General features: G+C 37.7%; 1 protein-coding gene across 1 annotated transcript; it reads right to left on the reverse strand.

Moving 5' to 3' along the window:
* Window positions 1-9,722: 9,722 nt before the first annotated feature.
* Cenpf (centromere protein F) lies at window positions 9,723-58,670 on the reverse strand. Its single transcript, XM_076831750.1, has 18 exons — window positions 58,509-58,670; window positions 56,922-57,118; window positions 52,417-52,523; window positions 51,914-52,005; window positions 49,468-49,759; window positions 47,709-47,911; window positions 40,517-40,642; window positions 39,267-39,395; window positions 35,306-35,428; window positions 29,794-29,929; window positions 24,191-27,588; window positions 20,693-22,603; window positions 19,202-20,146; window positions 17,796-17,948; window positions 17,205-17,364; window positions 15,603-16,079; window positions 13,761-13,939; window positions 9,723-10,341 (listed from the first exon to the last, which is right to left on the reverse strand). The coding sequence occupies exons 1-18, from the start codon at window positions 58,668-58,670 to the stop codon at window positions 10,138-10,140; spliced, it is 8,994 nt and encodes a 2,997-aa protein (XP_076687865.1). The 3' UTR covers window positions 9,723-10,137.
* Between the last annotated feature and the right edge of the window lie 13,419 nt (window positions 58,671-72,089).

Consider the following 72,089-nt stretch of genomic DNA (forward strand, 5'->3'; position numbering starts at 1 on the left):
AGGGAGTATGTCTGCTGCTTGGGTAACTATTACCAAGTAAGTGTGCATTGATCTTGGACTAAATAAACCAGTATTATGCCAGAGAGAAGGAAAAAGGAGGAAGAGAAATGCATAAGGTTGGTTGAAGGGAGAACAGGCAAGATGGCAGCACCCCATGGGATGCAGGAAGAGCCAGGAGGAATCTGGGGCAGTAAGCAATCCAGGTGGCCTGGGATAGGGTGGCATTGGTGAACAATGAGAGAAGTAGATGGAATCAGGATATTTTTTTAGAGGACAGAATTAACAGTTTTGGTGATTGATTATAGTCAACATGTAAGGCAGAAGAAAAAGCCAAGGATGTCTCCCAGGTTCTTGGCATAAGACACAGAAAAGATGGAAGTGCCATTTAATTAACTGGAGGAGGATGAAGTGCCATTTATTTAATTGGGGGTGGTGTAATACGATGTCATCTCTTAATGATGGATGATGAGATTACTTATTTTTGTTTTTCTGTATTTCTCGAATTTACACTGGTGAACACTCGTACAATAAAAAAAAAAGTAGAATTCATTATATTTAAAATTTCAACATGTAGAATGAAAAAAACTAAACAAATTTTTGGGTCATGACTTTGTTGGAATCACGGGTAAATTATTTCACTTCCATGTTTTAAAAAATATTTTCTGATTTTTCTACAAGGGATGTGTGTACGGGTATATTTTATAACTAGGAAGAGAAACTTTGTGTTTTGTTGGCTTGCTTTTTTTGGTAGACAGTCAAAACCGTATGGAGATTGACAACAAATAAGTCATCCTGGTCAGGAACAGATGAGTCATGGGTCCAGGCCAAGGGAAAAGAAAATAAAAGGGAGCCGGATGGAGACCAACAGAGAAGCCGGGTCCAAATGTCACATTCAGACAGCCTTGATGGCTGAGCCACCTCCCTGTTGATATGAGAGCCAATTCCAGAATGATTCTAGCCCTCTGGACTGCGGAGACTAAACTGAGAAGAGCTTCTCAGAAAAGGGGAGACGGGGTACACGGAAAATTACCAAGCTCTAGAGGCTAACTTTTCTATGAAGTTTGCCTTCCCCACTTCTGGCATTACTTTCAGATGAATGTTTGGCCTCCATGGAGTGGATCTCATGGGTGACCACTGGGGTCATGTGAAGAGTCTAGTTTTCAACATCACTTCAAGGAATTGTAAACCTTTATACCAGTGAGGGTTGGGTTTTGTTTTTGTATTTTTCTTACTGACCATCTCTTAGCTCTTCCTGTCCCATTGCCTTCTATAGTATATTCATTATCCATTACTTATGAAGTGAATACGGCATCTAAGTCAACCAAAATTTTAAGTTTCCTGGTTTATTTACCTCAATCATTTTTATTTGAGTTTGGAGACTAGGAACCAGTTAAAGTGGGCATTTGATATAAGAAACTATAAAACAAAAGACTTAAAATTTTTTGCCTCTTTCACACTTCAAGTCAGCAATAAACAAAGGACAGAATTGAGAGGAAACCCTGGTATGGCTGTCTCAATGGGTGACATGGTTAGCCCTTTTTCTCCATGGATGGATGTGTCATAAAAAGTTACCAGAGAAGAAATGTGTCCTCAGTATCTCTTTCTACAGATAAAAGTAATTTTTAGAGTTAGCTTGGGTTTATAAACAATATTTCCTAAATTTGCTTTGACTATTTGGTTGACTTAAAAGATACAGTACTTTGCTTTTCCAATGACCATTTCAGAGATTCTTCACCTTGCTTTTTGATCTTCAGTCAAGTGTGACCCTCTAACACCTTGCTGTTAAATTTTTCTCCAAAACCCAGTCTTTCTGTCAAGTGGTTCATAGTCTCCAAAATAATTTGACAGCACTCTTACCACTGTTATTTAAAGAGAATACTAAGGAATAGTTTGAAAATGTCAGTATCTGTCCTCTGATTTTGCCCTGGTTTTCATAAATTGATAATGATTCCAAGTAGGTTGTCCATGTAAAGCAAAGAGGTCTGGGGGAAGAAAGAAGGAGGTCTTAAAATTCTGACAGGTTCTAGCTGAGGAAATATTTTTAAATGTTAAAGCCCAAATTGTATAAAAGCCACTCACCGCCATGTTTGAGAGCTGTGGACAGAGAAGCTCTGGAATGCAGGGGGAGGCTGAGTGAGTGTGGGCTTGGGGGAAAATGAAGGAATTGTAGATGCTTGTGGTTCTGACGGTGGGCTCACATATGGGTTCCTTACACACACACACACACACACACACACACACACACACACCTTCAGCTTCAACTAGGACTACTCCCTGGTTTTGAAGGCAGAGCAGAGGGAGGCACTGTTACATGGAACTTAAGACCCAGTTCCCTTGCTGTCCATCAATGCCATGAAAGAGGGAAAAAAAAAAAGTGAAAATTACTCATATTAACAGACACCACAAGCTCTCTATATTTTTTTTTACATTTATTTTTTAGTTGTAGGTGGACACAATACCTTTATTTTATTCTTATGTGGTGCTGAGGACCAAACCCATTGCCTCACACATGCTAGGTGAGCACTCTTTCCTCTGTGCCACAACCAGCCCTGTAGTTTTTAAAACACCATGCTGGGCTCCTGGAATGTCAGTTCTGGAACATAGTAGGCTGTGTAGAGAAAATTATTTCCCTCTGGATCTCAATTTCTTCACCTTCAAAGTGATAAAATAAACTTAGATCCTTAAACCATATTGTTATAATAAAAGTTATAGACACCCCAAAAGTCATCTAATTTTGGATCTTTGGTGACTGTCACTTAAATTATGTGATGTTTAAGGAGATCACAATTCACGGAGTAATGAATCACTTTAAAGATTTGAATCAAGAGCTAGATACAATGGTGATTGCCTATAATTCCAGCTACTCAGGAGGCTGAGGCCGAAGGATCATGCGCTTCAGGTCAGGGTGGACAACTTAATGACATTGTCTCAAAACAAAATTTTTATTTAAAAAGAGCTGTGGGTATAACTCAGTGGTAGAGCACTTGCCTAGTATGAGGGAGGCCCTGGAGTCAATCACCAGTACCACCAAAAAAAAAAAAAATTATATACTTTTTTTCGTGAATTCCTCTATGCAACTCAGTTCATTTCAAGGCTAAAATTGGGTTTCAGATAGGTTCCCCCGTACATTGGTTGTTTTCAATGACATACCTCAGGAAAGGAGGGTTGTTAAGCAACTGGGTTTCACTTTATAGCAGACCAGACTCAAGAAAGTGTAGACAGAGTGTGTGCTGACTGACCCGTCTGAAAACAGGCTTTGCAACTGTTATCAGGAAGCTTATGAGTGGAATAACAGAATCTTCCACTGAAAGATGCTTTACACACACCTGTAATCCCAGTGGCTCAGGAGGCTGAGGCAGGAGGATCAAAAGTTCAAAGCCAGTCTCAGCAATTTACTGAGTCCCTAAGCAGCTTAGCAAGACCCTGTCTCAAAATTTTAAAAAATTAAAAAAGGGCTGGGGATGCAGCTCAGTGGTTAAGTACCTCACCTCCAGGTTCAATCCTCAGTACCAAAAATAAGTTAAATAAAATATAATTTTAAGTTTTCTAACATGACAAGAAGTCCCAATCAGAAGTTTAACAAAGTTATCAAGGACCCGGTGGCTTTCCATCTTTCTGATTTGGCAGCCTCAGTGTGTTGGAAATACCTCATTTTGGGTCTCAAAGTTGGTTATTCCAGGGTGGTCATTATAACCAATCACCATCAAAAGAGAATGGGGTGACTGAAATTGACTAATCCTAATTATTCTTCCTTCCTTGGTGATGGGGCTGTATTCACCCAGCAAATTGCTGCCCAACATCTGAATAAAAGTGAAGGTCTTGTGACCAGAAAGTAAAAGTGGCAGTTGGATAGGCAGTCACCATCTCTGCCACACCAACTATGTTCTGTCTATAGACAATTAAAACATGGCTAAACTTGGTTTAAATAATCTCTCTTCATTAACTACAATCTATGCCACATTTGGGCAATCAGTGTGAGACTTCCAAATCAACATATTCTCTTCTTAAATGAGTATATGACAAACTCAAGGGGGAAGAAAATCTAATTTTGTTAGACATATTGGAACAAGATTTAGGATGCCAATTTGGGCCTCTGGCTTTCATAACACCAGATCAGTAGGTGGAATTTGCAGTAAATCTTCTCAATGAGAATTTGTTTTGAATTCTAGGAATGATGGGTATCCTCCATTTATTAGTCCTGCCATGCAAATAGGTTATATGCAAATCCAGGAACATCTGGTATGTCCACATGGAAAGAGCCTCTGATGGTTTCATACATGCAGTCTCCAAACTCTAAAAACACGAATTGGGTAGAGCCAAGAGGTAGTTCACTTGTCACCAACCAAGTCTTGGCCATTTCAGGAGGAACATGGTCCCCACACTTATGGTGCTCATTAACAAATCTGAACAATGACACCTCTCTCTTTCCCTACATGTCCAAGGCAAATCGCCACCAGGCCACTGTATAGGCATCCACGTAGGCTGTACATAAACATCACAGAGGGAACAAATCATTGTGGGCTAATGGAGGACACCTTCATGACCCTCAACTGGCCTAAGTCCAGGAAGATGGCCACTAAAACAACAAACAGATGGTAACCAGGACAAATAACCCCCTCCTGTGGACTGCCCAAGGAGTCAAGGTCTAGCAGGAGGGAGTGGGCACACAGCCAGCAAACGCTGTTAGATAACACAGCTGTGATTTCAACACCAAAGGGATCTGTTCACATTTCAAACTCAGGATATCCCAATTTCACTAGAAAGTGCATAGCTGGGAAATTTTCCCACCCCCTTGCATAAGAAGCACTGGAGAAAACAGATATAAAACTCCCTGTTCTGATAACAGGGTAATCTCAACTAGAAATTTGATGGCAAACTCCCCACTATAGCAAAAAGAGTAAATGAGGTAAAGTGCATTTTTCTTGAGTGGAGCTGTCTTGGTCCCTAACAGAAGGAAATTTCCCATTGGGTTCAGAATGGAATTCTAAAAAAACCTGCCAGGCTGGTGGTCAGCCTCTTAGCTAACAGAGAATCATATGGTTATCTATGAAGATCTTTGGACTGAGAGGTCAAGACTACAACCCTCAGTTGTGTTTTGACACAAACTTAACCTGTTTGGGTGTTTTTTGAATGGAAATATATGGCTCACTTTGCAAGATGACTTAATATCAAAGAGATAAAGCATATGAAACCATAAGGATTTGGTTTGGCAAATATGGTGTTTTTTTTACACATTATCCTCTGATCATAGGCAAGGTGCCCTAGAGGAGAAAGGAATACAGTAATCTATTCAACTGCTAATCCTTGAATTAAAGAGACAGGGGCTGGTGGGAATTTTGTGGGCTGGAACTCAAGTCTGCAAGTGAGCAGAAAATGTACAAAGCTTGGGGATATGTGTGTTTCCTTGTGATTTTCTAAAACATCAATGGAACCATTTAAATTTACACACACAAACATACCAACATTATCCAGCTGCCTTTGCCTGCAGCATCAAAACCAACATAAAGCCACCACTTTTCCTTTCAGACTGGGAACAGCTGCTATCCCAGACAGGAGCCTGCATCCCCTTGTCTCTGTCCTGAGACACTAGACACTTCCTGTCTGTTAGCACAGAAGCAGAAGAGTGGGAAACACTGGAAAAATAGTTAAAGGATAGGAAAATAAGTTTTGGACAATCTCTTTCTTAAAATGTTTTTTTGTTTTTTTGTTTGTTTTTTTTTTAAGAGAGAGTGAGAGAGGGAGGGAGAGAGAGAGAGAGAGAGAGAATTTTTAATATTTATTTTTTAGTTATTGGCGGACACAACATCTTTGTTTGTATGTGGTGCTGAGGATCGGACCCGGGCCGCACGCATGCCAGGCGAGCGTGCTACCACTTGAGCCACATCCCCAGCCCCTTAAAATGTTTTTGTAGAGAAAAAAAAAAAAAAAAATGCTATGAGTGGAGTTTTTGTATAGTTTGAAACAAACCTAATTGCCATTTTGACATGTTATGAGCTAAATTGTCTTTCTGGGCTTGAATTTAAGAACAGTTTGTTATGTTGTTTTTATAAGGAAATGTATAAATTTGCAAATAACCAATTTATATTCGAACTTCAGGTGTACAAAAACAAGTCAATTTTGTAAGCAAAACTGCAGTGATTGTTTTCTTTGGGCATTTTTAATGAGCCAAACTGACAAAAACAAAAAACAGTGTATGGTTCATTTGCATGATCAGCAATAGGATTATATGTACAAATCTAAGGTAATTAAATTTTATTTGCAAAAAAAGCATTAGCATTATTGAGATGAAAATTTTATAGGAAAACAATATGAAACTAATGCTTTATGTAAGATGAACAAGTTTATCTAACAGTTTTAAGTTGAAATATATTTTTTTAATTGTCCATGCAATTAACTGCATATATAGTATAACCAACATTTTATGAAGTGCAATATCATAAGAATAGCTAAGTACTATCCAATCAATTTAATCATCAAAAGGACTCCAAAAGGTGTGATTGCAACTTCACCAATGAGTTAAAAAGAAGGCACACAATGTAAGTAATTTATTCAAAGTCATATGGAATCCCAAGTTTTCCCACACCTTTCACTTGCAATGTCAATATTATCCTAAACTTTTATAATCAAAACCTTGCAAATATTTAGATTTTACATGTTTCCAAAAGACTCTTTTAAAAAAATTTACCTTTATTTAAGTACAATACTTTACTAAGTAATAATGAAGTGACTAGTTACAATTTGGGGGGTTAAAATATATAGCTAGTCTCATGTTTTGAAAATTCAATATAAGGTAGCACAAGTTAGATGCAATCATCCTAGACTTAGGGATGTCTCCATCACACATAGACAGTAGAAAAGTTACTTATGTAACCTGAACATCTACTATCAGAATTATCCAGGAACAGCTTGCCTCTAGAGTGGCAGATGACAAACGAAAGGGGTTGAAACTCATCTTGGCTGCTTTTGAGTAAATACTTCAACTCTTATATTGATGATCCCCACTTTGCAAGGTTGTTGGCAAAATACATTGTAATTATTAAACATGTTCTACCCAAATTCTAAGCATCACTTAATCTCAGCCTTCACAGTTGTCTGTCTCACAAAGGTATAAGTTTTGAGCAAACCTGTGAAAACACCTTGTGAAACGTATAGAACTTCCCACACAGCATTCATGCGTTGAGCCATAGTTTAGGTTGAGTAGTGGCAGGAGATACACAGCACTTGGGGATTGACACAAGCCATAGGTCCCCAAGGTTCTTAGCCAGTGAACTTGGCATAAAGCCTGTTCCCCCAAAGGGAAGGCAGCTTATCCCAATAGAAATGGGAGACAGCAACACTCAAGTACCAGCTGGCAGGTACCAATTTCAAGCAGTATCCTCTTCAAAAAATAATTGCAACTCCCACTCAACCACAAAAGAACTATGAAAACATGTTAGTGAAGAGCTCAGCTTCTATCAGTGGTGCAATAAAATCTACGCCCTGCAAGAATTGATCAGTTGGTCTTCCACTTCAATTTCTTTCATGATGTATTGCCAGAGTCCAAATCTTTGGAACAACTTTGAAGTTCTAAAATAACGATCCATTTGATGAACCACGCTTCAGAGTAGTAAGAAGCCCTTTGCAGATTCAAGCCAGTAGGAAAGTGAAGCAGGTGTCCCCTCCCAGTTAGGAAATAAGTGCCCTGACCTCTTTCCAGGCTCAAATATCTAAAAAAATTGACAGTTCAAATTAAATAAATTGAGGTCCAATGAGAAAAAGTACAAATCTTAAAGGTGTGTGAGGTAACTCTTAAGGAATCAGGCTACATTTAAATGGAAGATTTAATTCCATTCCTACTGAAGATGCCATTTCTTTGTACTCCTGAAAACTGCCAATAACACAAAGAGCCATTTCGGTTCCTGTAGAATGTTCAAGGAAAAAGTATCAATTTCAACCAAGACCCTCATTGTACAAATGAGAATCAGATTCCCAGATTTCTGAACTTGGTCTATTTCACCGTGTTTTGTCAGCTAGGATCTTATTGGTGATTCAACCAGTTTATAAAGTACTTGAGAGCTAGGCTGTAACCCACACATAGATCAGCTCTCAGTACAAGACATATTACCAGCTCAAGGAAAACATAATACTGAATGACCCACTGTTTATTTCTAAAATTCTGAACAATTCTCTATGATTACAAAAATGAAGATGGTAGCTGAGGCAGGTACTTCAAGGGGCAAGCTTCTTAAGGGCAAGAGTTGCTGCCCCTTTAAATGACTGCTAATTTTTCAAGTTGTATTTCAGATAAGGCCCACTAGAGAAGACAGGAATTGATAAAAATCACCTAAAGTGACACAGCCCCTCTTCTAGATGACCTAAAGTAAACTTTGTCCATTATAATGCTAAATTTTCCACCTAGGAGACCTTCCTGTCTGCCATTTTTGAACATGCCGTGTATAAAGAAGCATGACCTGGAACTGAGCATGCTCAGGAATGTATCTTTTCTCTCCTGGTTGTGCTTATGGGCTTTGCACTCACCAAGGGGCAAACCTATTACTGTCAGTAACAGAAGTATTTGTGCAACAAAATCAGGAGCTCCAGCAAACCTAAGAAAAGATGAAGATGCTTTCAAGGACCCAAGAAGCTGCCCAGCAGGGTGTATGGAGTGGAATCTTCCAGTCACTAGAGACAGCCAGTAAAGCTGATGGCCTGATCCCAGCAATGTTTATTCAGGGATGTGCCCTTGAGCACATGGCAACCTTGGGATGATTTATGATAAGGATTTTGTATGCGGCCACAACCCTGAGCAACTGAAGAAACAAGAGGAAAGTAGGCTATCACTTTCAGTACATGAATACTAAGTCGCTTAATATGACTGAAGCATTATCCAACCATAGAGGCCAGTTTGCAAAGGGCAATTTCAAAATATAAAATGATGTTTTTGTCAAGGATTGACCATCAATCTGAACCAAAAGCCAAGAATAAATTATCTTTTACTAACTCATGTCCTGAAAAACTTTTTTCCCCTGATTCAAGGACATAAAGGCTTATTGGAATTTTTTTAATTTGAAATGGCTCGTAACACATGCATATTTTCAAAACACTCTCATCAACAAATGGAGCTGGAAAATGTCATACACTTGCTAATGTGATTTAGTGGGTATACCCAATGTGCTAGGCATGAGGCTAGACATATTTTCATTCAATCTTTATGACCTGCATTGTAAATCATATCTTTTCATATACCTGAATATGTTCACTGAACATACTTGTATCATGTGCTCAAAGATCTATATCATTTTCCCAAATATTTTACTTTCATAAGAGGCTGTTGTAGTTAACAAGTAATAATGCCAACATTCATAATACCTTTATATTTAGGAATGACTCACTTTTAAAAACACGAAAGTAATTTTTTTTTAATCAGACGGAGAAAAGGTCATATTTTAATACAAAACCAGATGTGACAATGCATACCAAAGAACTATAATGGTCTTTAAGATGAAGAAAGCACAATGACAGAAATCATGATACAGTATACCTCTAAGGAGCCTACAACAGACTAAGAAATAAACACACATACCTCCCTAGTACCCCCCACACATGTATGTACAGGCTATATGAGCAATACAGCACACTGGAAGAACACACTGGAAGAACAGGATGAACATACCCACATGTGCAAATGTACATGTTTTCCTTAGAAACATAGTATGGTTTTCTTTCATTTTACTAAGCTTACAGAAATTCAGTCTAGAATTATTTCATGCCTAACGCATGTAAAGGAAAGAGTATAAAGCAAAATTTTGCATTTTCCTGGGAGTTGTTGATTGCATTTTTTGTGGGGGAGGTGGTTAAAATCTACATACAAATAGAGGTTGCTTGCTATTTACTTTTAACAGATTACCAAGATGCTTTATACAGCACTATTTACATTACAATAGATATGTTACACCAGCAATGGTGGCCAGGGGATCAGTGCTTCCAAACTTCTCCAGTACTTACATGTGGAGATCTAAAGAGGACAATATATCCAGAAGATAAGGAATGGTTTGCTCCCCACTGACAAAGTGCTCCCTGACCAAAGAAAAGTCCCTATAGGCAGTATCTTCTGGTAAGCCACAGTCATTATCAAGGAGTCCAAACCCTTGAGGCTCTTCACTGGACCTTGCAGTTCTCACTACTCCTGGGCTCAGGTGCAGCACCTGGGCTTGGGGCAGGACGGCCTCCAGTGGCTCTCAGGCCCTCTCTGGGGTTGGCAGCTGAACTTCTCTCAGGAAGATGATTGACAGACAGAGATTTCGTGGTGGACTCTTGGAAGGCAGAGCCTGAACCGCCTTGGCTCTGTTGAGCAACCTTGACCTGCAACACAGACCTCTGTTAGAGACTAAAATCATAATCACATGTATATAACATGAAAATATAGCACTATGTCACCAAGCTCATAAGTTGTATACAATTTTAATATTTTCTTCCCTGAGAACAGGCTTCACCTAACAGAGGAGTTAGAACATCAGACATGAACTTATAACAAGTCATCCGACTTCCCTGGACACCTCTGATGGCCAAGTTTGTTCCCAAGAAAGAATTTAAACTCTTAGAAGACAAAGACTATCTTTCTTACTTCTGTATCTCCACTGCCAACAATATGCTCCATTACTTGGGAAATGTTTAATATACTCCTAAGTGAGGACCAAAATCTGCCTCCATTTGTCCCAACTGAACCTCTGTTGTCATTTAAAATAAGTATAATCCAAATGAGTAATACTAACCTCATAGGTAGGAGCTCTATTTACAACATTTAGAAGACCCAGGACCTATTCTTCATATAAAGATATTTTAATTGGGCTCCTTATGTTGTTGTTTGTCTCACCACTAGATTTGAATTACAGCTGCAGGGCAGCTATCAGATGCCCTCTATAAGGTCCTGCCTTTCAAGAGAAGGAGGTATCCAAAAAAAATGAGTCAAGATTTGAGACTTACCTAGTAGTGAAAAAAAATACAGAGTCAGAAAACAGAAAGAGCAAGACAAATGAAGTATAGAAAAGCTTCAACTCAGTTAAAGGCAAAAATTGAAGCAAAAAGTAAGGAGATCTTTAAAAGAAAAAGAGAAAGCCAACAGGTGGTCAGCACAGATGTTGGAAAATCATGATGTGACAAACGTTCCCTGAGTGAATGACTTCCAGGGACCCCCTTCTGAAGCAAGAAGAGAATGGAAATTATTTTCCCCTTTATATTCTTTCCATAGGAAGTATGTAACTTTAAAAGGCAGTTAAATACTTTTCATTATGGAAAACAGTGAATCTGGCCAACAATTCAAACCCTGGAAAGCTTACTTCTATCTCAGATCATGTGCAGCAATGAAGGACCAGGACTAAGTGGAAAATAACCATCCATGAAAAGCTGAAGGAAAAGAACAGGGTTTTATTGGTATTATCTTAAAAGAGAGAGAGAGAAATATCAAAGCAAGTGTTTCCCTTGAATGCATCAAAATATAGGAATGTCAAATCTTTTCTACCTAAGAGAGAAAAATGCATAAGAAATAATAAATTGAGTCAGTAAAGCTTTTTTCTTAATCCCAATTAAATGCCTAAAGTGCACTCCTTGACTTCTGCTCTCCAGACCCTATTTCTCTGATACTCAATTGAAGAAGCTATATTCTGTGATTAGAGTTTAAACTAGGAATTTGAACCTCACATTGGTTAGTTAACCTTAGAATGGTCCATGAACAGATTAAGTCAAATTCACCAAGTATTTAGTTTATTAAGATATTGTATCCATACCCCAATCATCTTACCAGTGAAGGCAGCCACAGTTGGGAGAGAGTGACGATGTGCATGTCTCAGTGAAAACCAACTTCACTGGCAGAAAACTATGCAAGGTTCCCGTTGAAACATAGACAGAACCACCACTGTCCATGATGGGCTTATAACATAAGACTGGTCCTCTGGCACTGAATGCCAAGTCCACGGTCAGATTAAGTCTACCATCACTGGCTTCCTTGTCCCCAGCAAACTGGGAGCTCCTGGATTTATTAATCCCCAATAAAGATTGGGGATTCATACATAATCTGCATTTCATCCATTTTCCCCCTTTGAACTTATCAGATGTCACTCAATGTGAGAGAGAACTCTCTCTCTCAAAACTCAGCCAGTCACCTTAGGGGAAAGCTCATAATCCTGGGTGTCTAAGCAAGTGATTTTGAAGGAATACCTTCTTCTATATTTTCAAAACTAAACAATAAAATATGATTAACAGATTGAAGCAAGTTTACAGGGCAACTCAGAAAATACGGGATTAAATTGAAAATTACTAGACTAGGTTTTGAAAAGGCTGAATTTAATCATGAAGCCTCCTATACACTCCTCTCAAGAGGACCCCCCACCATTCATCTCCAAAGTGCACAATACTGCTTAGCAATTCATCATGACTACTGGTGCCTACTGAACTGCATAGCTAATGCACAGAACACAAATCTGCAGGAAACCATGGTTACTGCTCTGGAGCAGCAGGCTCAACAATGGTGTAGAAAGAAGGCCCCCTAGTGTGCAAAGAGCTTTTTCTTAGATAATAAATCTGAACACCACATGCGAACAGCTTTTACCATCAATTCCTTATGAAAGAAGGGAGAACAGAAACACAAGCTGATTTCATAAGATGATTTCCTAAAATACCTTTATAAACATCTATTACTTTGGTCACTTCAAGACAACATTCACAGCTCCATTCATTCAACAAATATCTGCTCACTGTCAGGCTTCTCATTAGACATGAAGACACAGGTAAACCACAGACATAATCAGCTACCTACTCACTCTGCAAATCAGAAGACAGACATTGAGCAAGTACAAGAAAGGCAACTGCCTTAAGATAATAGAAGTACAGAGGACTAGCGAAGTGCCATAGTATTCTGCTTCAAGGGAGGGCCAAATACTTCATTTGCTCTCCATAAGTATCAAACAGGAATGGATATTGGTTTCTATTGGGAGTAAGGGTGGCTCCTAGTCATCTCTCCAGGAAATGACACAGTCTATACCAGGAACCCAAATCTGACTCCTCCTGACTCTGTGTACAGAAACAGCAGCTGTTGGAATATGTAGTATTAGGAATAAAGATCTGTTAAGCAGGAGCTGGGTGTTGTGCTCAGCGGTAGAGCACTCACCTAGCACATGCAAGGCCCTGGGTTCGATCCTCAGCAACACATAAAAATACAACTAAAAAAAAGATATGTTAAGTAAATATTCTCTATACTTCAAATACATTTTCTGGGCTGCTTATAAGCTACTTTCAAACATTCTGCCCTATCCTCAACAATCACAACAGAGAAATCCATAAACAGCTCTTTTCTTTGGATAGCTACTGAAATAGTGCTTTCTGCAGAAAATAAAGAATAAAAGCCATAAACAATAAGTAGCTGGGGGCAGATGAGTGAGAATAAAAAGTCTGAAACAAACAATAAGCAATACGCATGGCCAGAAGGAAAACTTGTCTTTGAATCCTTTAGCAGTCATGCTTCAAACTTTCCTACAAGTCCACCGAGGTTTCACAGAACAATGTCATTTCTCAGCAAACTATTTGTAAGTGGTCGGTTGGGTGGAGAATGAGATCATACTGCAGGAAACTGTAATGCTTATCCTGGGGCTTGCTCACTGCTGACTTATCTATACCGCATTAGAAAGAAAGCTCAGACTTAAAAGGATGCAGAGTCCAGCCCTGGCTCAGATAGCACTGCAGTTTCTGAATCGAAGATAGGAGATGGATGGATGTTCACAGTAGTTTACCTTTTGTGATCTGCTGCCACCAGCTGTTGGTTTGGAGGATTCTGCAAGGTTTTCTTTGCCTGAAGTTAAGGGTGACAGGGCTAACTTCTGTGCAGCAAGGCGAGGACTGGTCCTAGTTGCCATTGTTGTTCTCCGCAGGACATATGGGCTAATCTTTCCTGTTGGGATGTCAGCAAACCCTAAGTCCAAAAAAGGTAACTGTCAACACTGCTAGGTCCAATACTATATAGGCTTCAAATGACATTTATTAGGCAAAGTTTTAACAAAGATAAAGGTCCAAAACTATTTTCTCAGTCACAGAGACAATGTAGTAAATTTAATAGTTATTCTAGGAGTTATCAAATTGAGTGAATAATTTATATGTTATCTTTTATTAGAAACATAAAAAACTGTAATGGAAAAAAAGGGGGAAATAGTATTACACAGAAAAAAAAATTCTGCTTCTTCTTTTAAGATCTGAAGGACACTAACAGGCCTCATTAAAAAATATGAATTGGAGAAAAAAAAAAGAGGGGAATGTAAAATGGTAACAGCAGCTTTAGGCAACCACTCCCATGCAGGACTAGGTAGGACAGACTAGCCTTCCAGATAAGGACTCACACTCCCTAGGGGTATCTCCTTCTAGAGAAGGAAATGACATGACCTTCATGACAAAGAGAGGAGATCAATCCCAAGGACAATAAAATCATGTCACACTCCACAAGGACCTTCAGGGCTAACTAAGCAGTGATCATTTCTAAGCCTTTACAAATAAAAATCACCTATCAAAAAGAGATAGCTAAGGCTGAGGATGTAACTCAAGCGGTAGCGTGCTCACCTGGCATGCGCGGGCCGCTGGGTTCAATCCTCAGCACCACATAAAAAAATTAAAAAATAAAGATGTTGTGTCCACTGAAAACTAAAAAGTAAATATTAAAAAATTCTCTCTCTCTCTAAAAAAAGAGAGAGAGAGAGAGAGAGCTACCTATATAGTGGCTAGTTATTCAGAACAATGTTTCTCAAACCATCTATGGCAAAGAATGCATCCTGATTTTTGTGGGGGTAGGAAGAGATGAGGCAAGATGTCAATCTGCTGTGGAGTAATATTTTTGTATAATAAGACTGAATCAGGGCTGGGGATATAGCTCAGTTGGTGGAGTGCTTGCCTCAAATGCACAAAGCCCTGGGTTCAATTCCCAGAACCACCAAAAAAAAAAATAGAAAAAAGTCTACATGCTTTGACTTTACAGCAATTATCACATTGCTATGAAAATTTCCAAACTCTTACTTTCAATTTCTGAACCTTTCTTTGTCATGAACTAGTAATGGGCAGTTTGTAGACCAGCCCCAGGTACCTGAGCCACACTTTTGGGAAAAAAAAAAAAAAGTGTTCAGTGGTTTCAGGCAGGGTAGTCAACCTCACCAGGCCCTCTGTCCAGCTTGTATAATATCTGAGTTGGACCCAACTCAAGAAAAGAAAGCTTGAGGGGTCCTTGATTTGTAGATTTGTCTGCAAAGAAATATCAAATTCTAAAAAGGGTTTTTTCAAATCAACCAGTTCTTTAGGTAGTATGCCATGAGTAATTAATCCTACTCATTCCCTCATGACCCAAAGGAAGATATATATCTTATCAATTCAAAAGTGGTTTCTAGAGGCCAGTTAGGATTGTTGCACAATAATCTAATACCTCTAACTTTTTTACATGTGAATTTTTCAAAACAACACATATAATTTTAGTTATTTTGTTGGTGTTGTTGTTTTATTTGTTTTAATTTTGGTTCTAGAGACTGCAAAAGCTAAGCATGCACTCATCGCCCAGCTACACTCCCAGCCCTAGAATTTTGTTTTAAAATTATGTGTACCTTTCTTTACAACCTCAGGGAGTCCCTCTGGCTCGTATTCAGTCTCTTCTTCATCCTCATCAGGTTGAACCCCACTTTTGCTGGTTTTTCTAATTTTTTTAGGAAACATCTCTGGGGTGGAAGGTGTTAGTCCTCCACCATTCTCCCAAATCCCACTGGACCTTTGCCTCTTGCCTGAAGCTTTATTTTGACCAGATGATGACTTCTTTTCTCTAACAGAAGAGACTGAAGATGGTCCTGGAACGGATGAAGTTAGCAAAGGAGAACTTCTGAGATCACGTTTAGATTGCTGTAAACTCAGACTAGCAACTTGTGTTTCTAACATTTCTTTTGCTTTCTCCAGATTTTCATGGCTTATGAGCAGGGAACAGTACTTATCCAAATATTCATCTGCCTCCTTGTTTTTTTCTTCAAGAGTTTCTTTTAGCTCTTTGAGCTCAGTCATTAATTCATCCACTTTAGCTTCCACAACATTGCCTGTCCAAAATAAAATGATATATTATAGTAATTTGATGCTGACCCAGACACATTGGGCATTGAGAAGCAGCAAATAATTTTAGGCCTGTTCTTTGAATTTTTTAGAGGATTTATGGAGATTTATCTATTCATGTTCTAAGAGTTCAAACAACTTCTATTTTGAGAAGAATCTCTTATTCTAGCAGAATTTTAGCATGATCTTATTGGAATAGCTTAAATAAAAGTCACCAAAATCTGAAACTCCTATTTCAGCCACCCTATTAAAACTTCCTTGTAAAACTAATAACATGAGAGCTTACATAAAAAATGGCTTTTTCCTCACCCATTCTTTCCAACATAAGTGAATAAACATAAGTCTCTATTGTATGGCTTTGAAAAAGTGTAGGGGACCAGTGAATAGGGAAGTCCAAAAAGGCTCTGAAACCATTTAGAGGTAATATAGGGTCTGGTGGACAGGAGTTTGGGGGCACTACAAATCTCCCTGAAACTCCAACCTACTCCCACCCAGAGCCCTTCCGACAGGGGAGAGTGCTGTGTGCCCTGCACGCTGCATTCTAAGCACACTTACACCGTGCCTGCCACCATCTGCCCACACAGGAGGCAGGCTACACTGAGGGCTAAGTGGAGAAAACTGATAGGGAAAGTTATTATTTCTTTGCTTTTTTAATTTTGCCAACATACCCAAAAATACAGCTCCCTACATTTTCCCTTTAAGCAAACCATGAGGATGGGCCACAGTCAACCAGAATCAGCCAATTATAAATTAGCAAAGTCAATGCAGATCAAATGCCAATCTGCCTTTGATGGAGAAAGGACTTAAGTAGGCATCAACATGAAAAGCTCTTCTTAGAGGCTCATTAACTAAAGGTACTATTGTTTAAAAAACTATCAGGTTTTTGCATATTTTATAGAAGAGTAGATGAAATAATTCTATTTCAAAATGCAGGCCTGCTTCTGCATTCTATAATGACTTCAAGAACAAAATTCAGAAATTGGAAAACAGATAAGTGCTCAAAATCAGCACTGAGAATAGGGCACTATAAACAGATCCTATACATGCACACCACAATGCTATTTCACCACTGGGAGACAGTCTTATAACTGATGTGCTTAGCTAATGCCCACCTGTCTTCTGCTTCAGTACAGCTTCAAGTTGAGAGAGCTCTTCCTGCAGTGTTTTCTTTTCCTCTTCCAGCTGTTTACAGGATTTGAGCAACAATTTAATTTTGCCCTGGGCACGTTCATTTTCCTTCTTTAGCTGATTTACATATTTTAGATGGTCCATCTACAAAACAGAAGTAATTCCAATTAAAATCTTGAATTTCTCTTTATAAGCATATGGGAAAACAATTACAAGACATAATAAAGAATCATATATTGTAAATTTAAGAATTGTGTGCAAAACGGAACTTCTGAAGACACACACAACAGTACCCCTCCACTCAGTTTCCTAAGTCTCCCAAAAGATAATGTTGTTCTCTCCTTTCCTTTGTTAGTCTCACAATCATCAACCACGTTTCCTAAGATAATGTCGCATGGCTCCTTCAGAGCCATGATGGTGAGATCACTGCAAATCAGATCAGAACATAAGTCTGGTATCAGTTTTTCAAAAGCTAAAAAGAGTATGGTGCACTACAGATCTTAGAAAAAAAAAAACAAGGGAAATGTGAACACTGAATTATCCGAGTGTAAAGAGCCTGCCCCAGAGTAAGTCACTTTGCTGTTATTTAGTTCTTCCAACATCACCTTCAATTCTTCAGTTAGCCTGCTCTTCTCTTCACTAAATTCTTTTTTCAGCTCTGTTGTTTTCTGTACCATCTCGTGCATTTCCCTCTGCAGTTCAGTTTCCTTCGCAGTCATTGTGTTTACCTGAAATTTAATGTTCATTAGGTTCTGCTTTTGGTGGTCTGTTTTGATCAAATTAACTACTCTGATACAACCTATTTGAGACATTGCTTTAGCCTGAGATAATGAAATGAGACCTGGCTAATCTTCCTTTCTATTCCACTAAACCAGTACCCTCAAAACCTATTGGCAAGCTTACCTCTTCTTCTCAGCAAAGATTTAATAAAAGACAAGAATAAGGAAGAGAATAATAGCTAATATTACTATGTCTATGTCTAATATAGCTAATATTACTATTACTATGTCTCAAAATCCTTCATAAAGGTATTAATTTGAATGAAGCATCAGAGAACAATCGGTGAGGCACACCTTAGCTAATTATCAGTTCGTAAACCTCTACAAATCCCCCTGTATTGTATTGTACTCATCTGCAGAAACATGCCTATGATTAGTTAAAACCAGTTGTATTATTTGCATTTGTCCCCTCAGGTTGAAACAGCCTGGTATAGTTTGTCTTATCATGTCTACATTAACTGCCATCTCTCACAAAGAGCACAAAAACCTGAAACATGGAAAACACAAGAGTTATGATGAATTATATTTTCCTGACAATTTCTATGATTTGTTCACTAAAATTTTAATTTGATTAAAATTACTTCCTAGATCAGTGAGTAAACATATTGGGCCACAATTATTTTTTCTTTAATAATTTAAGCTTCTTAATGGCAGATCTCCCCTTTAATCATCACCTCACAAGACAAAAGACTGCACAAAAGAAGGTAATAAAAAAAGGAGCTCATACCACAAAGCACCTCAGACAAATCCTAGGAGCCATGAATGCTCAGTGTCTTTATTTTCTCCTAAAAGTAAAAAAGGCAAGGCAAAAAGGCAAGAGACCCCTCCAATACCAACCAGTGCCTGTTACTCTGATATTCGTGGCTCTCAACTGGGTAAGGGGATGCTGCCACTCTGATGTACTTACTGGAAGAAAGGGAACTACAACAAGAACCAGTAACTACACATAATCCAAAGTTACCCCATGTGCAGGTGTCACATTAAAAATTTGATTCAATCCATGAAGATGTCCCTTATGAATGTGTCACAGCAGTTACTACATCAGAGCCAACTCAGCATTCCCACAGTTCAAGACCCCACAAATACATCTTTACACAGTATGGTACAACAGGACACACACCATCTAGAAGGAATTATAATTCACAAGTGGTTTCCCTCCCTTGTGATTACATATTTAAATATAAATATATGTAGCCACTTACCTTTTCAACAAAAGACATTTTTTCCCTTTTTGTTAGTTCAAGCTCACTCTCTAGATCCTTATAAGAGTGCTGCAGTGCTTGGAAGGTGTCCTGCAAAGTGTCATTTCTGGATTGCAGCATTTGAACTTTCTGCTCCAATTCCACTGTCACATTTCCCAGTTCTGCTTTTTGCTTCTGCCAAAGTTGCTTCTCTCCTTCCACCTGGGACAGTTTAGAGGCAAGCTGTTCTTGGTCTTGAATTTGATGTTTTAGCCTACTGACTTCTTCATCCTTCTTCTCTAGTTTCTGTTTGCCATCCTCCACTTCTTGAATAAGGCCATTCACAGAAGATTGCAAAAGAATATAATTAGTTTTGGCCTCATCAAGGCTCTGTAGCAACTGAGCCTTCTCAAGTTCAAGAGAATCTACTTGATTACTCAGATTCTGTTCTTTGGTCTTACAGGCCTCTTGGTCATTACACAATGTAGTCATTTTTTCATTTAGCTCTTTTAATTGTGATTGAAGCATTTCCATTGCAATTTCAGATTCTTCTTTCATCTGTATTTTTTCTTGCTCTTTTTCTTGCAATAGATTTTCAAATGAGGAATTCTGTATTTCTAATTCAGATACTCGTGTTTGCTCTTTTTGTAACTCTTTTGTCAGATTTTCTTTTTCTGACCTTGTATGAACAAGATCTAATTCCAAGTCTCTCAGGTTTCGGGTCATCTCTCCAATTTCTGCTTTCAGAGTCTCTACCTCTGCTTTGGAGCTCCTGGCCTCAAGAATCACGTGTTCTTGGGTTTTCTCTGACAGCTCTAGTTCTCTTTCAAGGTTCTCAGCTCTCTCTTTAAGCAAATCTGCATGATGCTTACTTTCTTTCAATTGTTCCAAGACATGGAGCTGGTTCTTTCTATCAGCTTCTATGTGTACTTTCAGCTTTTCAATGCTGCTTCTCAGCTGACAGACCTCTTCCCCCGGTGGGTCTGAATTCTGTTCCTTGGCTTTCTGGGTTTCTTGGTCATTACACAAGGTTTCTACTTCCTCATTTAGCTCTTTCAATTGTGTTTGAAGCATCTCCACTTCGGTTCTAGATTCTTCTTTCATCCGTATTTTCTCTTGCTCTTTTTCTTGCAATAGATTTTCAAATGAGGAATTCTGTATTTCTAATTCAGATACTCGTGTTTGCTCTTTTTGTAACTCTTTTGTCAGATTTTCTTTTTCTGATCTTGTATGAACAAGATCTAATTCCAAGTCTCTCAGGTTTCGGGTCATCTCTCCAATTTCTGCTTTCAGAGTCTCTACCTCTGCTTTGGAATTCCTGGCCTCAAGAACCACATGTTCTTGAGTTTTCTCTGACAGCTCTAGTTCTCTTTCAAGGTTCTCAGCTCTCTCTTTAAGCAAGTCTGCATGATGCTTACTTTCTTTCAGCTGTTCCAAGACATGGAGCTGGTTCTTTCTATCAGCTTCTATGTGTACTTTCAGCTTTTCAATGCTGCTTCTCAGCTGACAGACCTCTTCCCCCGGTGGGTCTAAATTCTGTTCCTTGGCTTTCTGGGTTTCTTGGTCATTATACAAGGCTTCTACTTCCTCATTTAGCTCTTTCAACTGTGTTTGAAACATCTCCACTTGGGTTCTAGATTCTTCTTTCATTCGCATTTTCTCTTGCTCTTTTTCTTCTAACAGATTTTTTAATGAAGAGAGCAACTCGTCTAATTCTGACACTTGCCCTTGTTTTTCTTGTAGTTGCTTTGTCAGATTTTCTTTTTCAGCCCTAACTGTGACAAGGTCTGACTTGAAAACATTCAGGCTTTCAGCCATCTCTTCCATCTGAGTTTTTTGGGTCTCCATCTCTGCTTTGAAATTCTCAGCATCGAGAATCACCAGCTCTTGGTTTTCTTCTGACATCTGCAATTCCCTCTCAAGGTTCTCCACTTTATCTTTCAGGGAATCATTCTCCCGCTGGCTTTCTCTCAGTTTCTCCATGACATGGAGCTGCTTCTTTTCATCAGCCTCAATGCGGACTCTCAGTTTCTCGATGCCTCTTCTCAGCTGATGCACCTCCTCCTGGGTTGAGCCCAGCCTCTCTGCAAACTCACCTTTCTCCATCAGTGCAACTTCCAAGGCCTTGGAGACAGCTAACTTTTCATGTTCTGACTCCTGCAGTTTAGCCTGCAGGCTTTCCGATTCCCTCATCAGTGATCCTTTCTCTTGATTCAGTTGTCCAATTTGGTTCTCCAGTTCACACTTTGCAAGAGACAGGGCCTGTGAGTCCTCTTCCAAATTCTGAAGCTGCTCCTGGAGATGAGCTTTGTCTTTCAACAGCTCACTCACATCAGAGGACAGAGTCTGAAGGAGTTCTGTTTTGTCCTTGACCTCAGCCTCTACCACCTGAATATGATGAAGACTCTCACCATGTTGAGACTCCAGCTCTTGAATTTTCTCCTTCATCTTTGCAGACATCTGATCCAGGGCCTCATTTTCTTTTGACACAGAATCTAATTCTCCCTGAAGCCGGTTTCTCTCACTTGTGACCACAGAGAGCTCCTCTTCAAGGCAGACAATAACTTTCTGCTTATTTTCTCTGTCTTTTTCTAAATGTACCTTCTCTGTTTGAACTATTTCCAAGTCAGCTTCCACAGAAAGGGCATGATGTTCAATTCTAGCTTTCTCAGATGTGAGCCTGTTCAGCTCATTTTCCACATCAAGAAATTTCTCTTTCCATTTGTCATCTGCCAGGGATATGTTACCTTCAATAACTTCATGCGATGATTCATCTGTGCCCATCTCCAAATCAGAACTAAAACCATCTGAAGCTTCCACTCTCTGGCATGAGTCCTGGTTATCCTGGTTATGAGAAAAGGATTCCAACTTTTCACTTAAGTCAGATTTTTCTTTCTTGAGTTCCTCAACCATTTTCTCCCATTGCATGCATGTTTCAATCTTGGTCTTCAGTTGTGCTTCCTTTAAATTGAGTTTTGAGTCTAACTCTTTTATTTCATGTAGCAAACTTTCAACTTTTTTGTCCCGGTCTTCTATTGCATGAAGTAATCTTGAATTCTCGTTTGATGTCTCTTTCACTTGCAGTTGGAGATTTTGGATGTATGCCTGATTCTCTAGAAAATCCATGGGTATCAAAGTATTTGGACCAGAAAATGCCAATTCAGAAATACATCCTGAATAGCCCTGAATTTTGTCTTCTGCTAGTATCTCATAATTGGTTTTTGAGGACTTCTCCCCAGACTCCTCTCCTGTAAGTCTGGCTGTATTGCTATTGGTCTCACTGATTTTCTCAATCTCTAGATTGAGGTCTTGCTGAACATCTTTATCACAAATCTGATGAATATCCTGCTTGAGTGTTTCTTCTATAGTTTCTGAATTATGTTCTTCCTTTAAGTCACAGCTATCATTTTGGTCCCGAATAGCCTGTTATTATAATAGATCACAAGAATGCATTTTATTTTTAAAGAAGCATCAAAGAAAATCAATATTACTACTTTATAGAAAATGTTATCTGGCTTCTGCTAAAAGCAGATCTTTCCAAATCACATATTTCCTATCACATCTTTCCATCTGCTTTCTCTGTCCAAACACTCAACACAACTAAACATTCAATAGATTCCAAATATGTACAAGGCAATGACAATGTATTCATCATGAAGATATAAGTTACTTTATCAATTAAATTTAATATATTGAAATTTTTTTCTTCCTTGCTAGGAATACTCTAGCTCTACATATAAGATTTCTTTGTGGGGCTGGGGTTGTGGCTCAGCAGTAGAGCACTTGCCTAGCACGTGCAAGGGGCTGAGTTTAATCCTCAGCACCACATAAAAATAAATAAATAAAATAAAGGTATTGTGCCCAACTATAACTAAATTTTATTTAAAGATTTCTTTGTGATTATCAATTAAGTAGCCAACAAATTCCATATAAATGTTTAGCTTCCATCCTCAGCATTTAAGATACTCCTTAATAAAAGAAGGTATAATGTTTCATAACCAGATTTCCAGCCCAAGGTCTCCATGCCCAATACAGCACTTACCATGTACATTCTTAGATAAATTACATATAAGCATTTCATTTCCCTTTCATCTACAAAATAAGGAGTTGATATTTTGGCTAGTCCTCTTGACCCTCATCATGAACTCTCTCCCCACCTCATAGAAATATACAGAGAGAGACTCAAACTATATAGTATTATTATTTGAACTGGTCAACGAGAAAGGACCAAGTCCTTAATAACTAAACAAGTACGTATCCAATAAATAAAGCCTGCCAGTCCCAGTGGCACATGCCTGGAATCCCAGCAGCTCAGGAGGCTGAGGCAAGAGGTCACAAGGCCAAAGGCAGCCTCAGAAGGCCCTATGCAACTTATCAAGACCTTGTCTCAAAACAAAAAATAAAAAGGAATGGGGAAGTGGCTCAGAGGTTAAGCACTCCTGGACATTCCTTGTACAAAAACAAAGGAGAGAGAAATAAAGTTCTCTTTAAATGACATAATACCAAATCACAGATTTGTACCACAGCAAATTGTTAGAGAGAATTTGTTAAGCAATATGTTAAACAATCTGCTATATTTAGTTTCATGACTATAATGCTGTAACATTACAATAGTCTAAAAAGGGCATGAGTTATAAAATCCTTATCGTATTACCCTTCATAAGTGTGCCTTATTAACTCTCAATGAAAACACAGATTCTAAAGACCTTCTGAATCCATAATTTTCCCCGACTTTAGCAACACCTTGAATAATTTCCCATGTAATAAACAGTAGTAATAGTTGAAATAGTAGCACTTTAAATTTACTCATTATAGAAATGTATTCCTCAAATAAGATTTACTCATTTTTCTAAAGTTATAGTTGGTTTTAGAAAAATTTTGGAATATTTTATATTTCCTTGAACCATATATTTACACACTAACTTAGATTTCATGTCAATTTCAAGTCAACATTTGTTGAGTGACTACTGATCATGCCAACAGAAATAGCACATAATCCCAGGTACTTACTTCTACTTCAGAGTCAAGCAAAGACCGAGAACTCAAGTCCAGCCCTTGCAGCTGGAGTCGTGCTACTTCAAGCTCAAGTGACAGGTGTTCCGTCTGCTTCTTTTCTGCTGCCAACTTGGACTCCATCTCCAAAGTCACACTTGTCAGCTTCTGCTGCCACTGTTCATTTTCTGACAAATACTGCTTCCTGAGACAATCGAGCTCTTTCCTTTCAGAACTTAATAACTGCTCAAGATCTTGAATTTCTTTATTTTTCAGAATCCCTTCACTTTCTATTTTCTCTTCCAGATTCTTGAGGGATTCCAAGTACACCTGACAGAGGGTCTCAAGTTCTTCCACACTCTTCATGGGGGCACTTGGGATTTCTTTCTTTGCCAGATTTTCCTCCAGACGGCTACAAGATACTTCATCTATGTTAGACACGTTTGCTGAAACACTCCCTTCTAAACTACTCAAGAGAGAAAGGTCTCCAGTCTGTTCTAAAACATCTTTGTAAAAAGAGGATTCTCCAAAACTTGTCAGGCTAGGGCTGTCTGTCACACAAGAGAAGGACAGTGACAGATTACGCCCCTCCTCAGGTTCTGGCTTCAAGTCCTTTACCAATTCACCTTGCAAGTTTCTCAGATTCACTGACAAAGCCGAATTTTCAGCCTTCAATGTATCAACATAGGACCTTAGCTCTGCCATCTTAGAGTTCATCTGACAGTGCTGATCATGTAAAATTTTGTGTTCACTTTGTAAAGATGAGAATTTCTCCTGTAATTCTGCAAAATGCATTTGAACTTCTTTATTTGACAAGGTCAAGCGCTCATAGGAATTACTGTCATCCAAAGGATTCAAGGACACTGACGTCTGCTCGTTTTGTTGCTCACCAAATTCACCATCTGACATTTCTTTCACTAACTCATCTTGAAGAAGACCATTTTCATCATTTAATATTTTAACTTCACTTACTAGTTTCTCTACCTCTTCTGCCATTTTACTCGTTTTTGTGATACACTCTGATCTTGAATCATTCAGCTCAGATACCAGTTCCAGCTTTTCAACCCGCAGTGCCTCACACATTTTCTCTAGCTCATTCAGCTTGTTCACTGCTGTCTGCAGAGAGCAATGAAGCTGTGCATTGTCATTCTGACTGGTTGACAATTCATGAAGCACCGAAAGGTACCTTTCTTCTGTATCTATTTCACAGTCTTTAAGGCCACTAATTTCCTGTGGCTGATCATCTTGCAAATTTCCAGTTCCTAATTTTCCTCTAATTGTCTGTAATTCCTGCTGCAAGCACTCTTTCTCCTTCTCACTTTGTTGAAGTTTCAATTCCATATTTTTCACCAAAGCTTCTAATTGTATAAACTGTGTAGTACAACTGCCTGGAGCAATGTCTTTAACTTCAAGATCCATGTGAAGCTGAAAATCACATTTATTTATCTCATTCTCCGTTTCTTTCACAGAGTCCCTAATTGTTTCCAAATCTGGATGCTGCTGTTCCAGTTCAGTCTCTGTCAGCTTCATCAGTTGCTCATTCTCTTGTAATAAGTCATTGACTTCCTTTTGCAGCTTATTTTGTTCTTCCTTTAGAGTCATGATTTCTTGCTTTAAACCATTAGCCTCATTCTGAGAATTGTTTTGGATGTCTGTAATCTCAGATCTCAGAGTTTGTTGTACTATCCCCAACTCTAGCATTAGTTTCTGGTTTCTTTCTTCAGCAAAAGCTAATTTTGTTAAGAATTCTTGATGTTCCTTTGCAAATGCTTCCTTTAGCTGTTCCAATTCAGTTTTTCTGTTTTCACAAATGCCAGTGCATTCCTTTAGTAAGCATTCTAATTCAGAGTTCTTTTCTTGTACTGCTTTGTATTTTTCATGAAGATCCTCCAATGCACTTCCGGTTTCTTCACATCTCTGTTGTAAAAGAAGTCTTTCTTGCTTATACTGATCAGATAACTCTGAAATGCTTTTCTCTCGTTCCTCTATACAGCTGAAAAAATTCTCATTTTTTTGGATTAAGCTCATTTTCTCTTGACTTAAAGTTTCATTAATTTCTTTGAGCGCCCCATTCTCTTGGGTCAATTCTTCAATTTCTTTTTTGCTCAGAGAAATGATGGAATTCATTTCCTTTTTCTCTGAGCTCAGGGTTTCAGATAAAAATTGTAGCTCCTTTAGAGAGACTTCAAGTAGATGGTTGCTCTTTTTTAATTCTTGAATCTCTGCTTGCTCAGCTTCTAGTTGTTCTTTCAAAAGTTTCAACTCCTTTTCCTTGTTCTCCAGGGCAACTAAAGTTTCATTAACCACATTCTGATGAACGACAGTGTCTTCCTGTAACTTACTAATGCGATGACTAGTTTCAGCCACGAAGCTTTGATGCATCTGTTCTGCTTTCATGAGATTTTCTTCTATTTCTCCTTTGACCTGCACCAACTCTTCACACTGCTTCTGCAGATCTGAGTTCATCTGCTTTTGAGACTCTAAGGAAAATTCAAGTGAAACAACTCTGTTTTGTAAGAGAGCTGAATGCTTTGGACTTTGGTCTGCACCTAAGTGGCATTTGCTTATTTCGGAAAGCATGGTTCCTTGTTCCCCTGTTAGATTTGCAAAGGAATTATTCACTGTAGGCTGCTGTTCAAAAACCAAACAACTTCTGTGATGATCCTCATTCAACACCAGATTAGAATCCTTGGATCTGAGGAGTTCCCTGAGGTTCTCATATTCAGCATGCAAGTTTTGGTAATGCTGGTCTTTGTCCATTATTTCACTTGACAGTAACTGAAGCTTGTGTTCGAGATCTCCAACTTGCCCAGTTAGCTCTGAAGTTTTCAGACACATATTTTCTATTTCCTTCTTATGCTTCTGATCAGAGATCTCAGCTTTCTGCTGTAGTTCTACATAAGCTTTTTTCTGTGTCTCTATCTCCATGGTCTTGCTATCTATCACATTGTGAAGGTTTCTGATCTCAACATTTAGGTTTTCTCGTTCCATCTCCAGGGTCTTTACTCTTTCATTGTATTCATGACTTTTTATTTGCTGAGTCTTAAGGCAGGTTTCCAAGTGATTGATTTTACTCTGCAAGCTTTCCTTTTCTGATTCCAACTGATTTAATAGTTTTTCATTTTCATTTTTCCAATGAGAAAACTGAGTTTTCTCTTCTTTCAATTCTTCATACTCTTTCTTTTTTAACTCCAAAGCACTCAATAAAGCTTTGGATTCTTTTTCTATCTTGTTTAATTTATCATTCAGTTGTTCAATGTGATGTTCCCTCTTCTTCAAAAGGTCTTGAGAACAGTCCCGTTGTTTTTCCAGATCAGCCAAGGCAAGCTTCAGTTTTTCTAAGGTCAAGGAGTTTTCCTGCTGATTAATTTTGTCTTGAAGATCTCTTAACATGGTTTCCTGAGAGGTATTCTTAGCTAGTTTAAAAAGAAAAAATTGTCAATGTTTTAATAATTATCTATTCTATAAGAATTCTAGCCAAGCATGGTGGCACACGCCCATAATCCCAGTGGCTCAGAAGGCTGAGGCAGAAAGTCACAAGTTCAAAGTCAGCCTCAGCAACTTAGTGAAGCTCTAACCACCTAGTAAGACCTGTCTCAAAAAAATTTTTTAAAGGGGGTGGGGGATCCTGGGGAGGTAGCTAAGTAGTTAAGTGGTCCTGGGTTCAATCCCTGGTATCAAAAAAAAAAAAAAAAAAAAAAGAATTCTACCCTCTAGCCACGTACAGTAGTGCACACCTGAAATCTCAGGAACTCTGTAGGCTGAGGCAGGAGGACTGTAATTTAAAGGCCAGCCTGGGCAACTTAGGGAGAACCTGTCTTAAAATAACATAACAAGGGCTAGGAATGTAGCTCAGTGGCAGGGTGCTTGCCAGCATACATAAGGTCCTGAGTTCAATCCCCAGCACTGACGTTAAAAAAAAAAAAAAAGAAACAAATAAATAACTTCTTAAGCCTTGTAAAAATCAACATTATTGCTATATCCCTCTTGGAAAGCAGATCACCTAATAATTACCTAAGTTTATATAAAGACAGTGAGGAAAAAGCTCATTTTAAGGACAATATGATAGTATCATACTAAGTTTTCTTTTAAGCAGCTTAATAAAAGTGCTATATAAAATACCCAGGGGGGCTGGGGATGTGGCTCAAGTGGTAGTGCGCTTGCCTGGCATGTATGCGGCCTGGGTTTGATCCTCAGCACCACATACAAACAAAGATGTTGTGTCTGCCGATAACTAAAAAATAAATATTAAAAAATTCTCTCTCTCTCTCTCTCTAAAAAAAAAAAAAAAATACCAAGGGAATATTTCCTTGAGCACTTCTTTACTTCTTTTTCTTTGTGTATATCTAAATTTTCCCCATATTTTGATTATTTATTCCAAGAAAACTAGGAGAAGAGAACTAAAATTGAAATATCCTAATTCACGCTATGGTAATTCTGATGTCTCAAAAAAAAAAAAAAAAAACTACTCACAACACCATTTTAGCTACAAGTTCATGATGCTACATATCAGTTAACTCTCAAGGCCTATATGTGAGTAATCTTGGAGAACAATCCACAGTTTAGCTTCTCACAGTAAGGATGACAAGAGGATATGAGAATCATCTGGAAGCTTTCATGACCTTGATTTCTGCCCAATGCCTCACCTCTACCCATAGCCACTCGTAGTTGGGGATGAATATAATGTGTTCATAGAATAGTGATGAGAAGGCTTCATATTCCTCAAGTATGTTAGGGGAGGAAAAAAGTTGAGACCAGCCGGGGCAACACAGAAAGACTCAATTGCATAAACAAACAAACAAACAAATAGAATAGTCATAGGGACATTGACACATATTCATGGGTCATATTTCTTTGAAAAGAAATTCCAGACATGCAGACACCCCAGAGAAGAAAATATATATATAATTTAAAAACATAGCACAGACAAAAATGAAACAATTGATGGGTTCATCTGCTGTAAATAGATAATTCCTTGACTTTAAAGTCAGGAAATAAAATCATTCAGTCAAAATTTTAAAAAAGACATCATTCGGTCAACTAGGTTATTCAAATTGCAATGGTCAGGGCTGAGGTTGTAGCTCAGTGGTACAGCACGTGCCTAGCATGTGCAAGGCACTGGGTTCCATCCTCAGCACCGTGTATAAATAAATAAATAAAAGGTCCATTGACATCTAAAAAAAGTAAATATTAAAAAAAATTTTTTTAATTAAAAAAATGCAAATATTTATTACAGGGTTTGGAAAACATACACTAAACATAGGAGTTTTTTCATTCTAAGGGAAATGGAGGTAATGGGCAAACACACTTTGGACAAAAAGAACAACACTGGGACGAGAGATGGCACTGATAACTGAGCTTCTTGTGAAAAATATTTACCCTCTGATTTCAAAGTGGTAAAAACCTTGCATTCAAGGACTCAATACATTCATTTTTAAAAATACAACTATTTCTCTGGAAAATTAAAAAGTGGAAGAGAGAATACTTTTTCCACATCAACTACAGGATCTTTTGGGGTGAATATATGGTAAAATTCAGTTTCTCTAATATGTTAAAGTCATCCATCCTCCTTCACTGGGGTAATAACTTAGAGAACTAACTAAAACACTAAGTTTACTCACCTCTCATTTCTTCTGCAAAATTCTGGCTCTGATTTAAACTCTCTTTGACTTTCCTGAGTTCTTCCTCCAGGTGGCAGACTTCTCTGGCCCTTTGCTCAGACTGGCTCTTAAGGAGACCATTTTCCTTTTTCATTTCCTAAAATACACATTAAGTTGATTACAATCAAAACAAATGCTCAAACAACTCATGACTTCTGCCTTCATAAGGGTCCTTAGCAGAACTGTCTGTATATCTCTCCCTTCAAGTACCTCATGAAGATAGACATTTTTCCTTGAATCAAATAATGTCATGAATTGAAATCAAAGCCAAAGCAGATGATAATCTTTTTCCTTCAAAAAAAATGTATCTCTTTGCAATTTCTTATTGTGCTTATGCCTGCTAAAGGTTAGCTTACATGGAAAAATCTATTTACAAGATCCTCAAGGACAAAGGTTCCAAGTTCTTATCAAATATATCTTTGCAAAGAGTTGATGCATTTCTAAAACAAATTATTCACATGATAAATTTTTACTTCTCATTATAATATCATCTAAAGGTTCATTGTTGGGGAATGTCTTTAGAGTAAAATTACCTTCAAGAAACATTTTCATCAAGAAAATGTACAATGTTCAAGATGCTAGGATATAATTATGAGAAGAACAAATATAAATAATAATAATAATCACTGAATACCCACCAGAACGTGCCAAATACCAAAGAGACATTGAGTGTGGGTGAAAAACAAAGGTTGGGGAGTAGACGAATAATTAATTCCATATAGGAGAATTTGAGCTCTCACAATGAAACAGATTCATTGGGTGTTTGAGTAAATAAGTACCCATGCATCTGTGTGCAATAAGGTAGCAGAGATGCATACATATACAGTTCCAACCCATTATCTCAGAAGACCTCTGATCTTAAAAACTAAGCAATATTTACATGCCAAATGAAAGCATGATTACTCCTTAACCACATAGGACTCATATAATAAACATTATGAATACTCTATATCTACTTGAAACTTATCATAGTTTTTTTATGCTCATAAGTATCTCAACCTATATTATGTACCACACTCTGGACCACATAAAATTAGCAGATATCATTATAAACTGACAGAACCAAGTGCCTCGCATCTTTTGAGTGAGGAAAAAGGCTAATGCTTTAAAACATTGTCTTTCAAAAATACCTTTCTGAGAAGCAGGGGGAAATTTCTGAATCTTAAAGAAACAATTAAGACCCATCCTCCAAAATCCTACAGCACCGTTTGAAAACAGATGGCCCTGGCAAAGCTGTGTTGGAAGACTGCCTTCAATTATCAGTCTGGTTACTACCAGCAGATGGGTACTGATGCAGCAAAGCCAAATTCAAGAAGAGGGAGAATCTGGCTAGTAGAAAGTACTTGAAAACTTGCTGGCAGCTGCTCTGTTCATGTATATACATTCATTTCATCATTAAAATGAGACAGAACCTGTTGTCGATATTATACTCCTGTCTCCCACATCCTTATCCTGCCTTTCTTCCATGGCAAAACTGACACTGTCAAATTAAGATATCAATCAGAACTAAAGGGCTGATTGTCCAGTGAACTCTAGACAGAGGCTAACTCATACCAGTCAGTGTTAAATTTTGCAAAGAAAGATCATGAAGGTGAAACAATGTTATTGATTTAAGTTAGCATCATTAAACCACAGAAAATGTAATCCCTTGTTTGTTTTTCAGGCTCAGTAAAATCTCCCAGTGAATGAGATCACAGATGGAAGAGCTCTGACAAGTGTAATGGAGTGTTATTATTATTTTTTTCTTTCCAAAGTTTAATTTGCAAGATCATGATCAATGGCAAATAAGGTCAACATTAAGACTAACTAGAACATAACTACCTGGGTTAACTTACCACTTTTATTTTACAGCCTAGAAAATATTCTTACCCTAAAAAATTGATCAAATCAAATCACATCTAATCTTTGGGAGACTGACAAAGCTGAAAAGACATCCCAACAGGAAGGAAGGTAAGAAAAAGGAGAAAAGGGAGGGAAGGGACCAGCAAGGCAGGGGGTAATTTATAGTATGTGTCTGTTGATCTCCATTCTTCTCTGTCCATAACTGGAGACATTTAAGTGAATAGTAAGCTCAATGGAAAGATTTAGAGTGTCTTTCTCTATTCTGGCACTAGCTTCGTAAATATTTGTTTCTAATGAAAAAATGTTCAGCCAACCCTGGGACCCAGCAGGCTTATAATGCCACAGCTATGACCAACCCAAGAATTTTAAAAGGCCAGAATTTAGAAAACGAACATCTGAAAATGGATGTGCAGGCTGCCATCCATCAGCAATTAGTTTTCTGCGAGGCTACAGCCACTTAAGACTTGATTGGGTAGCTCATTACCAACAATGAGCTAAGCATACAAGGATATATTCTCCTAGGCACCTTGTGCATCCTCACATGATTTGCAAAATTGGGCACTGCTCAGGAAAAACATGACAAAAATCCCTATAAGCAGGAGCCAGCATTAGAGCTTAGCAAGCAATTCCACCCAGATCAACTTTGGTTTAGGAGCAGCAAGGGAAGCATCACTTCCTAGGGCCAGACAAAATAAATTTCAGCTAGTGTGCGGTGTTTCATGATCCCATCCCTGAATATAGCTTAATATGTCCCCTGCCAGGGTGAAGTCTCTATGTAACTATGAGATGAAAGCAGAAGATGCGCTTTTCCCCTTCCACCTCATCATTCTTGCCTGCCAGACTGAGCTCCTTAGAGTATCTAGTATAATACAGATCCCTATGTTTGGAAAGGTCCCCAAGCAAGTGTTCCCTCATCTTGCCTGTCAAATGATGGGATTTTATTGCCAAACCCCAATGCAATGGGGGCTGGCACTGGATTCCAGATAAGCAGCCCATCTAAACCCTCCACTCACTTTGATACTAAATGTTAACTTTACCCTTGGTTGGGCCATTAAATCACGTTTCCAGCACTGATAATTTCTCATTGTGAGCAGCATATTAGTTTACTAAATACGAACAAGGAAAATTTCAGTACAACTGTCACATTGTTTCAGCATCCAAAACCTATAAGCATGCTAAACTTGTTTGTACTTACTTATAATTAGATATGGAAAGACACCCAGAGTGGTAGTATAATAGAACAGGCAAATTTTTAAATATGAAAAATCTCAAATGCACTGTCCCCTGGTCATGACCTTCTGTGCCTATAGGTGACAGCAAACAATGTTAACATCAAAATGGTCCTAATAGATGTGAAGACCAAAGCAATGAGCAGGTGGGTTACAATAATTTACTGAGCATTTTCGTGCTGGGCATGGAGCCAAGGATTTTATGTACAATATTTAATTTAATCATGAATATAGCCTTGAAAAGGGAAAGGTATTATTTGTCCCTCAGAAAGGCTAAGTCATCAACTCAATGTTACAGAGAAGGTAAGTGGCAGAAAAGCAATGCAAATTCAGATCTCGCTCCGTCCAAAGACACCACCATTTATACCCCGAGTCCTACCACCACTTCTTTTTTTTCTTTCATTGCAGTACCAAGGATTAAGCCCATGGATGCTCTACAACTGAACTATATCCCCAGTCTTTTTTATTTGAGACAGGGGCTCCTTAAATTGCCCAGACTGGCCTCCAACATACAATCCTCCTGCATCAGTCTTGGACTACAGGTGTGCACTACTGCAACCAGCATCATACCATCAATCTTACTGATAAGTCATTTATCTGATCCCATTCCCAATTCAAAGGACAAGTGCCAGCTGACCCCTGTCAATTCATGATGTTATTTTTGAAAGACACATGTGATCATATACATTAATTAAGAAGAACACTAAATTCATTCCCAGGCCCTGTGCTAGGTACTTTCCACACATGACTGACTACCCTTATGTGACAGAAATCAGTGAAACATAAGTGAAACACGATATGCATGTAACTGAGGATAGGTGGAGTTCATTGGAGATAGCTCTACAAATGACAGCCAGACCCTGCAAAGATGCACAAGTCTTCAGAAACACCTGCGTGATGACATCCAGCCCAGTACTATGACTCAGCCTAGCATGCCACTTGAAAAGTGTTTGGACTCTCTTGACCAGATGATTGCTTTTACAAAATGTTTCCTCCAGGAAGCCAGGGGAGTCGCAGAAGAGTTTCTGGCTGAAAGAGAAGCTCACAGAGGGAAGAGTGATGCCAGTCTGCCTGTGGAAATGTTAGCAGAAGCATCTGTTGGTTGCTCCCCACTGGCCAAAAGGCAAACATTTGTTTTGTTGCAACAAACACTTCCATTTGAAAAACTATCACTGGATGTGAAGTTCCTTCTACTTGGGTTGCAGGAGGGAGGCCCACCTTTCCAGCAGTGCTCCCCCTTCATAGCTACCTGCTGAAACAACCACTTCTTCATCATGACAGATGTTCTGATTTCACAACTGTGACACACTCTGCAAAGCCCTGGAGGAAAGTACACTTCGATTTTCATCACCTGTATAAGGAACTATGCTTTATAGAGAATTTTTTTCTTTAAAACTGATCACAGAACATTTAAATAAGCAGGAAAATATTCTTTCCTATTATGTCTCAGGGGAAAGAAACCTCCACTGAACTTTTGCTGCTCCTCCTTCTGAAGTTACAATACTGATTCTGAAGTTACAATACTGATTCTATTCAAATTGTTTCAGTCTATTGCCTGTTCCTAAATGGTTCTTAATTAAGCCCTTTAAATAAAGTCTAGGACACTAAATAAATTCAGAAAGAAACCATGTATGCATGAACAAAATCTTATCAGCAGAAACACTGGGGTACTCCTGGCATCCACACCACCACCTAGAGACCCTTATCCACCATTCTGTAGGATAAACAGGAATCTCCAAAAACAATGTTTACCAGTGTTTGCACATGCTGAACACCAAGATTGGTGTTTAGTTTTGAAGATAGAGTAATAAAATACAATTGTTAATGATTTTTTTTTTTTTTTTTTGATGGTACTGTGTATCAAACCCAAGACCTCACATATTTTAGGCAAGGGCTCGGCCACTGCACTACACCTCAGCTTCTCGATTTTTTATAAGAATTTTAAATCTATACACTGTCTGTCATTACTTTTCTTCTTTATTTAAATATATGACTTTCTACAGGTTTTTAATATTACCTAACTCAAAAGCCAACCCTTAGTAAAGGGATTTAATCAATAGCTTACGTCAACAGTTCTGTTTCTTTCCATTCAGAAAATCCACTCCTTTCTTTTCTTTCTTCTACCTCCCAGGTGGAATGATTCTAAAAAACAACTGAGTCTATGTTCTCAATACAAATCATATTTTCTTATAAATGCTAGATGCATGCAAGTAATGCAAAGTAAAAAACACATATTCTATGTCATAGTTATATAACAGAACAGTTGTAATATTTACTTCTGGCAAATAAGGAAGAATATATACACTTGTGATAAACTACTGACAAATGAACAGAAATTCTTCTAATCCTCGTACCTCATCCTGCACAGCAGTTGAGAAATACTCAGCTCTGCCCCTACTTACCTCGCTGCTTCTCCTCAGTTCATCCTCCTTGATCTGACTCGCCTGGATAGCCTGATCCATTTTGCTGACCCTCTGCTTAAACTCTTCCAAATTCTTTTCTAATTGTTGCTTTACAGATGTGACCTACAATGGGGAGGAAAAAGAAAAAGCATTATTTTTATGTTTTTTATTTGTAAATAATCATTCATTCTTTTTTTTTATTTCTTACATACATGACAATAGTGGAGTGCATTACATTCATAATTATCCATTCACAGCACAATTTTTCGTAACTCTGTATATAAAATATGTTCATGCCAAATTATGCATGAGTTCTTTTTTTTTACATACAATTCTTAATACACCTTTATACCACCATTTATCATATCTCTGTTTGTATATAAGGTATGTTGACACCAAATTCACATGTATTTTATTTAATGATGACCGTCTCCTTACACCATCCTAGCTATTCCCCTTCTCCCTCCCTTTCCCTCTCACCCCTATTCCCTATCTAGAGGTAATTTTCCTCCCTAGCTCTTTTTTTTTACATGAGCTCTATTATTATTATTATTATTGTTATTATTATTATTATTATTTGCATTACAATTCTTAATACACCTTTATACCACAATTTCATTCTTAAATTAAAAAAATTTCAAGCCAGGCGCAGTGGCTCACACCTGTTATTCCCGCAGCCCTGGAAGTGGAGGCAGGAGAATGGTGAGTTCAAAGCCAGCCTCAGCAAAAGCAAGTCACTAAACAACTCAGTAAGACCCTGTCTCTAAATAAAATACAAAATAGGGATGGGGATGTGGTTCAGTGATAGAGTAACCCTGAGTTCAATCCCAAATACCCCCACAATAAATAAAATAAGTTCAAGGTACTTTGCATTAGGCAGAAGGGAGTACATATGATTACACTGCCAGTGTGATTTCTACATCATGTAAAACCAGAAAAATGTATGATGCATCAAAATGCATTCTACTGTCATGTACAACTAATTAGAATAAAGTTAAAAAAAAAATCAATTGGCAAAGTAAGTAATGATACAGCTATTTGCTCAAGTTCCATATAACTAATGTTACAATTCAGATAGATCCACAAGTCCTGATATGAAATATGACCAAGACATATTAATTGAAAAAATAAGATGGAGCACAAATCATGCCCTATGCCTTTATTTGTATTTTCAAGAAGTAGAATTGGAGGCTAGGATTGTGGCAGAGGGAGAGTGCTCACCTCGCATACGTGAGACACTGAGTTCAATCTAGCCCCAAATAAAAATAAAGATATTGTGTCTACCTATAACTAAAAAAAAAAAAAAAAAAAAGCAGAATATACATAGAAAAATTCTGGAAGAATACTATTTGTCTACTTTACCATTATAATCATTATAATATGTAATTTTTATAATTAAAAAATATCCATTATTCTCATTAAAAAAAAAACTTCAAGGATTGTAAGAATTGATGCTAACTATTCTGGTGGAAACCAAATATATGTCACAACTAAATGCTAAATTAAAACACCATATGAGAGCCTCTGACATCATTTGGTGAGCAATATATAGAAAAAAGAGGTAAAGTTTGGAGAACTCAGAGAAAACAGGAAAAAAGTAAAGATAAGAAAAGGACTGGAATACCATACTCATTGTCCTTTGGTGTTTAGCAAGGGTACCAAAATCTCAGAAGCAGTAGGTCCCTCACATAGAATATGGTAGTATTTGCCTATGCACATACTCCCATACACTTTAAATCATCTTTCAATTGCTTATAGTGCCTAATACAAACTAAATGGTACGTAAATAGGTGTTAAACTATATTATTCAAGGAATAACAAGGATAAAAGTATGTATGGTTCAGTACATCACAGGATTAACTACACAGTATATGAAACATATGCAAGGCAAGCAACCCTCAAATAATGAGTGCTGCAGAAACAGGACTTGTGATGTGGTAGAGACTACAGCAGGACATATCTACACACCACCTCATTTGTGTGGATTCAGGATAGCACTTGATGCACAGCAAATTCATGTTTTGCTGTTTGAAGTGTTCTGGAATTTTGTTTTCTAAGAATATTTTTGAGCCGGGTATGGTGACACATCTATAATCTCAGCTACTTGGGCAGCTTGAAGAAGAAGGATCACAAGTTCAAGGCCAATCTCAACAACTTAGGGAGCACCTGTTTCCAAATTTTTTTGAAATTAAAAGTAAAAAGGATTGGGGATATAATTCAGTGGTAAAGTGTACTGGGTTCAAACACCAGTGCCACCAAAAAAAATATTTTATATTTTTGATATTTAAGTCCACAGATATGGAATCTGCAGAGATGGATGATGACCTAGGCCAGGCTACAGCACCAGATGGAACAGAAAGCAGTCATATTCAAGATACAGTATAAAGATAGGCATAAAAAGTCAGATTTATGCTTAAAAGGGAGATAGAGACACATGTAAGTTTTGTAGGGTGGCTGATAAGACTAGCTTCTGACATAGGTAACCTTTATAAGAGATCATTTCATATAATAATTTATTGAGTTTCACACTCATTCTAGGCAGCTTTTGTATCTTTTACACCAAAAGTTTAAATACACTATTATATCATTCACGTACAAATATATACATAAATCCACATACACAGATATGCACACAAGTGTGTGTGTGTGTGTGTGTGTGTGTGTGTGTGAGAGAGAGAGAGAGAGAGAGAGAGAGAGAGAGCGCACAAATAAGAATCAAGTCAGCAGTTTTAACAGAAATGGTTCAGGTGTGAAAGAAAAAGAATTGAAGATGACATGGATTTCAATTTCTAATATGCCTGAGCAATGTGGAGAAAGGAATGGCTCTTTATTAGGATGGGGAAGACTAAGGAAGAAACAGGTTTAAAAAAAAAAAAAAACTAGCTGAGTTCTGTTATGAACACATTAAGCACGAGATGCCTATCAACTGCCAGGTGGAACATCAAGCACATACTACAAATCTAAAGTTCAGAGGAGACCTCCAAACCAGGGACACAAAGTTATAAACCTAGGTGAGATCACATTTGGAGTGAGTTTCAAATAAGACAATTGATTTTACTCTCCAGTACATTAACTATCAGAGAGCATAAATTACTTGGGACAGTTCCCATCTGTTCACATGATCCAGAACAAGCAGAATCTCAGAAACCTCTACTGACCTTCAGATCTGAAATCCTAACTCTACATCCTGCTTTCTCTGGATGAGAAAATGGACATCAGAAAGGATCTGTTCACTCTCCACTTTGATGAGTAAAGAAAGTGAAGATACAACATTTTTGCTTTAAAAGAATCTTCACTCACACATGGAATATGACACAGTTGTTCTCACAAATTGAGAGTAAAGCTGTGGTTACCAGAGGCTGGGAAGAGCAGAGGAAGGGAAAGGAGAACGGGGAGAAGTTGATCAGTGCGTGCTAAGTGACAGAAGATCAAAGAAGTACTGATGCGCTATTGCACAGTAGGGTAACTATGATGACAATAATGCACTATACATTTCAAAAAATTAAAAGGATTTTGCAAGTTTTCATCATATAGAAATGATAAATGAGATAAGGATGTCTACTTTGATTTAAACAATATGCAATGTACACATGTATCAAACATGCATAGTACCCCATTAATATGTACAACTTTTATGTTTTCAGATACTGGTTTTAAAAATATTTTATGTTGCCAGACGCAATGGTGCACACCTGTAATCCCAGTGGCTCAGGAGGCTGAGGCAGGAGGATCACAAGTTCAAAGCCAGCCTCAGCAAAAGCAAGGTGCTAAGCAACTCAGTGAGACTCTGTCTCTAAATAAAATACAAAATAGGGATGGGGAAATGGCTCAGTTGTTGAGTTCCCTGGGTTCAATCCCCAGTTACCCCTTCTCCCCAAAATAAAAACATCTTATGTCAACTGTGGCAAAGAAGTAAAATGCATAAGGAAAAGAGGGAGAGAGAAATAAGTCCGTGTCCTACTTTATCCAGTTCAGCCTGTAGGATATTGAGAGTATTCTTGGCTTGCTGTAACTCTTGGGTAAGCCTGGCTTTCATCTGAGTGCACTCTTGGTCCAGGGTTTGGAAAGAACGATGCTGACGGGAAAGTTCCTGAAAAGCAAAGGATACATGCATCAAACTGACAATGATTGACAAGAGAGATTCCAAGATGAGGCACAAACATCCCGTCAGTTAATGCTACATGGAAAGAGCACAAGACAACAGGGAGCCAAACCAACCATCCACTGACTGACAAGTTCAATCAGCCTAAGCAGTGGACCCCACAATCAAATCCAGGTCTCTGAAAGGAAGGCAAAGGAGTCTAAAAGTTGACCATGTGGTAACCAGCCCAGCAGACTCCCACCTCATCCCTCATTTTAAATTAACCATCTCTATTTGGGTGAATCAGGCAGGTGAGAAGAGCTGAACTGCAAAGATCACAACTCAGCCAAGCAATCAAACACTCCAGACGGGTTAAATAATCAAAAACCAAAGTCATCAGGCTGGGGATGTGGCTGAAGTGGTAGCGCGCTCGCCTGGCATGCATGCGGCCCGGGTTCAATCCCCAGCACCACATACAAACAAAGATGTTGTGTCCGCTGATAACTAAAAAATAAATATTAAAAAATTCTCTAAAAAAAAACAAAACAAAAAAAAAAAAAAAAAACCAAAGTTATACAACTTATAATGTTCTTAAATTTTAACAGATAGAAAATAAAGGACATAATTAACTCTGATAACCATAGGATACCAGCTAACATTCCCAGTCACTCTTACTAAAAGACTAGATTCTCAAGCTAAATCACCTGAAAAGACCAAACTGGCAGCAGCCCACCTTCTGCCCTAACTCTTCCGACTTCTCTCCCCGTAAATTAACTACCTTCCTAGTTCATTTGCCATCCCACAGGCTTAACAGACTGGAGAACCTTATGTAATCCCCTTCACTGCAAATAAAGTGTTTGAAAGAAGCAACAGAACTTGTTCCTAGTCAGTATCGCAAGCACCTCGGAAAACATGAATAAAAAAGAAAACTCTGGACTACTAATCCTCTCTCTCCAATCAAAACCAGAAACATGAGAGAAATAGGTGACCTGTTGTCCACAAAGCATTTCCCTCTAATGATTTCCCAAATTATGACTAACTGCTTCTCTTTCCAAGTAATCAAACTTCTCAAGAACACAGACTCCACAAGAGCCTTTCAGACACACTCTTCGTGAACCCATTTGCCTTACCTCTTGAAGCTCCTTTTCTTTCTCCTTGATTTTCTGTTCCAGAGAACACCTGGCACTTTCTGCATTTTGTCGCTGACAACTCAAATCCTCAGTCAATTTTTTCAACTTTTGTTCCAATGCAGTACACTAACAGATAAAAATGTTTGACACCAAAGAAAAGTTATTCAAGGAAAGAAGCAAATATTTTGTTTTTTAGAAAAAAATCTTAGCCCAAAAATCTGTTTTAAGTTTACCATTGTTTTGATCTTTTTAGTTCATAAAAAGTTGGGTTTGAACCTATCAGCCAAATACAAAAACCACTTTATCTCAGCACATATAAAATCTACATTTGGGAAATATTAGTAAGTGTGTAAGAATTAACCCATTTAAATAAATAACTTCATAGTCCATGCTATGAAAACTGAGACAGGATGTCTAATGATTCATCTAACATACTGCTGCTGGGAAGGAGAGGTTAAAAGGTAGTGGTGTTGACCCAGTAATTAGAGGGTGCCCATTACCTTTCTCTGATAGTCTCTTTCAAGCATAATGGATCTTGCAGGAAATTTTAAATATTAAAATCCTTCTTTCCACAATGTGGCTCCCACTATGCCACTTTACATTTCTGAGGGTTCATGGGGCTCAAGAATATCACAACTAGGTTTTTTGTTTGTTTATTTTTTTTTTTTTTTTTTTTTTTTTTTTTTTTTTTTTTAGTTATAGGTGGACACAATGTCTTTATTTTACTTTATGTGGTGATGAGAGTCAAAACTAGTGCCTCATACATGCTAGGTAAGCACTCTACCTCTGAGCCATAACCCCAGCCCCACAACTTGTTTTTAATCAAGCTGCTATAAGCAACACAAAGAACATTCTACTGCCTTCCTAATACCTAGTTATCCATAAAGTAAATTTGAAAATGTGAACTACATGAAAATTTAGAATGCTCTTCTAAAACAGATTGGAACAAAAGAGTCGTAATTCTTTAAGTGGTGAAATCCATTCCTCTATATCATCCCCTTATGCTCAAATCCTTAAACTGCCCTCTAAAACCACTCTAAGGACCCAGGGGATAATAAGAAAACTTTGTCTGGGTGGAAAGGAACTCTTCACTCCAAAAGAAATGTGTCCGAAATTGGCAAATCTCTCTATGATTTTTTTCTCTAAGACTCTTCATAGTCTAATTTATAGCTATTAGAAATATTAGAAATATAACTGGGAATTCAGAGAAAAAGAAAACACTATATAACACTTTGCTGGAAGACCAGTCAGACACCAATTATTAAGTAACCAGAGATGAAAAGTGTAGAGTTGGTCAATAATGACTAAATGATTTTAGAAATTTCAGAACTTTAAAAATATCAAATTTAAACAGCAAAATTTTGAAACACTGGTTCGAACCAGTCCACTACATGGAACATTATGACACTTTTGTCATTATTTTTATATCATCCTTGAGTTTTCAAATGCCCAAGAAAGAGAATTAAAGAGATTACAACAATAATAGGTATGAATTCAACAAATATTTATTAACAGACTACTTTAGTTTACGAACTGTTGTAGGCACTGAAGATATAACAGTAAATAACTCAGACACAAACCACTGCCCAGATGATGGCCTAAAATTTGGATGATTGACAATTCTCAGGGGAAAAAGAAAAAAAAAAAAAAAACATATACAAAACCTACATGTACTACTAATGAACCCTTGATGCCCTCTACTGGCATTCCCTCAAACTGCAACAGTATCCACTAATCCTATCTCAGAATCAACAATCCTTTCCTATTAAGACATTGTAGGTTTAAAAAGACCCTTTACAAGGTATTTATATTTTATATAAACCTTTCTAAATGGCATTTTAGTATCAATAATGCACAATCCATGTAAAAATAGCTAATCAGTAGGTGTCATAAATGCTCCATGGTGTTCTAAAATAAGTGTCCAGAGCTCAAGTCCTTTGAAAGTATGTAACATGTGACCCTGTACACTTCTTTAAGATTTCTGCATATATTTTTAAAAATTCCCAAGAATCAATGAATGGGATGGATTCAAACTAAAAAGCTTCTTCTCAGCAAAAGAAACAATCAGTGAGGTGAGGAGAGAACCTATATTTGGAGCAAATTTTTACTACAAGCACATCAGATAGAGCACTAATCTATAGGATATATAAAAAACTCAAAAATCTTAACACCAAAAAAAAACCAAATAACCCGATCAATAAATGGGCCAAGGAACTGAACAAACACCTCTCAGAAGATGATATACAATTAATCAACAAAGATATGAAAAAATGTTCAACATCTCTAGCAATTAGAGAAATACAAATAAAAACCACTCTAAGATTTCATCTCACTCCAGAATACAAACAACAATAAGTGTTGACGAGGATGTGGGGGAAAAGGCACACATTGACACAGCCACATCAATGTTTATAGCAGCACAATTCACAATAGCTAAATTGTGGAACCAACCTAGATGCCCTTCAATAGATAAATAAATAAAGAAACTGTGGTATATATACACAATGGGATATTACTCAGCATTAAAAGAAAATAAAATCATGGCATTTGCAGGTAAATGGATAGAATTGGAGAATATCATCCTAAGTGAAGTAAGCCAATCCTAAAAAAACAAAGACCAAATGTTTTCTCTGATATGTGGGTGCTGATCTATAATGGGGGTGGGAGGGGAGCATAGGAGAAATGGAGGAACTTTAGATAGGGCAAAGGGGAGGAGGGATAGAGAGGGGGGATTGAGGGTAGGAAAGATGGTAGAATGAGATGGACCTCATTACCCTAAGTACATGTACGAAGACACAAATGGCATGACTACTTTTTTGCACAACCAGAGACATGAAAGTGTGTGCTCTATATGTATACTATAAATTGAAATGCATTCTGCTGTCATGTATAACAAATTAGAATAAATAAATTTAAAAATATATATGAGTACTGAACTCCAAGTCTGCAGCCAGCCCCAACACTCTTTTCTCATGAATTTAAGCCTTGTACCTCACAAAGTCTACAAATACTTGGGGGAAAAAATATATTATAAAATAGCTAACATTCACTTAAGAATACAGTATTAGAATCCAGGCCAGTATTAGAATCCAGGCGTGGTCGCACACACCTGTAATCCTAGCAGCTCATGAGGCTGAGACAGGAGGATTGAGAGTTCAAAGTCAGCCTCAGCTATGGTAAGCAAGCTGAGGCACTAAGCAACTCATTGAGACCCGTCTCTAAATGGGGATATGGCTCGGTGATCTAGTGCCCCTGAGTTCAATCCCCAGTACCCAAAAAAAAACCAGTATTACATTAGCTCTATTTAATAAGTAGTTGTAATGTCTAGGCCAGGAAAAACAACTTCAGTAAAACATTTCACAAACTGGATTTTCAGTTAAGGTGAATTTGTAGCTAGCTGGGAGAAAAAAGGAATCCAGAAAGCATTAAACAAATGAGTGTTTGGAACCTGGAAGGAACACTAATAGAAAGAAAGCCAGATTTATGTTCTCAGCACTGGTCTACTCAAACAAATTTAACTCAAGATCTGTTAAGAAAAAAATTTCATCAGATATGTTAGAGCAAGGATTTGGTGATTTTTGTCTCAACAAAACTAACAAGATAAAATGTAAAAGAATAATGGTAATTCTTACATACAAGAAGTCCTGGCCAAGCAGGAATTCAATTATCTTAATTGAATAAGAACTCAACAATAAGCTCTGATAATAATAACAACTAATGTCATTACATGTTCACCATGTACCAGGTACTAAAGCCTTTACAAAAAATTATCTCAATCTTTACACTGACCTTCGGCCCAGCTATCATCATTAACATCACTTTATTGATTAGTTGACTGTTCAGAAGTTAATTAAACAGTTCCAAAAGCAACACAATTAGAATGTAGCAGGGCCAGAGCTCAAATCCAACTCCTTCTATCTTGAAAGACCAAATTCCTATTACACATTCTGTGTCAACAGAATAAGTGCACAGATCCGGAGAGGCCACGTCCCACTAAGGCTCCACTGCTCTTTCACACATCTAGTCAATGCTCCTTAAGAGGTCCCTGCATAAAGCACTGCACGAGGAGAATGTGGAAAAACGGCTTCTACTTCCAGAAAGATGGAATAAACACACTTTTCCCTATTAATCCCAATAAGAACAAAATAAAAACTCTGGACAGTAAGATGGACATAAGAAAGAGTGGAGAGACAGTGGCAGACTGATGAGGGAGCTCGGGACCCCAGAAAAAACACCCTACTACTGACAACCCAAAATCTCAATGTAGCAGAAATACCCTTTAGGAATGAAGATGAAAACAATATATCCTCAAGTGAAGGAAAATTGAAAGAATGTGTGGCCAACAGACCTACTTTAAAAGAATGAGTACAGGAAGTTCTCTAAACTGAGAAGAAAGGATGAAAGAAGGATCCCTGGGAGGCATCTAGAAAGAAAGAACAAGTTAAACAACAATATGAACATATGTAACAAATATATATATATATATTTTTTAGTTGTCAAAGGACCTTTATTTTACTTATTTATATGTGGTACTGATAATCGAACCCAGTGCCAAACACATGCTAGGCAAGTGCTCTACCACTGAGCTACAAACCCAGGCCTCCTTCTGTTCTTGAGCTTTTTAAAATAAGTTCAACAATTGATACCAAAATTATAAGTCAATATAGTACCAAATATACCCATAGAAACTAAGAAGATTATTTTATAAATAGGGAAGGATATAAAAGCATGAAAAGAAAGATAAATGTTTTATAATTTATTAGAACTGGTAAAACAAAGTCATCAATAGAATGTGATAAAGTATGTGTATATAATAAAACATCCAGTACAATCATTATAGAAGTTAAACTCAGAAAGTTAAGGGTCTTATGTTTTCTGTCATATGTGGAAGCTAGAAAGGAAGAGGAAAACAAAGGTAAGGGCAGATCTCATGAAAATCAAAGAGATGCGAAGAGGAAAGGGACCAAGGGATGGGGAGCAGGAGGAGTACTCAGGAATGATACTGGCCAACTTACATTGTTATATTGTGTATCACGGCATGTAGGAACATGTAACAACAAATCCCATCAGTATGAATAACTATAATGGACCAATAAAAAATGTGGGGTGAGGGGGAACACAGTGGAAGAGTGCATTAAAAAATATCACTCAACTATATACATTCTACATGAAACTCACTTCAAATTAACAATGTAGGCATATTAAAAGTCAAAAGACAAGAATACATAAATTTGACAACTTAGAGAAATACACAAACTATTCCAATTCTCCCAGTATGAAATAGGTAACTTTAATAGTTTTATAATTGCTAAAGAAATGGAATTTATCATTCTAAAGCTCCCCAAAAGAAATCTCCAGGCCCAAAAAAATTCACTAGAGAATTCTCTCAAATGCATAAAGAAGAAAATATACCAATTGTATTCAATCTTTCAGAAATTGAAGAAGAGGGAAGACTTTCTTATTCATTTTATAAAACTAGAATTACCTTGATACAAATGTCAGACCAAGATGGTAGAAAAAAAAGAACAAACTAATATCCCTCATGAAAGTATGCACAAAAATCTTAACTAGTTTTTAGCAAATAAAATTCAGAAATATATAAAAAGAATTATATAACAAAACCAACTATAAATAAAACCAAGTGGGGTTTATTCCCAAAATGTAAGACTCATTCAAATATGTAGAATTCAGTGTAATCCAACACCTTAACAATTTATTATTTTATACAACTGCAACAATCTATAATTATCTCAAAACAAAAAAAAAAAAATAATTATTTAATTAAAGGAAGAAAGGAAGGAAGGATGGACAGACCTATCCAAAGAAAGCAAAAAGGGGATGCCAGAGAAAATATCTTATGAGGAAAGGAGCTCACAAGAATAAGAAACACATTAAAAATCCAGAGTTAGACCAGGCTGGGTGCTGTGGTGCATGCCTGTAATCCCAGTAGCTTGGGAGCCTGAGATAGTAAAATCCTGAGTTCAAAGACAGCCTCAGCAACAGCAAGGCCCTAAGCAATTCAGTGAGACCCTGTCTCTAAATAAAATACAAAATAAGGCTGGGGATGTGGCTCAGTGGCTGAGTAACCTGAGTTCAATCCCCGGTACCCAAAAAAATAAAAAGTTAGTCCAAGACAGCAGGAAACTCCAAGCAGACAGGAAGATAAAAGCAAACAATGGGTCCAGAGGAAGATTAGGTTCAGGAGAATTCAAATCATTATTGTTAGTCTTAAGATGTAATTCATTTTCCTCCATAATACTTGTTACCACATACTACACTATCTATGTTTACTTATTTGTTTTTGTTATTTTCTGCCTCCCTCCATTACGATGAAGCTCCATAAGGCAAGGATATTTGTCTATTACCACTGTATCCCCAGGTCTAGAACAGTGCCTAATATATTGTAGGCACTAAATAAATAAATGAGTGAATAAACAAATGAGTAATAGAAAAAGGAGACAACTGGTAAGGTAGATACAGGCCAAAGCAAAAATAAATTATCAAAGAAATAGGAAGGCTAGTCTTAAGATTCAATGGCAAGGGACTGGGGTTGTGGCTCAGTGGTAGAGCACTTGCCTCACACATGTGAGGCACTGGGTTTGATCCTCAGCACCATATAAAAAATAAATAAACAAGTGTGACACTACTTTGTGTACAACCAGAGATATGAAAAATTTTGCTCTCTATGTGTAATACGAATTGTAATGTATTCTACTGTCACATATAACAAATTAAAATAAATAAATAAACAAAATACAGTTATTGTGTTCATCCACAACTAAAAAATATTAAAAAAAAAAAAAAAAAAAAGATTCTATGACAAAGAGTATATTTACTGGATCCCACGAATAGATCAATTAAATTCCAGCACATCTTCCAAAACTGTTTAAAACCTCTATTTGTTTAAGTGCCTATGCTACGTGCCATACACTATGCCAGGAGCATTTTTCACAACCCCCAGAGACTTTATAAAAGAAACCAGTGACTTGCCCAAAGTTACTCAACTGGAAAAAGTCCAGCCATGATTGATTCTAGACCTATAATTCTAGTTTAACTCCATCAACACTGCCTAGAACACGCTAACAAAAATCATTACAAGCATTTATGTTATAAACTTAAGTATAAAACACTCTTTCCAAAGAACTTTATGAAAAGATGGCAACTTTTTAGTAATTCATGGAAAGTCAAGTACCTTGGTTGCTGCCTGGTCATACTGTGCTGTTGTTCTCACCAGTTCATCCTTATTTCTATTCAAAACTTTCTCCTTTTCAGTTAATTCCATTTTTGTTTTCTCCAGTTGGAGTTGCACCTCTAGAAATTTATTCACTTGGCCTTTCATTTCTTTTTCTTGTCCTTGTAGACGTAGTTCCAATTCATTAACCTTGCTTCTTAGCTCTTAAACCACAAATGAAAACAAACTCCAATTCATATATATTTTTACAAAATGTTCAGAATTTATTAGGTATTTTACTTTACTCTAACATCTTTGGTGAGATAAATATAAATAATTTTTATTACACACAGAAACTAACTGTATTTAATTTCAGTGGTTAATGTCTATTGTCTTTTTTTTTTTTCTCCTTTTCTTTTCTTTTTGTAGTGTTAGTGATTAGACCCAATGGTACACTACCAGTGAGCTACATACATCCCCAGCCCTTCTTATTTACTTGAGGCATGGTCTCACCATATTTCCTAGACTGGCATTGAACTTGAGATCCTCCTGCCTCAACCTCCCCAGTAGCTGGGATTAAAGATGTGTACCACCACACCCAACTCATTTGTATTTAAATATTCTATAGAAAGCAGAGAAATAGGTTTTCTTATGTTTTCACAGAGAAATATGGGGAGAAAATGCTTTTCTAAAATACAAACAGCATCTTACAGAGCTGCAAAAAAAAAAAATATATATACAACAAACACCTAAAATCTAAAATTATCACTTGGCTGGGCATGATGACACATGCCTGTGATCCCAGTGATGAGGAAAGCTAAGGTAGGAGGATAGTCAAGTTTAAAACCAGCCTCAGCAACTTAGCAAGGCCTCAAGCAACTTAGCAAGACCCTGTCTCAAAATTAAAAAATAAAAATAAAAAAGGGCTAGGGATGTGATTCAGTGGTAAAGCACTCCTGGGTTCAATTCCTGGTATCAAAAAATAAAAGTTACCACTTGGTATTATACACTGGCAAAAAATATTTGTTCTGTGCCCCAAATTAATGCTAAGCAGTAAAAATTCACCCTTGTACAGTCTCTGGTGGCTTTATCTTCAGTAAAAATCAAGATGGCGTGAAGCTCTCATACTACCAAATTTAACACTGATTCTTTTTTCCATTTTTTTCCTACATGCACACAATAGTGTTTCCAATGGCACTGGCAGCATGACAGCTCTCACCAGTGAACACTGAGAATGATTTCCAATATATCACAGTACTGTAAATTACCATATTCTCCAGAGTAGATTCCCAACACCACCTGGTACGCTTGGCTGTCAGCTGCTTCGTGACACAGCAGCCAGGGTTACAGGTTTGCTCCCATATGGACAGCCTGGCAGTGCAGGGAAAAGCTGCTCTGCTGATACACACCCTGCCTCTGGCCAAAGCTGGTCAGAACATAGGCTTTTTCCATGGGCCACAACAGGAGCCAGATAAGAAGTGTGGAGAGTGCAAACTGTTACCAACCTATTTGCTCCACTTCAGGAAAGATAAATCTAAGCCTCTCAGCCTACTTTTAAAGGCTCAGGGCACCAGCTTTCAATACAAATAAAAGTACTTTTCAAATCTGTGATGTCTTTTTTACTATTGAAAAGACAGTATTTCACATCATCAGTCAGGGATGTTGACCACTGATATGTCTAAAACACATAAGCACGAACCAGGAATAAAAATATCTGGAAATGCCTCTGAAGTTATCTCAGAAAATTTTAATTTAAACTTAATTTAGCTATAGAAGTTACCTTGATTTTGAGCTTTACATTGATCCAAAAGATGAGAATTGCTAGAATTATCACAACCACTGCTACTAACATCTCTTTTTCCTGTTTGAAAAGTTGATCTGCTTGGAGTCACCTCTTCTTCCCCAAAAATGTGAGATGCAAAGAAATCTCTCCTATTTGGAGTTTTCTGAGAATTAGAGGAAAGTCTATTTGGTGTCTTCTCCTGTTGCCACGAGAACACAGATGATGATGTCTGATGTCGAGCAATCTCCCGATGACTCATGAGGGTTTGGGGAACAGCCTGGCTAGCTTTCTGTAAAAACAGAAACTCTTTAGAGACCATTGGAAATTGCAATATTCAAGACTATTTCTTTTTTTTTTTTTAATGTGGTACTGAGGATTGCATTCAGTGCCTCATGCATGCTAGGCGTGTGTTCTACCTCTGAGCCCCAACCCCAGCCCCACAAGACTATTTCTTTTCAGGTAGAATATTTTCAGGTAGAATATAAAGCTAAAATTACAAGCTGTTGACACTTGCATTGCATACCGTCAAGTCAAAGAAACCATTAAGTCCCAATTTGCAGTGATAGAATATTCTAAATGTCAATCTTCTTGTCATTGAAGGGGCAAGCCGTATCATCTAAGGCCTGACCTTTTTCAAAAGGACTTTTTTCTGCATTGCTTATGAACTCCACTCAACATGTGAGTATTTGCTGACATTTTAAATACCAAAATTGGCTTTCCTTTGCCTATCGTTGGTCACCTTTCTACAACTTCAGAATCAAAATTAAATATTAGCCTGCAGAACCCTTTCAACCATATCACTTCTCCCAAAAATGCTATTTAGGATGTTTTGTATTACAGAAAACACACATTTGTGAATTATCTACAGTTCTAAATTGCTCTTTCTCACAAATATCAAGACTTGGCTCTAGATGCTACGTTAAACTTTTTATACCAAGAACTTGATTTTTGCCATAGGAAGAGGTTTAGTGTTGATAAAGATTCACATTCCACATAAAGTAACTATGGGAGAAACAATGTCAGGGGCAGAACAGGTACCAATGACTGAACTGGATGACAAAGCACATGACATTTCTAGGACAAATGAGAAAATTATTACTTTTCATTCATCTTGAGGAGCAATGCCTTTGGTGAACTCAAAACAAGGGTTAAAGGCATGAGAAGGTAAATACTTGTTAAAATTCTAAAAAATAGCCAGGTGCAGTGGCACACTCCTGTAATCCCAGCAACTCAGGAGGCTAAGGCAGGAGGATCAAGAGTTCAAACCCAGCTTCAACAACTTAGCAAGGCCCTAAGCAACTCAGTAAGGTCCTAAGAAACTCAGTGACACCTTGTCTCTAATAAAATATAACACAGGGCTGGAGTTGTGACTCAGTGTTAAGCACCCCAGAGTTCAATCCCTGACACCAAAAAAAAAAAAAAAAAAAAAAAAATTCTATGATATAGGTTGATTTTGATTCTCAAAAGTTAAAGGGGCCTGCTTATAAATGCACCCTTAAACTGTTTGCTGAAGTATGCCACCTTAGTAAGTTTCTATGTTTATTACATTAAGTTCCTAACTAGGAGCCAGGTGTGTTGGCACACACCTGTAATCCCAGTGGCTTGCCTCAGCAAAAAGCAAGGCACTAAGCAACTCAGTGAGACCCTTTCTTTAAATACAATACAAAATAGGGCTAGGGATGTGCCTCAGTGGTCAAGGGCCCCTGAGTTCAATTCCTGGTACCAAAAAAAAAAAGTTCATAACTAGGAAATGTATTATAAGTACCAAACTTAGATTTTTTTAAGAAAATGACACCATGTGAACAGAACTGGTGAAGGTAAAATCAACAGGCATCAGGTATTTTCAAAGTCAGTCCCTGAACTACATGTAGGGGTTTTAGAAACCTGCATTATTTTTTAATTTTATTGACATTGAATAAACTTCTTTGCCATTTTCTGTTTGTTTATGCATATCAAAATGAAGTGCAAACCCCTTCTCAGCAGCTTATTTTTTTTAAAAATTGAGAAAATTGAGTTGATAACATTCTTCTCCGAAATGAACATGTCACAAATAACATGTCCCTAGTAGCAATCACATTTCATCAGAGGACCATATAGGAAGCAGCCGCCTCCAGGTGCCAAAGCCAGCCAGTATCAGGAATAACTCTTGGGTCCTGCTCTCTCCAAACAAACTTCTTATCCCTAGATCTTAATAAGGGAATAATTATATGGCTATGGTTCTCCTAGAATTTAAGGACAAATTAACCTCTCTATTTTACTCACTCCTACCTAGTTTTAAAATTAAGAATTAACACTACCAATGAGCCAGGAATTGTTTCCAGTATAAGAAAAAAAAAATAATCAGCTCTACATAAAACAGATTCTTCTCTAATCTTGTTCTATCCTATAATCAAGGATTTCTATGAATGCATATTCTACACTAAAGGGCCCATCATTAACTTACTTTAGATTGCAAGGCTTTAACCTCTGCCTCTAATCTTTTTCGTTCTTCAACTTCTTTATTATATTTTTCTTTTAGATCTTCATACTTGGAACCTAAACATAGACAACAAATACTATTTTATTTCAGTCATTGATTTCATGAAGGAATTCACAGATCAATAATCACTGTGATAGTCTAGAAGTAGAGTATCATAGAGCACCAAGTAGAAGGAACATTTGGTTAGGGCAACAGATCAAAATATTGATCAAGTATCAACATACTTGGAGACACAGGAATGTTCTGAAACAATCTGTTTTAAAACACACCACACAAAGATAAAGTGAAAAAGGTGAGCACTTACCCCTGTGGCTCAACATAATTCCACAGACGTGCCAATGAATTTTTTTAAACACCGAAATTAAAAACTGAATTCACAGTTGAATTAATTTTTTACAGAATTAAAATCTCAAATTAAAAAATCTGTTAATACCAAGAAAAATAATCTTTACCACTGTAATAATGACTTGGTGTTAGTGGAGTTGCAAAAAGCTTTTGTGGTGTATTGCACAGATTCAGGGAGACATCTGCAGACTGCGTAGCTTGTTGACTTCTTTCAAGTTCAGATTTATACCTGTTAGAAAATAATGCAAAAGGTGACAAATCAGTTAGAAGAAAGGCTACAGAATACCAATGTCATACATTACCAGTGGAAAAAGGACTTACAAAGAAACCCATTGTTTAAGAACTACTAACCATAGACATTGAATAAAAATTAATTTAATAAGTGCTAATTATAAATGCAGTAATTCCTCAAAAGAATGGAGTCCAGTTACAGAAATATAACTATACGCCAATAATTAAAATGTTATAAAGACTTTAATGAAGATCTGTAATAACCACTACATCAGCAAAGAGTTGGAGGGTTGAGGATATATTACAACAAATTTTATATTCTAAGTCAAAGAAAGAATAGGGACTTGTAAGAACTCAGAACTTCGGAAACATGGGGAAAAAATTATATCATTGAAGCAATCACAAATCACAAGAATGGATGATACAACTTATGATATTTAATCATTTCAAAATCAGTCTTGATGTCTAGATCAGGCATTATATGACATTTTTATATAAAAAATTAATAATATACACCTAGAAAAGATATGGCTAGAAATAGTTACAAAGAAATGAGTTAAGTAATTTATATATGAATAGAATAATATTCCTATCCCACAAGTAAATTTTAAATACATCTCAGAACAAAATAATCCAGGTTAAAAAATGGTTCGATTCTGATGTTAAAGAATTTTCAACTCTTGCAAGTCTCTAATGTCTCAAATTTTGCTTAATGTAAGAAATAAAATCAACACCCTATTAAAATGGCTAAGGATATGCTCTCTTTCCTTGGGTACATTACTCAAAGCAAGGAGTGAAGAAAGTAGTAAAGGAAGTAAGTCAGTGCCCTTAATTTCTCCCAGCTCCAATTCAATCTGGGAAGGAAGAAACACCAATTGAGCTAAAAATAATGACAACTCAGCACATGAAAGCTTACAGTTGGGAAAGCAATGCCCAATAAAAATCTTCTGCTAGTATTTAAAGAGCAACAGCAAACAAGTGAAATTAATTTTTACGTTTTGTTAACTTGCCACTGTGCAGATACTCTCAGTTTGACTTGAAATTTAAAAATTGAAACATTTTTTGTAAACTAGTACGCAATATACATTTACAACACATCTCAATTAGGAGCACATTTTAAGAGCCATATGTAGTCAGTGGGTACCATATTGGCAGTGCAAGTGTATAGGCTATAAAAAGGCGTAACAAGCTGATTCTAGAGACAAATTTTGAAGAACCTTACAAAATTAATGTTTCTTTTCCCTCTCAAATTCACATCTTACTTCCTTTTCACTATCCTTTCATTTATAAACAAAAAATATATACTTTATCTTAATATTAAGTAAAAATATATCCTACTGCATTTATACTTTGTATATTCTACTCTTTTATAGACATGCTCTTTTATAAATGATGTATAAAATGGTTTTTCATTGTACTCCCTTCTGGATGCCAAGGGGTCCGCTTTTCTCTCCCTTGGTCCAATACATTTTTGTTTCTGAATATGACTGTGTGTGTGTGTGTGTGTGTGTGTGTTTAATCTAAATCTCTCCTCTATAGTATTTTTTAAATAAATATGTTTAGAAAATTACCAGCAAAAAAAAAGAAGAAAAGGTTCCTGTTCTCATAGAACTAAGTGACATAGAAGTTATCTTTTTAACATGCAACTTACAAATAGCCATCATTCTACATGAATAGGAAGAAAAATTAGAAAAATTATTTTTATACAGGAAAATTATCACCTTCACAGAAAGACGAGAGTGATTTTTAAATATTTTAACTTTCAAAAATATTGTTGATATGTAGTTATGAAGCCAGATTTAAAATTAGGTAGTCAGTGTTCTCTGGTGTTATTCTTCAACACTGGGGAAGCAAGGACTCGTCACCGGTCAACAGTGGTAACAGTTACAATTAAAATTATTATAGCTATGCCAGAAAAATTAATTTCATGATGTCAAGGTATTCATTAGTTACAAAGGGAAAAAAAACAGTAGCGGTCCGGGACCTTTACAAAGGAAGAAACTTAAGTTACAGACATCTGATATGCTATACGGAAGAAAAGCACATTGGTACTTCTGCAGTAAAATTCATAACCCCAATCTGATCCAGTGATTCTCAACCAGAGAAAATTTCACTCTCCCAAAGGACATTTAGCAAAGCCTGGAGACTTGTTTGATCATCCCAATGGAATGGAGTAGATGATACTGGCATCTAGTGGTTAGGAGATACGGATGCTGTCCAGTATCCTACAACAAGCAGGTAATCCAGTCCAAAACATCAAGAGGGCTACTGTTCAGAAACACTGATCTAATCAGTAAAAAAAAAAAAAAAAAAAAAAATCAGCCAAACCCGAATTGAAGCCATTCTCCAAAACAACTGACAGGTATTTTTCAAAATATGAAGGTCACAAAGGATAAGGAACCACCACAACTTAGAAGAGGCAGAGAAAACCTCAACTAAATGCAGTGTGGAATCCTGAGCACAGAAAAAGGACATGACTAGTAATACCAGTGAAACTCTAATGAAATCTATAGTTAATAGTACAAAATCAGTGTTATTTCCTGCTTGGGAGTGTATATAAGGTGTTAACAACAGAAGAAATCTGGATAAAGGATATAAGAGAACTCTACTAGGCTTGCAAATTTTCTTCAAGTCTCAAGTTACTTCAAAAATAAGGTGGTGGTTGTTTACTTTTTAATTTCTGTGTATGTTTGTGGAATCAATGGGACAATGTACTTAAGTCCTTTAAGCTATTATCACTCTGTTGAGGGCCACAGCCCAGTCCTTGCTTTCCACATTGAGGTTTAGAAATCCTCCTATATTGTGCAAACTTTCGTTTGTTTTATTCCTGTACTTTGATGATTTCTGCATTTAATGTCTCTGAGCATCTGGAGTTTATTTTGATGGACATAATGTGTGGATTTCATGTTCTTACCTTCATCATTAGGCATCTTTGAAATGGTCCCACTACCTTTTATGGAATCATTTGGCTTTCTCCAAAGAGGGGTGGCACCTGGTTGAGAGGTGACTGCCAGCAAGCCATTGAGATGATGATGGTTAAATTAAGCTGTGTATTCAATTGTATATAGACCCCTGCTGTCCGTCTTGGGGCTACTTTGGAGTTCTCGCAGGGATTCCTGGGGAGTTCGTGTAGGTGGGTGACTTTCCAGTGGAGGGAGTTCTGGTTGGAGTGGTGTTCCTGGAAGGGGCGCGTGGGTGGCGTTGGGCAATAAAGGAGTTCCTGTTTGAACCTACAAGTGCCTCTTGGCGGCTGGGTTATTTTGTGCCCAGGCAGACTGCAGCATCACTCACTATTATTTTGACAAAATTCTATCATTAGAATATACCCTTGGGGCTGGGGATGTGGCTCAAGCGGTAGCGAACACACTGGCCTGGCATGCGTGCGGCCCGGGTTGGATTCTCAGCACCACATACAAACAAAGATGTTGTGTCCGCCGAAAATAAATATTAAAAAATTCTCTCTCTCTCTCACTCTATCTTTAAAAAAAAAGGGGGGGTATACCCTTTCTAAGCTAGCAATGATTGGACTCCATTGAATTTATTTGTATTAACACCTCCAATTGGGGGATTTTTTTTAATGAAAGTGGTACTAAACAACTTTTTTATTGCTTAAACTGGCAAACTGATTTTATAATGCTTAAAATGAAAGATGGAACTCTCAGAGAAGAATCTCAGTAGGAACCTCTTCAGGACTTCACTTACTCCCTCCAGCTTAGAACCTATGGTGTATTACTTAAACCACTCTCTGTGACTCCTTGACTTAAAGCTCATGAGAAATCTTTTGCTTAGTTTTGCTTTACCCTCAATTATTCCATTGTACTCAATCCCATTATCCTGCCCCAAACAAACTTAAACCAATCTGCCCATTCAGTTTTTCAGCACTTCAGATCCCAGATGCTATAAGAAACCCTCACCTCACCCTACCCTACACACTCCTCCATATTGGTTCTGCTACAAATTTCTAATCTGCAACTTCAACTGGGCCTTTTTTGCTCCTCAATCCTTTCACAATTCCCTAGTTTTAGTTCTCCCCTTCATTCTCTATAATAGCTTTTCCAGCCAGAGAAAACATGAGCCATCAGGATAAGCCATGCTTTCACTTCCTTCCATCTATTAGTGACCATTATTAACAAGTGAGTTATTATCCATTATTGTATCATCCCAGTGACCAATATAGCATCTATCGCATGGACCAGCCTAATAAAGTTAAATGAATAAATAAGCAACCATTTGATGAATTTGTATTGAGCCATGTCATAACTGAACTGGATCACTGCTTACTCCACCAGAGGAAAAATATATTTCAAAATATATCAACTATATCATTAAAGAAAATAATAAATGTATCTGATGACATAGAAATAATATTCATATAAATCCCATTCAAATAAATTACCTTTTAAGTTCCTGTTCCAGTTTTTCTATTTGTTTTTTGCCTGCACTCAATTGTCCTTCTTGGAAATTCACTTGTGACTCCTTGACTTGAAGTTCATGAGAAATCTTTTGCTTAGTTTTCTCCAAATTTTCACATATTTCCATCAATCTTTGATTCTCCCTTTTCAGGTTTGTACCCTCGGTTTTTTCATTTTCAACCTAATAGGAATCATTGGGAAGGAAACAGGTCCCTTATTTTGCGAATTTACCAAGTGTACTTGTGGATTTAACAATCCTCTGAGGTAAAGTTGTAATAAGCAAGACGTCAATGTTTCTGAACAGAGAAATTTTAGGTCACCACATTCTGAAGCTTATAAACAGAAAAGTTCTACAAAATCACATTTTACACTATCTTTTGGTCAGGGCTACCCCTACTCATTCTATCAAGTCAAGCTTTAGCATCGTTTTAAGAATAAAAAAATTACAAATGAACACTATACCTCTCCCTCAGCAATTCATTTTCAAGTCTGGCTAAAGTCAGTTATTTCAAGAAATCAGAAAATTCTCCCACAAGCAAAAAAAAAAAAAAAAAAAAAAAAAAAAACATTTTAGAAGCAATGATCATACCACTACTTTGTTGGTTAATATAGAGGTAGAAAGAAGTACTATTTAAGTTTTCATTTATTAGCCCCAAAGAGAAATTGGGGAATACCAAGATAAAAAGCCCATGTCAGAAAGTGGTCTCCATTTTCTATAAAAAGACTGTAATAATAACCCGATTTGAAGCCAGAAACTTTGGCCTTTGCTGTGAAATGCAACTGCAATTTCCAATTCAGGTTCCCAAACAGAAGTTTAAAAGGAACTCAATAGCCCTAAATATCAGTAAATAGGCCGAAAAGCGAGAAAAGATCAAGAAAATTTGAGGCAATTAAAAATGTCTGAAGACATAGTGGGGTTGGGAGTGGGAGCATGGGAAGATTAGACAAACTCTAGACAGGGCAAAGGGATGGGAGGGGAAGGGAGGGGGCAGGAAAGACAGTGGAATGAGATGGACATCATTACCCTAAGTACATGTATGAAGACACAAACAATATGAATATACTTTGTATACAACCAGAGATATGAAAAATTGTGCTCTATAAGTGTAATATGAGTTATAATACATTCTGCTGTCATATATAACAAATTAGAATAAAAAAATTAAAACAAATTTTAAAAAAATAAAAAGTCTGAAGAGAAGGAAGGGGATTACCACAAAATCACTTCTAATTTTTTTAAAGTATTTTTTAGACATTGATGCATGACCAACGTGATTCTGCAACCTGTACACTCAGAAAAATGAGAAATTATATCCCTCTGATTCAAATATATGATATGTCAAGATCATTGCCCTGTCATTTGTAACTAATTAAATCAAATTTTTTAAAAAGTATTTTTTAGACATTGATGGACCTTTATTTCATTCATTTATTTATATGTAGTGCTAAGAATCGAATTCAGTCTGGGCAAGCACTCTACTGCTGAGCCACAACCCCAGCCCTCTCTCTAAATTTAAAGGTGAAATAATTAATCCAAAAAACAAGTGAATACTGTCAAATGTCATTGATACCTTCTGTTTCTGTTTTTGCAGTGCAGCCTCTAGAGTATCAAGTTGAAACTGTCTTTGCTGCTTTTCTTTCTTCAGTTTGTCTAGCTGTCCTTCAAGCTCTTGAATTTTCTGTAGAGCTCTTGTAGGGAGGCCTTCCTTCCATTCTTCCAAAGCCCAGCTCATTCTGTTCTCCTTTCTTTATTATTCCAACATTTATAAGAAAACTGAAAAGAATAACTAGACTGTTGGTCTTACTGCAGCAAAAGGAAACTTAAAGTCAGAGACTACCTCAAAGAATCAAGTTTCAAAAATTAACAACTTTCAAAAGATAATGCAGTGTATTTATCTTCTCCATCCTCTGAAAGGTGACTACCAATAATTCTGATTATGAAGTAGATAATACATTTGTTGGGTTTCCCCTTGCTTTTTGTTTTTCTTCTGTCTCAGTTTTGACTTCTTATATGGCTACCTGCTTTCTACTGCTTAGTTTGCTTTCATTACACAAAACATGAATAATTTGCTCTAAGGTTGTTTTCAGGTGAAATATGCCCTACCTATAAACAAATAAAGTACAAAATTAATTTGCAAATTCTCTTCTTTCCCTCTTCACATCAATAATTATGACTCACACCTTATCCCTCATCTTCTGGGAAAACTTTCTGAGATAAAAAGGAGCAACTTAGACGATAGAGGGAAATAAACAAGGAAAACTGGTAAGTTAAATGTTTTTCCACTCCAAAGCCTAACATACAGCTATGTAAATATATCTATCTAAATATATTTATATTTATAAATATACTTAATATATGCTACATATATAATTAACACACATTTTGACAAATTAAGGCATCAGCTCTCAGCCATCTACACTGACCCACTGGGACAAAAGAACAAAAAAGTAAACCTGAAAAATAAAATTTGAGGAGCATGGTTTGGGTGGGAGAAGGAAGACGGTAGAAGAAAATTCTGTATGTGAAGATTCCAGCAAGGAGGATTTTCAGGACTAACATCCTTTCCAGAAAAATGCTTTGTCTTTATATATTAAATATGTACAGGGCATTCTTCATGCCTCAATCACCTAACCCTTGTAAAATCCCCAGGGAATTCTTTTCTGTGACCCACCCATCCCCAGCTTTTCAGGCCCGCATTCACCTTTCCCTTTATCAAAATTCCCCTTCACTAAAAACCCGGAGTCCCCGCCTAAGGTCCCGGGGATGGTTAAGTATTCTGCCTCCTCTGGACAGGGTCCTCACGGACAGTATTCGTGTAGTTCATTTCTGGGTCATGACATAGCACAGCAGCACAGATCCTTCCCGATAAATGTGGAAGAGAGGAAAAGTGAGAAGAGGGAGGAGGAACCACCTCCTAACCAACAATAGGCACAAACTCCGCCGCCCAGACCAAAACAACAAAGGACTAGGTTCCTATTTCTAAATAGAAGCCATGGTTCCCGGAGAGCTGCTTGAAAATACCTGGTCATCTCCAGTTCTGTTACCTTAAGGAGGAGGAAACCGATTCCCCCAAAGTGCTAGCCCGTGACGGAACAGCTTCTCGGCTCCCTAGTATGAGCCGTTTCAGCCCGAGCCGAGGTGGGCCCACCCCAGGAACCTCACCCCACACTCCAGCGCGGTTAGGAGTGGGACCGGCCACCAGCACCACAGGGACGCGAGCGCGAGTCAGAGGCAACCCTGCCCAGTTAGAGGCAGCCCCTGCCCAGCATCCGCGGGCAGCAACTAGCGGTCACTGGGCCGGCCACCAGAGCCGGGACGCAGGCAGTACGCTCACCTTGCTACCTTGCTCTAAGGTTGTTTCTAAGGTTGTTGGAAGGAGAGAAAACAATCTCTCAGAGTGTCCGGTTCCGATGCAGCCTCCGCGAGGCTGAAGCCCTGATCCCGATTCAAACTGCCCGCGATCCACCCTCCCACTTCCGGCCCCGACCAAACTCCCCTTCAATTCTATTGGTCACTGTAAGGAGCTGTGCACCAATCAGTTTCCGTTCATTCGGCCTGCCGCCTCTGATTGGCTCTTTTGGATGAATTTTAAAAAACCAGCCCTCACTGCTGGTGGTGCCTGCGCCAGGGCTCAGAAGCATTTTTACTGTTGCCTTGGAGACCATGTGCTTTTGCTGAAGCTGGACTAAGTTTTGAACAGCTACTTCCGCAAGAGCCAGGGAATGGGCCGGCTCGATTAAAAGGGTGTGGCCTATCGCGGACTGACTGCGGGAGGGTGCTGTCTGGTGCAAACTTACACATATCTACTTCTGTATTAAATTTAAGACGTAAATACAAAGTACTAAGCTTGTCATGCATTCTTCAACCAGCGAAAATTCTTAATTCTTTGAGAGAACTATTAGCCTTATTTAAAAGTTAACTGAAGCACGTAGAAGCCAAGTAATTTGAAATTGGATCCAGACAGACAGACTCCCCCTTTTTCCTGCTGACCTCTATTGATCACGTTTTGAAGGGGATGATTCTGAACACTTGCTAACCGGAATTTGAGGGGAAAACATTCCATCAGACTCAAATACTCAGAAATATTGCATCAAAATTGGATGTAATTAATTTCTCCTTTTTATGAAGCCCACTGATTTTGTATATTCTTATATAATTGTTTCTTTTGCTATTCAACTACAAGTAAGCTTCTAAACGCAAGAGCAAGCTGGGACTTGCTAAATTAATATGTCTAATGTGTTGTTCTCTTCAATAAGTTCCAAACACTACCTTTCATTGAAGTATTCCTAGAGCCTAGTCTGCTCTTCACCTGTCACTGAAATTCCGTTGATCCTTCAGTACCCAATTCAAAAGGCATTTTCTTTATGAAAACTCTCTGTTCCGACGCACCCCTTAAAAAATAGTTATTTCCTAGTTCTTTCCTAGAACTTGACTATACTTCAGTTTTGAGTTTTTTGACATGTCTTATATTTATGGCCATAGTTGGTTCCTCCATCAGACTCAAACATTCCTTTTGAGTAAAATCTGTTTTATTTTTTGCACGTATATTAATTTAAAAAACATCTTCTTTGGAGATAAAACTGCCATCTGAAGAAAGATCAAGTTCCCTGAGATCTTTGAATCCCCAAGAGGAGAACAGGGAACACATGGAAGAAGAAGAACTTTCATGGTACACAGTTAGATCAGTCTAGTATCTGGTAGTTCTGGGATTTGACCCAAATTCTAGTTCCAACACCAATTGCTATTCCATTGCCTCCTACGGTAATTTTTCTTTTCTTTTTTTTTTTTTTTTTTTTAAGAGAGAGTGAGAGAGAGGGAGAGAGGGAGATAGCGAGAGAACTTTAATATTTATTTTTTAGTATTTGGTGGACACGACATCTTTGTTTGTATGTGGTGCTGAGGATCTAACCTGGGCCGCACACATGCCAGGTAAGCGCGCTACTGCTTGAGCCACATCCCCAGCCCCATAATTTTTCAATTATTTATTAGCTGCCCAAGGAAAATAAAAATGGAAAGAAAAATAATAATCAACAAGTACATGAAAAAATGCTCACCATCTCTAGCAGTCAGAGAAATGCAAATCAAAACCACCCTAAGATACCATCTCACTCCAGTAAGATTGGCAGCCATTATGAAGTCAAACAACAATAAGTGTTGGCGAGGATGTGGGGAAAAGGGTACATTTGTACACTGCTGGTGGGATTGCAAATTGGTGAGGCCAATTTGGAAAGCAGTATGGAGACTCCTGGGAAAGCTGGGAATGGATCCACCATTTGACCCAGCTATCGCCCTTCTCGGACTATTCCCTGAGGATCTTAAAAGAGCATACTATAGGGATACTGCCACATCAATGATCATAGAGGCACAATTCACAATAGCTAGACTGTGGAACCAACCTAGATGCCCTTCGATAGATGAATGGATAAAAAAAAATGTGGCATCTATACACAATGGAGTATTACGCAGCACTAAAAAATGACAAAATCATGGAATTTGCAGGGAAATGGATGGCATTAGAACAGATTATGCTAAGCGAAGCTAGCCAATCCTTAAAAACAAATGCCAAATATCTTCTTTGATATAAAGAGAGCAACTAAGAACAGAACAGGGAGGAAGAGAATGAGGAAAAGATTAACATTAAACAGAGACGAGTGGAGGGAGAGAAAGGGAGAGAGAAGGGAAAGCATATGGAAATGGTAAGAGACCCTCAATGTTACACAAAATGACATATAAGAGGTTGTGAGGGGAAGGGGGGGAAACAAGGGAGAGAACTGAACAACAGCAGATGAGGTAGAGAGGGAAGATGGGAGGGGAGGGGAAGGGGAGGGGGGGTAGTAGGGGATAGGAAATGCAACAGAATACAACAGTCACTAATATGGCATTATGTAAAAATTGTGAATGTGTAACTGATGTGATTCTGCAATTTGTATTTGGGGTAAAAATGGGAGTTCATAACTCACTTGAATCAAATGTATGAAAGATGATATGTCATGAGCTTTGTAATGTTTTGAACAATCAATTAAAAAAAAGAAAAATAATAGAAGATTTTAAAGGTTTGAATGCACAACGTTCATTTTATTCATTACTTAGAAGATATTTATCTAGGACCACTGAATAACCAAGCCTTGTGTTGCATTCTAGAATAAACAAAAATAATACATTCCCTTCTTGAGCAAAGGAATCAGGTGACAAAACTATTCTAGTAATTTCTTTGATATTTCTTTGTCTTCAATTGTATAGTTCTCTTTCCACAAGCAAAAACATTTTGAAGGCAATGCTCATACCGCTACTTCATTGGTTTTAAACTATTTAATGTGGTTCTAAAAGTCACAGAGGCTTTATTTATTTCTCCAGTATTTTTCTTCTCCAGTCTATATTTCCTTTTAGATAGGATCTACTAATATTTTTTCAGGTTTACTGATCTTCTCTTTTCTAATATTTATTCTGCTGCTCATTTTGTCCACCGAATTTTTACTTCCAGTTCTTGACTTATTATCTTGTCAGTTAAGATTTTCATTTCCTGGTTTTTTTTCCTTTTTTATAGAGATTTTTTAATTGGATGCCAGATATGGTAAATTCTACATTTTTAATTTTGTTTTATTGCTCGAAAGAATGACACATGTAATTCTGACAGGTTACTCAAGATTTAGTTTATTTTGTGAGTTGTTATTAAATTTTTTTAATATTTATTATTTTTTTAGTTGTAGTTGAACACAATATCTTTATTTTATTTTTATGTGATGCTGAGGATTGAACCCAGTGCCTTGCAACTGCTAGGCAAGCACTCTACCGCTGAGCCACAATCCCAGCCCCTGTTTTTAAATTTCATAAAGATGATTCTGAGAGTAGCCTCTCTTCTAGGGCTGTTTATGCCATTTCTTTCTTTAATATTTTTTTTAGTTGTAGATGGACACAATACCTTTATTTATATATTTATTTAATGTGGTGCTGAAGATCAAGCCCAATGCCTCACTCTATTTAGGGCATTTCTAAGACATGTTTCTTCTGGGTTTCTATTGCACTTCCCCATGTAGTTAGCAAGTTCTTTCCACTCTTGGTTGATGGGAACTCAGACAACCTGTAGCCCTGAATGAGCTCTTTGAATGTGTGACTCACAGCTCTCCCCCAAATTGTTCTTTTCCTGGCAGTTGTTGTTTTCCAAACTTCACACAGAATGCGCAGATATGAATGCGCAGATAAATATTCAAAGACTCAGGAGACCCACATCAGATTTCCTAAGTTTCACCTCTGCATCACTGCTTCCTCTCGGGTCCTCTTTTCTGTAAATCTCACCTTCTTTGGCCTCCCCCAAATTCTGACTTATATATCCTCACCTTTGGCTCTAGCAGTATTACAATCTCAATAACCATCAATAAATTTAATTCTCAAATCTGCCATCTCTAACCCAGGTCTCCTCTTAAATTTCATACTTGTGTATTCAACTATCCATTCTGAATAAATAATATCCCAATTCACTCAGCTGCCCAAGATGGAGACTTTACAGTCACCCTTGTCTGCTTTTTTTCTATCATATCAAGTCTGACCCCCACAAATATCCCCAAATCTGTCCTGTGTGCTCCATTCTTACTGCCCCATACATAGTCCTACCTACCATTAATTCTTTGTTACTGCAAAAGCCTCCGGGTTGGTCTTACAACTGAGATTTTATTTCTTTAAGTTAGGATTTTGATATGAAAGAGATGAGACCTAAATTGAAAATATTCAAATGTGTCCAAGTCAGCTCCTTCATGATGATGTTTCTAGTCAAGACTCTGTAATCCCTAACCCACTTTCCTTCCTTGTCTCTATACCTCTCCTTATGCCAGGAAATAGCTTCTGAAATAGTTACTGAAAAAAACTTGTGTTGGCTGAAATCAGGGATGCATAGTATGAGAGTAGACTTAAGGAAGTTGGGAAGCAAGGGATTATAAAATATAGAGCTGGTAGGTTAGGGCTTACAGGCACTGGAGAACTCTGTCTCTACAGGGGATTTAACATCCTGGCAAGGGCACCTGGAGCTGGTACTATGGGGATGGCTCCCTACCACTTGAACCTGAAGGTGACATTTAGTGAGGTTGAGATAATAGAACCATATTAAAGAGTACTGAAAGGATTATAAGTCTCAAGAAAATAGGGAAGCTAGACTGGATTTATTACCTAAGACCACCACCTGATTATCATTTCTAGGAGGGCCTAGAGAACAATGCCTTCAATAAGGTAATAAAGAACGTTTTAGTAAGTGGAACACCAATGTCTTTAAGAAGTTTAGTGGTAGCTGACCTCTGTAGGCCAGGATTGACAATAGGACACGTTACTATGGAACTGGGCACCGAAGTGTTGAGGTGGAAGATAGGATTCCAGAATGTCCTAGACCAGGACCAGTATTTAACCGTCTTGTCAAAACAAAATGAAAATTATTTCTACAATGTACGACACAACTGGAGTAGAAACTAGGCGGTAAGGACCTGTAACTATGGCTAATAGATTATATTGTGTTCCTAGGAAAAGAGGGAGTTGAACAGCATACTTGAGTTTTGCTTGATTTATGTAACTAGAAAAACTCATCCAATGGCCCAGAAGAAAGCTGAAAGCCACTATAATGCAATATCAATTAAGCATCTTGTGCTTGGCCATATCATTTGGATGATCTAACAATGCTAGTGTCAGTTAGGCTTCCATTTCTGTGACCAAAATACCTGACAAGAACAACTTAGAGAAGAAAAAATTTATTTTATTCACAGTTTCAGAAGTTCAGTTCATGGTGGGCCAACTCGATTGCTCTGGGCTGAAGTTGAGGCAGAGCATCATGGTAGAAGGGTATGGTGGAGTAGTGCTACTCCATTTTTCATTGCAGCCAGGAAGCAAAGCGGGGGTGGGTAGAGACCACAAGGAAGATGAACCCTCTCAGAATAGGTCTGCAGTGATGCACCTCCTCAAGCCAAGCCCCACCTTCCTATAGTTAACACACCGTCGTTCCATTCAAACTAGAGTGGACTGATCAGGTTTACAGCTCTCACAATCCATTCATTTCACCCCTGAACATTCCTGTATTAACACGGGAGTTTTGAGAGGGACATCTCACATTCAAACCATAACCGATGGCAATAACCATGGAAAATAAGGTTAACCCTCCAGCAAGCTTTAGTAAAATATTTTTTACACAAATTCTCAAGTATTCTGGAGCAAAGACATGTTTTCTCTATTATAGAATGACTTACCATTTAAAATGCAGCACCTATTGTGCTACTGGGCCTTGATAAAAAAACTAAGCACAGACTGTGGAACATTAGATGTGTAAACAGAACTGTCTATCACTGAGTGTGGTCAAAACCACAATGTCAGAGGTTCTCATGAGGCCAGCAATAAAGCATCCTATAATAAGGCTCAAGCAGGTCCAAAGAACTTACATAAAGAGGTAGCCACAAATCACATCTACTGTTTCTGTCAATGTACATTTATGGCCTTATGGTGGGCTCCCCAAAACTAGCCCACAAAGAAGTTATCACAGATGAGATGACTTACTATATTGGTATGCCCTAGAAATAGATTGTTGCTCTTGCAGTACTACTCCAGCAGGGCAACTCCACCAGACAGAGCTGTGAGCAGAACAGTGGATTATGTATTGCATACTGTAGTTTGAGTTCAGAGTGTACTCCTGGGAAATGATTGATTTCACTGATAGGTCAGAGATGTGGAAGGAGCAAGATTAAATTATTGGAGCCATAGAGTTTGAGAGGACTATGGATAGACCTTAAAGGAATTAAAGGAATGGGAACAACATATGTTAAGCCTTTCTGTCTTATGTCAATGCCACCTGAGAATATCCACTATAGAGGAGCAGGAAACAGATGAGTGGATAAGGTGATTTGTTGGATTTTTCAGAGGATATCTTCAGTCACCAACTCATCATCAGAGTAGCTATGGTATTAGGGGTGGTGGGTATACATGAGCCTAAGAGCGTGATCTCCCTCTCACCAGACAGGCATCGCCACTATCTTTGATAAATAGCCATGTTGTTAGAAGACTAACACTAAGCCCTCAGTATGGAACCATCCTAAGTAGAAATAGCTAGCTCCTTCATGGCAATTCAATTGCATTAGATTCCTTCTACCCTGAAAGAATTGATATCTACTTTTTCTTCAATGCTGTGTAGGTACTATTCTCTGAGAATTTAGAGAATATCTAGTATAGGCCTATGGGATCCTGCATACTATTATTGCTTTGGACCAAGGGACCCGTTTTATTGAGAAATATATACATGACCATAGGTATCATTTATTCTACCATATCCTACTTATTTCCTGAACATAGCTGGTCTGACAGTGTTGTGGGTTGGATTGTGTCTTGTATAAATTCACATCCTGAAATCCTAACCCCCAGAAGGTGACTTAAATTGAAAACAGGGTAGTTACAGATATAATTAGTTACAATAAGGTCATTACAGTGGACCCTAATCAAATATGAGTATGTCCTTATAAAAAGAGGGATGTTGTGGTTCAGTGGTAGAGTGCTCACCTAGCATGCCTGAGGCACTGGGTTTGATCTTCAGTACCACATAAAAATAAAATAAAGGTATTGTATGCACTTACAACTAAAAAAATAAATATTTTTTTTAAAAAGAGGGATGTGTGAATACAGAGACACTGGGATAATATCATGTAAAAATTATGGTTATACTGTCACAAGACAGGGACACTAAAGGCTGCCAGTAAACCCCCAGAAGCTAGGCTACAGGCTTGGAAGATACTGCTTTATAGCCCTCAGAAGGAACCAATTCACCAACACCTTAATCTCGGAGCATCTTCCATATCTGTAAGACAATTTCTGTTGTTCTATATCTACCCAGGTTTTGGAACTTTGTTATAGCAGTCCTGGGAAGCTAATACAAGTAGCAAACTGAAATGCTTTATAAAAGACTCAATTAAGACATCAGTTCAGTGATAATATCTCATAGAATAGGGAGCTATCCTCTATAATGCACTAAAAGCATTGAGCCAGTATTTCAAATAATGTCCCCAATAGCCAGAATATACAGGTCTAGAAACCAAAAATGGAAGAATTAACTCTTCTCACTATTGCTCCAAATAACCCATTTGCACTTCTCTCTTTTTTTTGGGGGGGGGGGGACTTGGGGTTACAGGGATTGAACTTAGGGGCACTCAAACACTGAACCACATCCCCAACCCTATTTTGATTTTATTTATAGGCAGGGTCTTACTGAGTTGCTTAGCGCCTCAACATTGCTGAGGCTGGCTTTGAACTCACAATCCTCTTGTCTCAGCCTCCCAAGCCGCTGGGATTACAGATGTTTACCACCTCGCCCAGGCATTTGTGCTTCTCATTCCTTCTACTCTGGGATCCACTGAGTAAGGTGAAGAATGGAGAACTTTACTCCTATGACAAAAAGTGTTCCACAAAACTTGAAGCTACACCTTTTTCTGATTTTCTTATGTGATGAACTAGTAGGCAAAGAAAGAAGTTACAATACTGGTTGGTGAGAGGTTGATCCACCCTGATTATCACGAAAAGTTAGGCTCACTATTATAAACAGGGGACAAGAAAAATGTGTCTAGAACTCAGGAGATCATTGGGGTACTCCTATCTGCTTTTGTGTCTAGGAAAAACAGTGAACAAGCAATTGCAGTTACTATAGCTCAACAAGGCAAAGCAACCCAATGCCAGAACATTCTGGGATGAAGTTCTGGGATCCCTGACCAAGCAAATAAATTAGACCAGCTGACACTGGCCCAGGCTGGGGAAATCTAGGATGAGTGGTAGAAAAGACCACTTGGAATATGAGGCATAGCTTTGGGAGTTGTTATAATGGCAGAGACCATAGCTAATTCCATCATTTTTTCCCCCTTTTGATACCAGGGATTGAACACAGGACTGCTTAACCACTGAGCCAGTAGTTAAGTCCTTTTTATTTTTTATTTTGAGAAATAGTCTCGCTAATTTGCTTAGCACCTCGCAAACTTGCTAAAGCTGTCCTTGAACTTGTGATCCTCTTGTCCCGCCCACCCCACACTGAGCCACTGGGATTGCAGGCATGCACCCAGAGCACCGGGCTCAATTCTCTTTTAATAAGTGTTCTTTAGAGATTATGGCTACCACCACCTTGACAATACAATGAAAAAATGAACTCAATATAGGGACAAATGGATCTGAGCAGAGGAGGAGGTGGGCTATAGCATATAAAGACATTCCATTGGCCTACCTGAGATTTCAGCCACAGGTGTGATAGACAGTTCTGTGGAGACTCAGACTATTCATCCCTCAAGTTCAATTTATGGATCTCTCAGTGTTTCTGCTCCAGGCTTTCTCAGAAGTGGAGGGCGCCATCTTGTCCAGCACCCAAGCACAGTCAGGAAGTATGGGGGCAGTTATGACTTCCAGGGGCGAACCTCAACAAAGGAGGTCAAGAGCCAGTGGATAAACATCCTAACCTTCCATCCTCCACATTGGCAATTCTGAGAGATTCGGAAGAATCAAGCCCAATACCTACTGCAACAATAGTACTATTGCATCCTGATATTGACTTTTCCTCCTTCCCAGTCTCTCTCTCCCTGCTCACCACTTTGGTTCCTGAAATCATCACTCAAATAAACCACCAAATCAACTACTTTCATCTGAGTACATTTGACTTTTGTTTGGGAAGGAACCCAAAGTAAACAGAAGGCTTCTTACACCTATGCTGCATGAATTTCAGCAAGCAAAAATATCCATGCTGCTTTCCCAAATGTTGTAAAAACTTCTATTATGTACATGGAACCTCAGTTACTGACATGGGAAATTAAAAGTGTCATCATCATGGGACTGGCCTGCATGGTGGTTTCTGACCAGAAGGTTCTGTAGGTAAGGACCATTCTCTAGTGCTTATTTTGTACATGTCCCTAGACTCCTTTTGAGTATAGAATAAGGAATTTAACGCATTCTTTGGGGCAAGCATTTATTTTCAAAGCTTGATGTTAGGGAACTTCTAGGAAAGTTCCCTTGATATTAGGGATAAAAGTTAAATAATAAAATGATATGATTTAAATGAATTTCCTTACAAAAGTAAAGTTCAACATCTCAGTAGGTTTTGGGTAAGTTGATTTCAAAGCATATGAACACTACTTAGTGGTATGACCAGAAGCACAAGAAAAAGGATCAACTTTTTAAGAGCTTTTTCTATTCCCACCACTAGGTGATTCTCTATACCTAAGAAAGGCTTTGAAAGTAAACTTTTCCAGTCCCACATCCTGCACTCTTTCTCTCTCCTGCATTTTCTCTTCTTTCGCTCTTCTGCTCCTGCTCCCTCTCTTTTTAAAATCACATTTGCCTGTTTAAAGGACAGAAAAAAAAACACACACACAATGGCTCATAATCCTACTACTTACTTATCTTCCTAACAATATAACAAAATAAGATGATAAGAAATTTCAAACACTCAAAAAAGAGATAAATTTGGAAAACTAGAATGAATATAGAACATTCGTTAGTCTAAATCCTCATTTTTTTAATATTTATTTTTTAGTTTTAGGTGGACACAATATCTTTATTTCACATTTTATGTGATTATAAGGATGGAACCCAGTGCCTCATGTATGCTAGGCGAGCACGCTACCACTGGGCCACAACCCTAGCTCCACTAAATTCTCATTCTATAGCTGAAGATAGTGAGATTAAGATTTTTGTAATTCATACAACTAGTTACTGACAAAAAGAAAAAAAAAAGGGAAAGAAAAAAAATAGTTTAATAGATAAAATATCATCATTCTGTAATCAATTACTTTACAGAAATCTGGAACACTTTCTTAATATTCTTGTAGTAGAGATTTTTATGAATGAAGTAAAATAATTTACATTTTTAAAACATTTCAAAGGCTGGGAGGTGTATCTCAATGGTAGAGCATGCATTTAGCATGCACAAGGTCCTCCTGAGTTCTATTATATGTACCACAAACAAAAACAAGAAATCTCTAAAAGATTTCAGTAGCATTTCTTAGGAAAAAGGAAAACACTAACATAATGCCCATAGCTTCCAATATATTTAAATTATGTAAAACACAAATGTTTTAAAGAAAAAAAATGTTTATCACATTTTTTTTATTTTTGGTTAGAAACCTGATTTTCAAAGAAAGTGGCTTTTCCAAGTCCATATTTCCAAAAAGAAAATAATATAATCAAAAATGAACCTGCCAACTTGTAGGACAAGTTTGCTGAAAGAGATGACAGTTTTTATCATCACATGACTGAGTTAAAGATCAATTTGTCTCTATATTACTTTCAATAATCATTTTGGTCTAGGTACTAGACTAACCCTGGATTAAAGTACATGATTTTTCTGAGCACTATGATCAGGTGGCTTGACACCTCAGAATAAAAGGTGAGAGAACTACTTACACCAGGAATAAACTTTAGTGTCCCTATAAGGATAACATGGAAAGCAGTTTTAAAATGCTTAAACCAGGTATAGTGGAGCATGCCTATAATCCCAGAGACATGGGAGGCTGAGGCAGTAGGATTGTAAGTTCAAGGCTGGACTCAGCAACATAGCAAGGTTCTAAGTAATTCAGTGAGACCCTGTCTCAAAATAAAAAAATAAAATAAAAAGAATTGGAGAGGTGGCTCAGTGGTTAAGTACCCCTTAGGGTTCAATTCCTGGTACCCTCCCCCCCCAAAAAAAATATATATATATAAAATAAAATGCCTACTTTGAAAGCATACCTAGTTCTGGTTGAGCAGGTTTGGGATTAGTGTACTAAAGTCCATTTTATGAAGCACCTGGGAGCCCAACAGAGAAGGTATACATACCTCCTATTTTACCTCAATTTTCCTATTACCTCTCTGATACTCTAGAGTTGTTGTTTGTTTCTTTTTGCAGTACTGAGAATGAAACCCAGAGCCTAGACCATGCTAGGTAAGAGCACTACCACTGAACTACCTGCCAGCCCTTTTTATTTTGGGACCAGGTGTTGCCAAATTACCCAGACTGACCTTGAATTTATAATTTCCCTGCCTCAACCTCCGGAATAGCTTGGATTACAGGCATGCGCCACTGCATCTAGCCCATCATTATTATTTTAATGAAATATTATTGTTCTTAGTGGCATGGAAGCAAGCAAGGATGAGTTTAGTGATCACTTTGTACTTCTATATGCTACCATAA

This window comes from Callospermophilus lateralis, chromosome 13 (genome assembly GCF_048772815.1).
Source record: "Callospermophilus lateralis isolate mCalLat2 chromosome 13, mCalLat2.hap1, whole genome shotgun sequence".
NCBI classification, from domain to species: Eukaryota; Metazoa; Chordata; class Mammalia; order Rodentia; family Sciuridae; genus Callospermophilus; species Callospermophilus lateralis.

Bases quoted from the DNA above. Each gene is read 5' to 3' on its own strand.
- Cenpf (XM_076831750.1), bottom strand. From the start codon at position 58,670: ATGAGCTGGGCTTTGGAAGAATGGAAGGAAGGCCTCCCTACAAGAGCT. The intron at 52,524-56,921 runs GTAATTTATTTG...ATTTTCTAACAG, and splicing joins CTGGAACAGGAACTTAAAAG to GTATAAATCTGAACTTGAAA. The intron at 10,342-13,760 runs GTAAACTACTGT...TCTGTGTTGCAG, and splicing joins GTGGCAGCAGATCACAAAAG to GTCAAGGTTGCTCAACAGAG.